This window comes from Trichoplusia ni, chromosome 3 (assembly GCF_003590095.1).
Source record: "Trichoplusia ni isolate ovarian cell line Hi5 chromosome 3, tn1, whole genome shotgun sequence".
Taxonomy (NCBI): Eukaryota; Metazoa; Arthropoda; class Insecta; order Lepidoptera; family Noctuidae; genus Trichoplusia; species Trichoplusia ni.
In genome coordinates, this window is record NC_039480.1 from 11540594 (window position 1) to 11597528 (window position 56935).

At 35.0% G+C, this 56935-nt stretch overlaps 2 protein-coding genes across 2 annotated transcripts; one reads left to right on the forward strand and one right to left on the reverse strand.

Moving 5' to 3' along the window:
- Positions 1–12755: 12755 nt before the first annotated feature.
- LOC113491917 (sodium-independent sulfate anion transporter-like) lies at positions 12756–25842 on the forward strand. The gene is made up of 12 exons (XM_026869133.1): positions 12756–12990; positions 13873–14068; positions 15181–15320; positions 16077–16157; positions 18706–18869; positions 19690–19847; positions 21587–21748; positions 23218–23330; positions 23714–23887; positions 24243–24393; positions 24852–25025; positions 25433–25842. Exons 1-12 carry the CDS (start codon positions 12790–12792, stop codon positions 25618–25620), a joined length of 1902 nt encoding a protein of 633 aa, XP_026724934.1. The 5' UTR covers positions 12756–12789; the 3' UTR covers positions 25621–25842.
- Positions 25843–27807: 1965 nt separating this feature from the next.
- On the reverse strand, positions 27808–35245 carry LOC113491918 (acidic repeat-containing protein-like). Its single transcript, XM_026869134.1, has 8 exons — positions 34925–35245; positions 34558–34778; positions 33354–33461; positions 32846–33265; positions 29555–29759; positions 28793–29264; positions 28540–28674; positions 27808–28342 (listed from the first exon to the last, which is right to left on the reverse strand). Exons 2-8 carry the CDS (start codon positions 34769–34771, stop codon positions 28205–28207), a joined length of 1692 nt encoding a protein of 563 aa, XP_026724935.1. The 5' UTR covers positions 34772–34778; positions 34925–35245; the 3' UTR covers positions 27808–28204.
- Between the last annotated feature and the right edge of the window lie 21690 nt (positions 35246–56935).

The following is a 56935-nucleotide window of genomic DNA, read 5'->3' on the forward strand; positions in this document are numbered from 1 at the left end:
TTTAAAATTATATATTCAACAACCCTCTTTTTTACATGCTTGATTAATTGCTATGTTAAATCAACTTGCAGGTTATTAGAGAGAGAAAAACAGTTATACAGTAAAATAACACTTATTCTTGCTTTAACTATTTCTCTCCTAGTTACTTTCATAAAATATTATATTTTTAAGTCTTCAGTTTTACTTTTGGAAAACTATTCAACTTTTTAATTCCATGTTTACTAGTTACATTACTGCATTAACCTAACAAATATTAATATTATTAAAGCCATTTAATTACTTTCTCAGTTTTCACACTTCTATCTGCATAATTGATCTTATAAAATACCTTTTTTACCTCCAAAGGCAACTTGTGGTGGAAGATCACAAATTTCTCAAAGCATTATGTTAGTTATGAATCATTCCAATGTATTTTTAAATTTATGAAACATAACTTTATCAATTATGTAGATTATTTGTTTTATCAGATAAAATATAGTTAATTGCAACTAAAACTACACATACAAAACTTGTTGGAATACTTAACTAAATACTTTATAAACTAATAGTTATACTGTATTATTTAGTAGAAGAATTTGATGATTATTTTTATAAAATTAGCCACAAATTACCAAATCAATAGAATCATTGCCAAGCCTGTTCTGAACTATGTTGGGTCAGCTACCAGTCTAGCAGATTTCAGCTAAGTACCAGTGTTTTACAAGGAGCGACTGCCTATCTGACCTCCTCAACCCTGGGCAACACGATACCCCGATACCAAATCAATGGAATGTTATTACTATATATTTTTGATTTACTATTTATATAATATCCTGAACCCGATCTCAGATATTCTATTCGGCATCATCTTTGTCATGTTCTGGTATTTCAACTATTCAATCATCGTGTCCGGGATCAACCAGCTCCGCTCCTCGACAGCACACGACGTGGAGCAATATTATGAGCGGCCATTAACTACAGCCGAGACCTCAAACTATTGTTAAATTATTATCTAGATGTTATGGTGGGTTAAGTTTGAATAAGGAACTTGTGCAAAGAGCGGTCGCCATTTTGTTTCATATTTCTTGATGTATTAAATGTTTTTAATATTGTCTTTGGCTTTTGACTAGACACTATTTTAATATATGCACTTTGATATCTCGTAATAAAATATTCATAACTGTCGTGCTTTCCTATATCTGCGGAATTCGAAGACATAGTTTTAATATCTAGCTAGACCATAATATACTATTAACTAAAGATGGCATGGCCGAAGTTACAATGTATACTAGTTGCCTTATATTATGATATAAAATTATATTTTACTATGAACTATTCAAGTTACAACAATAAGTATTGTGTGGCAAATCCCTTGATAAGGTAAAACTGGCCAATGGTTGATAACTTCCTTGAAAATATGACTCATTGCATTTATGGGTATTGAAAATTATCACTTGGTGTTGTACTTTCTGATACTTGCACTAGTGTTTAATATACATATTAATTTACTTCTGTTTAAGGACTCTTGTCTTTGCTATTTGTCGCGTTGAATTAGTCAGTTATTTGCTTTTATTGAATTAAAATGTTTATCAATATATAAATTAGTTATCTTAAAAACCTATAAAACTTTATTGCGTTAATAGCCCTAAAGTATCATAAATTGTTTATGAAATAAATATTTTAACACCGTCATGATGATAAAATGTATGCAGAAATCTGGCTTTAGTAAAATCTGAAAAATAACACAATTTTATTTAATTTCTACTTTAACAAACAATAATAGAATTATTTTATACAAAGCAGTTGTCTTGACACGGTCTAAGTCGGCGTCTCAGCGTGTCTAGTTGTTTACGCCAAGAAAATATCAAGTTCTTTTTATTTCGAGGAAACCTAAAGAAAGGGGTTTTATATTAGTTTCTGCCGAGCATCGGGTTTTGGTTGAACCCACAACGAGATCGAGCCACTCAAAAGTCACGTATCAAATGACAAACGCTGGAATGTTCTTAGGCTAGAGAAACCGACACCGGCACACGACAGAATGTGGGGTCACAATAAAATTCTTTTTCGCTTTGTTGCCGTTTCCAGACAATATTTCTCACAAAATTCAAATATATGAAAGGATTCTTTTACAACAAACGTTTGTAAAGAACAAAATTTTTCTTCTTCTTAAATTATATATAACTCGTGAAGATTCCATTCGAAATCATATCACGTAATTATTAGGTATGTTACCTTCAAAACTTAGATACACTACACGCGAAATAGCAACTTATTTGTTTTTGATAAAAGAGCAAAGCGTTTGCGGCATCCCCAATTAGGTTTAACTCGATATACTTACTCGTGTTAATAATAAAAAAGAAAATATTCGCAGCTTTCATAAAAGCTAATAACGAATTTCAGCACTGACGTTGTTCTTGATAAACGTAGGGAGAATACTAATATTAGTAGCAGAGAAAGTTTGGTCTTATATAATTATATTAGAACATAACTCTTGGTAAGTGTAACAAACAACACTCAGATAATCCGATTGGCCAAGAAAATAACATCAAGTTCATCCTTCACCATTACTTATTCAGAATACGTAATTATTGTTGTTTTGCGCAATAAAATAATAAAGTCTTGTAAGAATAACATCTACACAGCTTCCCTGAGTATGAAACTCTTCCGAAATCGTCCTAATTGATGTACACAATTTATCTATACTCATAGCTGCAATGTCATTACCGTAATTACTCATAAAAAATGGAAAGTTAAACACAATTTTGATAAGAAAACCTGAAACCACTCTCTTTGTACTGTATTTCAGTTTTATCTAAGCAGAAACAGTAATTTGCAGTTTTGTTAAAATGTTGTGAATGTGGTGACAGTTTTCCATCGACAGACATTGTACGAGTATTAAGTGATTCTCAATAACGTTATGACGATAAATGAAAATATGTCAACGGTAAAGAAAAACATACTCAAAAAGACGCCATCGCTACCGCTGTCTGAAATTGGTCAAATGATATTCGAACACGATTTTCTCAATACTTACAGTCTTTGGTGTTGAACGTTTTCAGATCTAGAATATATAGATTCTCTTTGTATTGAAGTGCTATTGGATTTGACTCTCAATTTTTGCAATGCAAATTACTTTTTTCAAGGTATTTCATGTTTTTGCGGATGCTTCTGAAATGCAGTACAAGATATTTATGTGTCGAATGTAGAGGACGAGCAAAGCCGTTAAGTTTGATAACACCCTTACTGTGAAGAAAGCCATAAACATTTTTTGTTCAAAATTACAGTAGCTACAAATGCTGAGAGTGCCAAATCGTGACACGACTGCGAGTAACATTTTTATCTGTCGTGATCGGGCTATTTGCTGGAATATCGCGTAATATGACGAGACAACGGTGTTCAACACCAGTTACTTCAAGTTTACGAGTTCCTCAATATTAAGTTAGGCGCTTAACCTACGTACTAAGATCTAAAACGACACTTTTATGCGTCATTTTAATTTTGCATTGTGCAAAGTACTTAATTGGAATAACTAGCCTGAAACATATCAGCCCTAAAAGATACATGAAGAATTAGAAACCTCTAAAGAATACGTCTAGCAAACACACAAATATATTTTTAAGGTAACGTAATTTCGAACAAGAATTCGAGCAGCTAATGGATTTTATTTCCTAAAAGATAGACTTTTATATCGAATTTCTTCAATACGTACCTTCGGCCTTCTAAAATTAATTTTGTTGTTCATTGAAGGCGTGCAAACCTGTCGTCTCTGACTCCCGATAACGTTGACTGATCGGACGTTGACGGGTGGAATAGATGAGAGAAGTACGTGCTACGTCCGAACTCGGCGTGATGAATCGGCGACTTGTAATCGTTGGACTAACACGGGTCCTGTAATTTGTTAAGGGAAAGTTCATTGGGTCCTGGCCCTGCAGATGTGCACTATCATCTATTGTGAACGAATACGCGACATGTTTATTTATAAGGACTTAGATTGCCTTTAGTTTTGCTCTCCATCTTTCCAAATTTTTTCACACGTTTTGATTGGATTTTTTAAAGATATTGAAGTTTTAGCCCGTAGTCATCCAATATTCTTATCTTTAAGTGGTGGTTATAACTTGGAACAAAGTTATTTTTTTAAGATTAAAGGTACATGAAACAACAAAAACAGCTCGCAGGGTCTGTATTAATGAGGCAAACGTGCCGTGCTTGCGATGATAACGAAACAAATCGATGTCTAGGAATCGGCGGACTCGCATTTTCCGAATCTGTTCAAGTGGAAAAATATCACTACTTTAACAATACTGTCTGATGGTTAACGAATACTTTTGCAATAACATCTTTCCATACAAAAATATGTTGCAAACAAACCACGAGTACATTGCCATTAATTCGAAATGAGAGCAATAACTTCAATAAAATGCGAACACCAAAAAGTATTAACAAAGCTCTACAAAAAAATTTAAAAACAATTAACGATTTTATTGATATAATTTTTGCAGTTCTATTCGAGCTTATGTAAGCTTTATAACACCGGAACTGGTGATATCAATACCATATGAATAAACAAACCGCATGTGACTTCATGTACACAGAATATCTTTATCTTTATTTTTGTGTACCTACTGAGTGGTTTCCTGTTGGCTGTTGACCTGTTATCTTTTGCGATGAATTTGTTCACATTTGGATTCCACGACGGTCATATTTTATCGTTTTAATTGCATTATCTGGCTATTAAGAAAAATTTCTTTGAGCTGATTTGAATGACCTATATTGCAATAATATGCGAGGAAAAATAAGTTTATTATTTTAATTTAAGGTCTGTATCATTGTATAGTATATGTATATGATAGATTTATAGACAGTAGATAACGATATAATTCCTATGAAATTAATAGTTTACAGGTTTTTTTAATGAGAAATCTACGACATTATCATTAAGCCTCAGTCCTAGTGCACATTAATAACACTATATTCAGTGTTGTTGCTATTTATTGATGCGAATTTATCAGATCAAAATCAGGAAATCCCGGTTGGGGTGTTAATTAGCACAGTGGTGTGATATCTCGCCCACGAGTCGGTTCCGTTTTGGCTTCATCATACACTATCTAACCAATTCTAACATCATGACGACGCTTCTATGATATATTTCAAGTTTATCAGCTGGTTAACTTTTTCCGGGCTTGAATATGTAGAATTATGTTGTTAGGTACTATTCATTTATGAACGTTGGTACCTAGCAAATATTATAGGAAGACTAGCTGACCCAGCAAACGTCGTTCTGCTTGATAAATTTCGTCCAAAAAATAAAAGAATAAATTTAAGTGTGGGCAACCCTTGTCACTTAGGGGTATGAAAATAGATGTTGTTCTATTCTCAGTCCTACCCAATATGTATACAAAATTTCATAAGAATCGGTCGAACCGTTTCGGAGGAGTACGGTAACTAACATCGTGACACGGGAATTTTATATATTAGATATAATATTCTATTATTTTGTTCATAATCGTGACTTGTTTCCTCGTTGTATGTTTTTGGGAACATTAAGCAATACTTTTAGTCCATCAGATAGATAATTAAAAAATATAAGACTCGTCATTTTGCCTTTATCTAAACAGTAAAAAGTACTGCAATAAACAGCTTTAAATTTAAGGAGATCGTTATCACATTTAATAAGACTATTGGGCAATAAATACATATTACAACATTAATGCAGATTATACAAACGAACTCGTCATGTGACTAGTTCTGCAATTAATTTAAATAAAACAATTAATAAATGATAACGGAATAAAACTGATACCAACTTTTTGCGAGATCAAAGGCCATGATACTTTTTAAAAACATTGAATAAATTAATAATGACAGTAATCTTTCCTTAATTTATGTTATTATGTGCGTATATCACACGTGTGTGAAATAACCTTAGGCGTTGGTTGAAGTTAATCTATTAAGCCTCATGGTAGAGTGGTGAGTGGCCCTGATTGCCCTGGGTTCAATTCGCGCAAATGGAAAATGTTTTTGTGAAGAACACGCTCAATTGTTTTGTTTCTAGGTGTAATTTATCTATAACTAGCTGTTGCCCGCGACTTCGTCCACGTGGGTAGTATAAAAATGATTTATACCTGCCCTGTTTTTTTTCACATTTTCCATTATATCTTCGCTCCTATTAGTCACAGCGTGATGGTTTATAGCCTAAAGCCTTCCTCGATGAATGGTCTATTCAAGACAAACAGAATTTTTCAATTTGAACCAGTAGTTCCAGAGATTAGCGCGTTCAAACAAACAAACTCTTCAGCTTTATATATTAGTAGAAGTAGATATAGAGTATAGATAAGGGAAATTAAAAAAAAATGTTTATTAAAACAAATGCATACCTAATTATAAAATGTATAATTATGTTAAAACACATGTTCTCATACCTACAATTTCTGTAAACGTTGCCTTTATATCGCATAGTGAAAGCAAAGTAAATTAGTATAAACAGTTGTGTCGAATGACATGTTATTTAAATACGTTTGCATTTTTAATTTGATAGTTATTACTGTCACGTGTCAAACGAAAAAATACTATAGGTAACTTATTTACGTTGCTCTGAGAAATTATGTAAGCAAACCGTAAAAATTACTTATGTACGAGATATTAAGATTAAATAACAATATCATAATATGAAAAGACTGACCGTTATAATATTATTATAATTAAAAAAGAAAATGGAAATTAGAAAAACCTTGCTGTCAAAAATCATCATTACAAGAACTTAGCTGATATATAGTATTTTATTAATTTATTTTCCGTTCCAAAAACGTAAAGGTTTCACTAAATTTCACTTCATATCCTAGTTCTTTGAAGTTCCTTAAAGATTGCATAAACCACAACAGCCCTAACTATAGCAACACTTGATTCCGATAGCATTGCCACCTCGCCATAAAAATAACAACATTGTTATTTCAAATTTATCTCACCATGTGTAATTCTATTAGATGCTGAAACATTCACATGCGTCAGTCATGCAGCTAGGAATGTAATATTCAAGTAGACGGCGTCTGCTATCATGTGTACTTGGTACCTACTTCCCATAGGAATGTTCATTGGATTATCGTTTCTGCGGAACCTGCCACCTCGCATTCGTCGCGTCGCGCCTCGTGTCGCGTGACGGATCGCACCGCACTTCTTTAGGGTTGAACCTAATTATTTCCTACTTATATTTATATGTATGGATGGTTGTGCCAGCAAAACCACTGAACGGATTTAAACGAAACTTGTGCACAGTTAGTTTATAATCAGGATAAACATATTTTTATCCCAGTTTTATGTTCCTCCGGCATCATTTTCGATTTACAGCGGGCGAGTCCGCGGGCACCAGCTAGTTTTATTACATTTAACCTGTACTGTCCCACCTATTACCTGAGTTCGACTCGAGCTTTTTGCAGAATGCTAAAAAAGTCGTCTCAACCCTTATGGCATGATCCTGAACTCTACCAGCCCACTGTGAATTTGGTATGCGAAAGACATGCCCAGTTTTTTAGCAAAATAATTTCAGTGGCTAATTGTTCACTAATCATTGATTGCTATCTCATCGAAATATATATATTGATAAAATAATACGTAATTGAGATTAAGTGTGAGTGTGTGTGGACTTGACCTTATTAGTACAAGATGATTATTCTGATAACATATATTGAAGTGATGTTATAATTTTCAAATGATGTTTACGCGTTAATAGGCTAAAGAAACAATAAAATGTCAAAAAATTGCCAAATATAAGTTAAATAGATCGGAGCAGCCCTATAAGTATACAGTCGCTCATGGGCCGACGGATTGATGGAGGAATTACGTGGCTAACATCCACCAAAATGATTGATAACCGTCTTGGGATAGGGCATTATTGTAAGATCCCTGATAAGCGTTTAGTTCGATACTTGATTCCCATACTTGTTCACTCCCCACACTTCTCTGAATATTCACATAGTGTGCAAACCACTCTATCTAATATATAAAATTATCGTGTCCGTACGAAATTGAAACCTCCGAAACGGCTCGACCGATTCTCATGAAATTTCATGTGCATATTGGGTAGGTCTGAATATCAGACGACTACGTTATGGACGACAAATATGGCATAACAACATTTGCTGGGGCAGCTAGTAGTCTATAAAGAAACATATTTTTGAAAGGCGTATTTACGTCGTTCTCTGCAATCTTCCTTCGACGCATAATCTTCAAAACGAGCTGCAATAATCACACGTAATTGACGACAAGCGTCGTTACGATAGACTCTTGTACACAATTATTACGAACATAACCATTTACAATGGCCATGGCATAAGGAAGCCATGCATCTATAACAAATATATTTAAATATATTTGTATTTCAGAATTAGAAATAATATTACTTCAAAAAGTGAGGACTTACGTTAAACAAGATATATATTTATTGTTATCTACAAATCTGGTAATTAGATTGTTTTCCTCAACTTTAACGCTTTATCTTAACCTATTACTTATTTTTTGTAATTATCGGTGTTTCAAATTATTATTATGTCTAAATCTAAACAGTCCCAAAACAAGATACACGAGTTGTGACTCAGTTTATCATAGCTAGCCTTAGAGCAGATGAACAAAATAAATTGTTACCAATAAAGTTAAGGTTAAATTAAAAATACCGACAAAAACTAGAAACTGCATCCAAATCGGTTTTCCCGTTTAGGAGCTACGTTGTCAATGACAGACACACGTACCGGTGAAACTTATAACACTCCTCTTAGAAAGGAGTTCGTGATCTTGAAATGAGTAAACCAAATTTGGCAGAACATGTCTAAGAATAAGGATGGTTGCATCCTCTTTCAAATAAAAAAGTCCACATTCAAATCGGCTCATCCGTTTTAGTCCTACTTTGCCACAGACAAACACACACACATAGCGGTCAAAGCTATAACAGCCCTCTTTTTGCGTCGGGGTTTTGAAAGTCCCGTGTCACATAATATTGGAAACAAACATAATATTTTAGTATCTCTTTTGTATTCTCGTTTGCGGGCAATTTTATTAATCATGACCGTTTGTCACGTTGCGCAAAAAACCGTCAGTTTTTGTGTCTCAGACCATTCCGTCCCTGTCAGACGCAACGCATTGAAACGTACAACGTAAAACAATAGCAATTTTTAATGATAAGCGATATGACTGAAAGCGGTTAATCATGGATTCGTCATATATGATAATAAAAAAAACTGTTCGTTATCAGTTCATGGTCAATATCCTTACTATCGTTTCAAACATTTCGGCAGCACGAGTTACGCCAGCAATTATTAGTGTATGAGTTTATTTACATCACGTGCTCGCTTCTGCGAGAATGAAATAACATTATCCAATCAGTCGTATTGTTGTGGAAGCCTCTTGTTACGTGTTATTGCAATCACTCAGCAGTCTCTAACTCGAATACTAAATTACTTATTCGCTTCAACAACCAATTACATCGTTTTATGGATTTATGCAGAAATAGGTAGGTAATACGCATATTGTTATATCTTAGTCCACAACGTCAGAGCAAAATTAGATATCGTTCATAAGGAAGTAGTTATTCAAGGTTGTTTGATATTAAACAATCGTTTTTATATAAAACAAATAACCGTTTGATTGAATTTAAATGCTTAAAATAAGTAGACGGAAATGTGTAACTACATAGTACATGTTCCGTTGGATGATGGCATATTCCCCGTCCCCATTAAACTGATTAGATGTTTATACGCAGAATTATGTCTTATTACGTACATCATGTATTATCTAAAATTGCGTATTACGTGAACAGTATATTACAGAGATAATGTTTCGATCACGGCCGACATAAACCCGGCATTGTCAAAGATGTGCAAAATATTAAAACACGTTGGATATTTTCCATGAACTATATTTGACAATCAACATAACAGAGACAAACATAGATTACATAGCTACAAGACATTAAAACCTATTTTGATACATACTAACACCCCCACTTATCAAAATAATCAAAACATTACAAGACATAGTACAACACCCACTCTATAAATAAACTAAAAATGCTTTACATGTCATTAGTACACCATTTAGAAAAACAGTAGAGTTATACTCATTCCCATACTACAAATACATCACTAGGGTTTTTTAACAAGCTCACAGGCATCATTATCTTCAAATGATTGCAACTTCTGAGCCAAAGCACGTCTCCACTGCTCCTTCTCAGGCCTTTTCAGAGCCTGTGAGATTGAAATCTCCTGAGAAACTGGAACAGTACTGGATACACACAAGTTGCTGAAACCATACCGATCAGGCTGCTTTCCTTGCGTCTTCTGTCTTTCATAAGGCTCTGGCTCCTGACTAAGATATACATGTAATGTGTGTTTCTTCACCATCAGTGTATACTGAAGAATCTGAAGAGCTATCACTATGATAATCAAATACTGGAACACAGGATGCCCCCACTGAATCTCTGTTCTCCTTCTCCACGCTGATCTCTGGTGTTTGCACATTACTCTCGTCATCTGGAACCAATATTGCCTCCTGGCTGTTTGCATTATCACCTGTCTCGCTTTCTATCAAAATAACATCTGCTGGTGATAACAGTATCTTTTGAAGGATTACACAATCTCTATCCTTTCACATTCATTCCATATCTTGGCTATTTATATGTGCAAGCCACTTCTGTGCCACAATCTTCCTGTAATTGCAGGAGCTGCCAACATGTAACTTGAAGATTGTAACCTCAACTTGTAAACCCCATCAGTTAAGTCAGCTATCGCAACCAAAGCATCTCTTCCGTCATAAATACATAACAATGCTTTTCTTCAATTATAACCTGGTTACCATTCCTGATAAGCTCGCTAACTGATTACAAGTTTGTAGTCAAAACAGGCACGCATAGCACATTTTTCACAGTTATATGACATTGCAAGTCTGACATGATCTCCACATCTCCTGAACAATCAACCCATTAAAACACGGTGATAGTTTCATGTTTGCAATCCCGTCCTTGTTAACAGTCATATGTGCACTGGCACCGCTATCTGTGTACCAACCCTTCTAACTAAACCTTCCGTTATAAAAAACATTGAAAACGCATTTATCCGCCATTTTCTTTCATAACGGGCACCACATTTATCATAGTTTTCCATGCCCTTTAGTTTTGGTACACTAGCTATATTCGAGTTCATGGTTTCGCCAGTCAACAAGCGCAAATTATCTATTTTAACAACAAAATAACTGATAAATGCCCAACTGAGCCCATAACCTATTAAAACACGTTGGATATTTTCCATGAACTATATTTGACAATCAACATAACAGAGACAAACATAGATTACATAGCTACAAGACATTAAAACCTATTTTGATACATACTAACACAAAACACACAAGGGTTAATGGAAGTACTCAGTCCAATCTGGCCGAATAATTGGTTGGGCCCACCTGCCGGGGAACAAAGAGCAGCAGCTTCGTCGTTCACTAGAGGTTTATTGGCAAGCGATGTAACATACCATCGCAAATTAACACTCCCGACCTCAATATTACCGAAGAACACGGCCAACGCCTTATGTCCGAACTACACACTAATAACTAATTTTCTCCCTGAACCCACCACTCAAGGGGTAAATTGACAGTAATAGATTTGTTCCCTCCCTTTCTTACTCCTTTGTAGTAAAATTGCTTCAACACTAAGATATACGGGTTATGTTATTCTGTTGTTCGTTGATTGTTTGGAAGGCCTCATCTACTAAGAGTTCGCCAAGTTTAATTATTTTCTTACTATCATGTACTGAGGGATTACTTATGAAAGTTGTTTCAAATATTTTGTGGGCGTTTTGGTAGTTCTAACTAAATATTACGTAGGAATGTTGGCGGTTTCTCGAAACATTGTTTATTATTTCGGCAATAATAGCCATCGATTCTTGTCGGCCCTTTATACATAAGATCTACATTGGCCTTTTGTTTTTCGGCGGCCATGTTTAGCGGCCAGCCTTTATTAGGGAATTGGAAGTGTGCGACACAAAGGGTCTTAAATTAAATCAACTACCCCAATATTCCCTGCAGGAGTGCTTTATAGGCTGGGGGAATGTAGAGCCTTGTAACCGCTGACTTACCGACTCCATATTGAAGTCTGGCTTGACAACATAAAACGTGGAATGAACGGGTCGGTAGACGAACTATTTTCGCTTTTCTATCAAAATAGAAATGGAACATTACGCTGAAGTAAATTAACTTGAATCCTTATTTTTCAAATGTGCTGTGTTCCGTTCCTCCGTTAATACAGCGTCGCAAGCAAACTATAGACAATGTAGCAAAGTTTGTCTCTCATTTTATTGTTCTATCATGTTTCGAGAAAGCTACCGGGTGCTCCTACATAAACTGTTTCTTTTACTTTGTATTGTTTATACAACAAATATTTACGAGTTCATGAAACTCACGAACTTTTTATGTACTGGTACACGACACTTTACTTTCGATAATATTATTAGAAATCCGTTTTTATGAATAATTATGAACCGAAAATAATTTTTCACTATCTGCTCCAAATCGGACGATGTTGAAACCTTTAAACTGAACTTTGCTTATTGGTCATTTAATTTTAGCTATCATTTGAAAAATAAATTGGCTAACCTTTCTTTATGTTTACGTTCAATTAAGATGAGGGTCAGTCATTGACCATTACTATTATAAAATCGTTAATTGTTATAACCTTGTCATATTAAACACCAATTACGAAGGCGTTTATCTCGTGAAATCGAAAATCTAACTAGAAGTTCAAATGTTTTTCTTTTTGTTCTTAGGTAGAGCATCATCATGTCATCGCCGTCTAAACATCGGTCTAAAAGACAGACTCGCTGTAAGCGCCTGCTACACAAACGGCTGCCCATAACAAAATGGCTCCCGGAATACAATTCAGAGAAGGCTCTGGCAGATTTGATTGCGGGCATCACAGTGGGGCTTACGGTGATACCACAGGCTCTAGCGTATGCGACACTGGCTGGGCTAAGTCCACAGGTAAGTCATATTTAGATACTGAGATACTAAAATTATTACTGTGTTCCACTTTTAGTAAAGCTAGAATGGTTTCCTTGCAAATTATTTTAAGTATTATTTCATTTCCATTCATGCATTGCATTATACTACTTATTGCATTTCAAGTTTCTTGCGATCGGAAATGTGACAACAGTCGACATTTAGTAGTACAACTTTTTCTTTGCATTACTCTGTACCAGAAATCGTAAATTCCTTTTTACGTCACATGGATAGCGTCGCAGGTAAAAGTCGATCTTACTTCGAAAGATGTCCCGATTTTTAGGGTGCAATGACCGGGTCATTTGGAGTAAAAAGGTCGTTTGCAAGGAAACCGCCAAAAAACCTGAGCACGTATTGCAAACATAAGGTTTACGTAATGTGAAATAATGTCATTTTGAGTTCAGAGCTTTCGAATCCGATCATTCATGTGTGATACGTTTTATGTTTGGACAATTTAGCAATACCATTAAATGATAAGAATATTGTTTCATACATATTAAAGTAGAATTTGCATTTAGGATATTCTCATGAAACTTGACAGCACCATTACAATAGATTGATCATAAGTGACGAAATTTAAATTACATTTATGTCTGATTCTTATAACAAAGGGGGTAGATGAAACAACAGTCGAGGTTGTGCACCTACTGCTTTGTTTCCACACATACGAATCAATCACTGATCTATACCAATCGAGCATAAGATTTTAATTAACGCTCAAAAACTTGCTATGTTTTTTCATTAGCATTTGACACACCTTATAAAACTATGTCCCTAGTGCATAAAATAACTTTGTTATATTTTTCCCTACACCTGTAGACCTACAGGTAGTAAAATAGGCGTTGACAGTCATAAACTTTTCAGGATGGTCTCTACTCGTCATTTATGGGGTGTTTCGTCTATATAGTATTCGGGTCCTGCAAGGACATAACCTTGGGCCCGACGGCGTTGCTGGCGCTTATGACATACCAACAAATACAGGGCAGGAACAATGATTATGCGGTGCTACTATGCTTCTTGTCTGGCGTAGTACAACTTATAATGGGAATATTACATTTAGGTAAGTCTTCTTTGCTATATTTTTTTTGCCTAAAACAATGTTATGTGTGAGTCATGAATATAAATTTTCTTTTCTAAATGGAAGTTCGATAGTAAAACGTGCGTGCAATAGAATTTGAACACAAACTGCATTATGTATATTATTTTTATCTATTTGCACAGACGTTTACTGAATGCGTCGAAGACACGATACATGGCATTATATTCAACTGTATACGTAATTATTATAATTATATCCTGTACTAACCAAGGCCGGCGTGCAATACATATTGAAAGTGAGAGCACCGTTATACCCATTCGTTCAATTCGATATTACTATAACAATACGGTACATTTCTAATTTATACAAATGGAATATGAATTTCGGTTAAATTTAAATCTTATATACAGTTAAAACCCGCCATTAAAATTAAATTGCTTTGCCCTTAAACCGCACACTATCACATCATAACGTATTATTTATCGTTTTCAATGTGTTTGTGCGAGTTGTTATCAAGCCGACTCAATGATTTTCCCTTTGTTATCTCCAAATTGAAGTTCGCTACCTCGGTTCGCAATTCCATACGTAATAGTAACATTTACAATGCGTCCTCAATTATCCTCACTAGCTAGTTCATAACTAGTGTATACTTTAGTTTGCGAGCTTATCTCACTATCATTATCCAATTTCCATTCAGCTGCGGGTATGGGATCTGTTTCATTATTCACCGGCGTTTGCTTAATTTGATCTCCTCTTTCGTAACAACGCAGGCACAACCTTCCTTTTAATTGTCACTCAGTTGTGTCGGTGGATTAACTTCATTTGTTGTTTTATTATTCAAGCTTTAATTAATCTTGTTAAATGAGGTTAACAGCACAATAATCAAGTTTATTATCTTCATAAATAATAATACTATTAAGTTAAAATTTTAATAAAAAAAACGTTCAAAATCAGTAACATTATATATTCCTTTTATCTATTAAACGTTTGACAAAAAATACAAACTTTTCTCTTAAATGCTAGTTTAAGCTAATGAACCAATAAAGATCCTCATATTTTTATTAATGTGCCTTGTGCAGATCCAAAAAAATAGTACGACCCTATGTTTTTCTAATTCATCCTTTTGTTTTCAGGTGTTCTGATAGACTTTATATCAGTACCGGTGACTGTTGGTTTTACCTCAGCCACGTCTGTCATCATCGCTGTGTCGCAGCTTAAAGGACTTTTAGGTCTCCAATTTAGATCTGGTGGTTTCATAGATACAGTTAAACAGGTAATTTTTCTTTTACACATATTAGCCTATGCTGGTAGTGAGATCGGTGATCAATAACTTGGACGAGGATTGTTTCATTTTGATTTTGAATGAAAAAGATAGGGTAAGACCGATGGAATAAAAATATAAGTAAAAAATCTTTTACACGAAGCAACTTAATTCATCAGCGACGTGCTTTTGCCTTGCGTCAAGAGCGACTCAGTCGTCTTAAAGATTCCAGTTCCTTCACATGAAACAATGCAACTACAAAATACATTGAGCTATGAAAGTGAAATCACAAAAAAACTACAAAAATCCAAACAATGATTTTAAAGAATGGTTGACTCTTAAATATTTTTGCTCTTTATTACAATACGGTTAGGTCATTTGATCAATCGATATTAAAGAGGTAGTAACACTTTGACATGATGTCGAAAAGCCTATTGTTCCATAATTAATATTGATCACTTTGATGGAACTGAACTTTAATTGATGGATGTTCATTAAACATCCTATCCCACGTTCCTGCTTATATGAAACTACTATACAGACTATTTTGGTTTTCAATGTAAATTAATATGTGATAGGTTAAGGGGTTTTAACGTCAAAATTGAATGATGCAGCAGTACTATTTAACATTTTGCTGATGCAGTGTGGGACTAAAGCAATGCGCAGTGTGTGCAAGTGTAAGATTGCTGTGTATTCAAAAATCGACTTTCTGGATGTATAATTATGATTTAGATTCCTGGATTTACCAAAATGTAATTTTTGTTTCAGGTGATAACCAATATTCCAAATGCAAGGATAGCTGACAGTACCTTAGGTATATCTTGTATTGTGTTACTTCTAGTTATGAGAGTAAGTATTTTTTTGTTTATTTATTTTTCCATCAACAAGCGTCTCATCCTGCTCGCACATGTGTAACACTCATTTACGAAACATACGCTTGACGGACGGTGATATACAAACTAGAAAAAACTACGAAGTATTCTTTCTAGTAGCTTAATACCTTTAATAAGTGCTACAAACAAAAGGTTAATGACAATAGACTAATGTATTATAGAAATAAAAGAAATTTCGATGACGTTTAATACTTTCAGTTTAATACAAGTGTATTCTTAACATTGTTAAACTTATACTTAATTTGGTTACCAAATGTTAAGTAATTAAAAATATTGGTACCACGTTTTTACGATACTTAATTAATTTTTGTTAGTAAATATATTTTCACCTCTACTGCATATAATACAGCTATTTATTTCGGAATCTTCCTTATTTTTACTAACAACACAGCATCAATACGCATTTGGATGCTAAACTGGCATAGTGTTTTAAGAAACTATTATTTCGTGCTTAAGGTTCAAATTCCATTGCCATCTATGTACCTTAAAAAAAACTAATAAAAACGAATTGAATTTCATGTCTACGCTCATTACATTAAGGTGTATGATGTCAAATAAGAAAATATTTCGCCCTGACAATCTGCTAGGATCTCTAGACTCTTTAATTTCGTTCTTTTATTAGCTTTAAAAGAAAAAAAGGAATTCGTTGAATTCTGTCTAGACTTTGCATTGTTGAATATTCTTCACATTTGTCCAAGCAAAGACAGGCAACAAAAAAGCGTCTGTTGATTACACTCCATACGCCATATTTAAATGTTATATCAACGTACAATAATTGGCTATGCATGCTTGTCATACAATTGTTTAAAAAATATGATATTGTATACCTTTGTAAACTGAAATAACCTTGGTGGGGAAAGGTTGTCTGTCCATGAAAGATAGAATGTATACTCAATACACGTGAGTTTACTTAGTATCGCGAGATATATTACAGCATAAGAGCTATATAGCAAGCTTTAAGGCTAACATGTGCATGTAGCTTATTTTCGTATTTTTTATTCCGTTTTTTTCTTTTTATTACTTACAAGCTGTTGCCCGCGACTTCGTCCCCGTGGGTAGAAGATATAAGTTATGATTTAGGTATACCTGCCCGGTTTTTTTCACACTTTCCATTATATCTTAGCTCCTATTAGTCGCAGCGTGATGGTTTATAGCATAAAGCCTTCCTCGATAAATGGTCTATTCAACGCAAAAATAATTTTTCAATTTGGACCAGTAGTTCCTGAGATTAGCGCGTTCAAACAAAACAAACTCTTCAGCTTTATATATTAGTATAGATTTTCCTTATTAGATACGTGCATTAAATAATAAACCTTAGCAGCTTTGCATTTGCCTTCTGAGTGGTTTAAAGCCTATATATACATATATATGTAGGTTTTTTATCTTATTTTTCTCGCGGAAGACTCCGCGCTATATATAATTCTTTGGTTTCCAATAACCCACCTGAAAGTCACATAAGACCAAATGTTATGTCTATGAACCCAAATTGATGTCTTACAAATTGCTTTCAAATTGTCAATTTTTACTCAAACAATTGTTTGTCAGGCTGTTGTTTCACGATCAATGTTTTGTGTTTGCATTCCTTTGTGAACTCTACAATAGCACTTAATTTGATGCCAGCGAACTTGGCTCTTGTTTGCCGGTCACAGAACGTGATGTCGATCCACAAATGTTTCTATAACACAATTCATAATAAGTACACGATGAGATAAACATATGAAAGAGCTGTTTGTCGTATTCCTTATAAAATGGAAATATACCAATAATTGTTTCAATAACACGTGATGGGTATGAAATAATCGACGAATTATTCCATTATTAAAATACGTTTTTAATTTAATAAAACTGGTAGGAGAAAAGTGTTTTGTTGATGCAAAATGAAAATTCGTTCCAAATTGTTTAAATATTTTTGACCTTTCGTATCTTTTAGCATTTAATTTCTCTATAATTGTTCAAGTGTTTAGCTGTATATTCAATATATTACTTTTATTATGTAAATTGACATACAACTCGTTATGCTAATTTCAAAAGAACTTTCTTCAACTTTTGCTTCGTCACGTTTCTTCTTTTGTTTTAGTTTCACGCGAATATTGAGGTTGTTGCATTGTCTTTTTAATGAAGGAAATAAACAATTTTGGGAGATTACGTTAATTTAATTTTTGGGATTGTTTTGAAATCCATTGTTTTTTTTTGTTGGTAGGAAGTTGGGTAATTTTGTTTGTTTTAAGAATGTTACTTCCTTTGACCTACCTCATCTGTTTTAACCAGAGTAGGTATGCATTTATTTAGTCATACTTAATCCCTTAGTTCGTCATTAAAGTTATGCATCAACACGATGGTAACCTTAGCGTGGCATTTCTATCGTACAGGTGGTCTAATGGGCTAATTCGTTTAAAATATTGATAGAAGAGATGTTACTATCTGAATATATTCGTCTCTTTCTATGACAAATGCTAACTCGTACCTACACGTATTATCATTCAAAAATTTACTTTTTATTTCAGAAAATCAAAGACATTAACCTGCCTCCGAGTGCGAAAGGTTTAAAGAAAACTCTTTGGTTGCTGTCGACGTCGAGAAACGCGATCGTTGTGATAGGCTGCTCCTTGGCAGCTTTCTTCTTCGAGAAATACTCCACACAGCCTTTCAAACTAACAGGGACTGTTAAGTAAGGAATATTTTATTAATTCTTTTGCGTTTTGTTGCCTTATTACATTGAATAATGTTAATGAATTTTATAATTTAATAGCTGCTTACCAAAAGTGTCATGTATTCAGTCTCTAACATTTTACTCTTGATATAAATGTATAATTCAGAGTTGATAAAAAAAAATCATAATAAATTTACTTAAAAATATGAATTATGTTGTATTACTCATAGTGTAATAATAGTAAGTAATAATAATTACCATTTTTAACCCATGGAACTGGTCCATATAACTTATCATATATGTATATTATAGCCTAATTGTTCTTACACACATTCTTGCAATAGTTTTGTATCTACTTTGGATTCTTCATGCCTGTTCTCCCATAGCGCGGAGGTGAATAATCCCTAGTAGATGCCCCATCACATTGTATATTAAAGTTCTCAAGAAGGCCTCTGCACGTTAGACCTGTGTCGCCGTTTACGCCTTTAAAAAGGATCGGGTCTCTTCTCATGAAGTTAGCGTGAATGAAAAGACATACCATTTTATAAGAGGCTTAGAAGTGATTTGTATGTGTATGTGTATGTGAGTGGTTTTTAAACTACACAACACATCTCTACACAACTTCTATGTAAAAAACATCTTTACAAATCACCTCTTTTACCAATTTCAAACATGTATTATCTTTTCCGGTTTAGTTAAACTGACCAACACTGCTTCAGAAAATCGATGAATTACACAATAATTAGTATACTTAGTGTGTCAGATATAAAATGCCAACACACGTACTTGAAAAACAAAACCGCTTACACTACCTAACAAATGTTTCATCATTTTCCAGAGACGGTCTTCCCTCCATAAGACTACCTCCGTTCTCCACGGTGTTGGAGGACGGGCGCGAGGTCGGCTTCATCGAGATGTGCTCAGACCTCGGCTCTTCTATATTCATAGTACCTGTTATCGCCGTACTCGGCAACGTAGCTATAGCTAAGGCTTTCGGTAAGTGTCAAACAGAAATCGACCTTATGTTGTATAGACAAGATTTGATTTGCCGCTGTCGCCGTTTTGTCTGAGGATTTATCGTTAGCTAATATCATTTTTGTCACCCATCCAAATGACAAACTTTTGTCAGTGTAGCTTAACCATAGTAAATGATCTTTAGTTTCCATTATTAAAGTTAGTTATTTTTTGGTAGATAGTTACAAACTATCTACCAAAAAATAACTCTCAAGTCTCTTTCTTTCTCAACTCTAACAAATCCAATGGAATTAATTTAAGATAATCAATAATTAATTAACAGTAAATAAAATCGCATTGGGCTCGGATACAGATGTCAAAATCTAGCAAGAAATATATATTTAAATTTACATAAAGGAAACAAGGGTGGCGTGCACTTAATGCTATAATTAATACGCACAAGTTTAAACCGCTAATTACAATTATTTTTAACAAATTATGCAATTAAACAAAAACAATTTATAGTACTAATTTTTATACCTAATAAATTTATAAATTATGCCCTTCGCACACGCAACTCAAGTCCTTATAACCCAACTAGATCCACTTCAAATTCTTAAGCTAAGTTAGCGAGCTACATGTTAAATAATAAATGGCTTTTATAAAACAACGATTATAACAACATGATCCCGGACAATTATTTATAATTGATGGTTATGCAATATTATAATCAAAATCAAAATCAAAATTCATTTATTCAAATTAGGCTACTAAGTAGCACTTTTTGAAGGTCAGGTTACATTGGACAGAACCCGGTTTCGCCCCCCCATCACCGCTTCCTAAGTGCTTTTGCTGTGAGAGAAGAAACGGTGCAAAAAAACTCCCCAGCAGCACGCTGTCATTCCAATTACAAAATTATTATTTGTATCTCTTTTCAAAAATTATTATTATTATTATACATAACAGTAACAAAAAAATGTGTATGTGCCGTGCCAAACAAACAAAAATTTGAGTTCGCCGTATCTAAGCCAATACGAAATTTGACTGTAAGTACAAAGGCCAAGGACAGCAGACCGACCAGCCACCGCAAGCAGCACCCGTTCACGAGTATGACGCAATCAATCCATGTATTTATGCAAAGCAAGGCCGATTGCGGCGATAGGTATTTAAATATTCGCCATAAAAATAATTGTGCTTTTAATAGTTATGATACTAACCTTGATGTTTGCTTTTATTATTTTGTTAGAAAAAGTAGGCCAAAGGTTCAATAACTTGTTTTTGTTTAACGAATATACAGATTTGACTAGATTGCATTAAGTTTAATTTCTAGGAACTGTTTGTAATTACATGATTTGTCAGGAAATTATCCATAACACACGAACACGTAATACGAATAGTGTGTGAATTGATATCTCTCGGTGTTACTTATATTATTAAAAATACTCTATGAGTGTAAATTCTCCATTTTTTATGCCATTATGCCTATGAATGGAAATGTTGACAGCACAGTTCTTATTTTTATGAACAATATTATTAATATTAATATTATTTTGTATATTATAAGAGCTCGCTTCATGTCGTCATATTCGGCGAAACATTTTATTCAAGGAGTATATCAGCTACTGACCAGTGCCGTTATGAGTCTCCTGTACCTAACTCTTAACTGTAACTAATTAATGGTTTTTTTACTTTTCGAATTAACGAATGCCAGATAGTTTCAATTCTAAAAAAATATGTCATTAAAGTCGTTTTTCAATCACTTATTTTATATTTGTTTTCAGCGAGTGGGGAGTCAGTAGATGCGACACAAGAGTTAATAACTCTGTCTTTGTCGAACATTTTTGGTGCGTTTGCGGGCGCCATGCCGATCACAGGGTCCTTCTCCCGGAGCGCTGTCAACCACGCGAGCGGGGTTGCCACGCAGTTCGGCAGTGTTTACACAGGTAAAAAATAATGACAATTGATATTTTGGGAGTTGAAGAGTTGGACGCCTATGTATAATAACGTTTATACTAATGTTACAAATTTTAGGTAACCAAAAATTTTTAGTTAACATTTGATACCTAACACATACTACCTAACCTACCTAACACTATAACCTTTGAACCGATTGTGACCTGACTCATGTCGCAATGACTACATACACGCGGATAAAGCTACGAGTAAAACTTTTTTTACATTACCTGTTTTAAATTAATAACTATTTTACTTACAATTAAGAAATTACAAACAAATAGTGATCACTTGCAATCCTGTTATAAACTCAGTGCAAGCTCTAAGTATAGCATACATTATTATTTGGATAAACAAATAAATAAAAACATTAAACAGTAAAAAAAATAACCGTACAGTGAAAATATTAAGGCGAATAATCGCATCAAGTATAACCTTTTGCTATAATTATTGTTAATCATCAGTTAATATAATTTCTTGTCTATTGTACATTGCGTAGTATATGTACACAAATCACCTGAATAGAACACCTGGTGCAATGCCGCTGTGTAAACAATAACAACTTGCCGATGGATTCTACGTATTCACGAAACGGATAGTTTGTTGACATACACAACATGCGTTGTTCTAATGTTATGGTCTCACCAGCATGACTGCGATAGTTATAGATTAAAAGGTAGTTGCTGGCCCTAAAAACTCAATATAATAATACTATAAACGACGAAATGAACATGACACTAACTTTGCAAAGTGACTTTCTATCCCTTCTTTACGTTTAAAAGACACAAAGACAGCATGACATTCAGTGTATTTCATGAAAACGGTCGCATAACGCAGGCATGAACAATGTCATTGCTGGAAATCTTTCTAAAATATCAAATACTTTCTTGTTTCTCCTGAAATTTTGTGTGCATATTGCAAAAAATTTACTAGTCAGCTAGTAATAATAATAGTATTATAGGGGGCCCTTCTAGTGAGCGGCGAGTCACCGCCTGCCTAATTGTTTGCATCTCCATGCGTAAAAGGGCAGGTGCCATAGTTCTCCGAATAATTTTAAGGAACTGGTCCACTTAACATGTCTCATTTATATAATAGCCTATTTAGTTTTACATACATATTGCAATAGTTTTGCATCTACTTTGGATTTTTCATCTCTGTTCTCCCATAGAGCGGAGGTGAATTATCCCTAGTAGATGCCCCATCACATTGTATATTAAAGTTCTCAAGAAGGCCTCTGTGCGTTGGACCTGTGTCCCCGTTCAAGCCGTTAAAAAGGACCGGGTCTCTTCTCATGAAGTTAGCCCGTGAATGAAAAGAGATACAAATAATAATTTCCGAAGAGTTCGATCTGACCTTCAACTTCAGATGTCTCAGGGTATTATTTATGCTACTCATGCACTTACCTAACCAGGTTAATTATCGTATCCATTATTATTGTATCATATTGGTATGTTTCCAGGTATTCTGGTGTTGTTGGCGCTCAGTCTTCTAACGCCGTATTTCTACTTTATACCAAAGGCGGCGCTAGCTGCCGTCGTGATTTGTGCTGTGATATTTATGATAGAATATGAGGTAAGATCTTGCTTTAGACTTAACTATTCTTAATGTCTGATAATTTCCACATTTTAAAGTATTTTATTTGCACAAAGTCTACATAAGCAAGAATTCATCATAAAATGAAAACAATCACCATTAATGTCCCCGGTGAAACGCATTTTGGAAAAGTTAATTATTAATTTCTGTCAGTTGGCTTTTATTGTGAATATTTTGTCTCTGAACACTTCTTTGTCATCATCCTAACGTGTCCCAACTATGTTAAAGTCGGTTTCCAGTCAAATCGGAGCTGCTACTTTTTTGCACTCCATATTTGAAACTAATAAAAATATTGAATTCTTTATTGCAAGACAAATATGTATATTTTCGGAAAATAAAAAACAAATACCCTATCTTTACAGGTAGTGAAACCGATGTGGCGTTCTCGTCGCGCGGACGTCGTGCCTGCATTAGCGACGTTCGCTCTTTGCTTATCGGCCGGAGTAGAACTAGGCATTCTTGCTGGAGTCGCTGTCAACGTCATGCTGTTACTGTACCCTAGTGCCAGGCCGCAGTTAGACGCCGAGATCGTCACGGTAATGTTGCCTTTAGGTGTAGAGGTTTAAGCTCTACTTTCCCGTGTAGGTTAGCTTTTCATTAACTTGAGAACGTCTTTATGTGTGTAATTTCTACCCAAAGTGGGGTACAAAGTATGCAAGTTGCAGTTCTGGCTGAGCTCTTATGCTTAATCAGATTATCCTTATATCAACTTATAACCTTAGTTCTTCGTAATAAGCTAATAAACAGACAAGAACTTAAGAGGTCATGGTTTCCATACAATCTCGTCATAACTTCGCACAGACATCTGCGTCAAAGATATTCACAAACTCTTCCAAAATCAATTACAAGCAACAACAGTCCACTAACATTTCCCTTACACCCTTATTCCAGAACTCGTCCGGCTTCAGCTACGTGCTGGTGACCGTAGGCAACAGCCTGTACTTCCCGGGCGTGGAGTACATCCGCCAGTACGTGGAGCGCGCCGCCAAGAAGCAGGGCGGCTGCAGCATGCCCGTCGTCATCGACTGCCGATACGTGCTAGGTATGAGACCTTTGCAAGTGATAGCTTATGTGAGAGTGGACTGATAAGTAATGCAAAGCGTTACGGTGCAAGTAACAGTAGTCAGGCACCTTCTCTCACTTTAACCTACAGTGCTAGCCGTTGGCGTATTGATACAAGGAAATGGCTTAGTAGTAGCATATGAGGTACTAGGGAGTTTTAATGACTTACACGTATAAGATCCCACGGCTGGACAAAGGTAATTCTTCCATATCTTTGACGTTTCTATTCTTCGTTACTTCTTTAACTGTGATATTATTAGCATTAGTTTTTTACCGAAACGACGTAGCCGTATGAGTTTGACGTGTCTGTGTCATCTTATCACTCAAACTGATTTTAATTGTGATTTTTGTTCGAAAGGTAAAAAAATCAAACTACTTTTAAGCTCATAAGCTCATGCTCATTACTCCCGACACTAAAACCTTCCCCGTCCGGTCCAGGCGCGGACTTCACGGCCGCGAAGGGCATGTGCGCGCTGTCGGGGTCGCTGTCGTCGCGCGGCGTGCCGCTGGTGCTGCTGTCGCCGCGCGCCAGCGTCGCCTCCGTGTTCAGCGGGGCCGGCTCTAATGTGGTCGTCGTACTCAATCATGCTGAACTAGACTCTACTTTACATAGTAAGTATATATATTAGTATATAGGTTTACATAGTACGTATATATATTTCATCTAATTGTTAATTTTTAGGTGGATTTAAAAAGAGGTGCCTCAATTCGTTAGTTTTTATTTCATGTTTGTTTCTGAGTTAACCTCGAAATAGATGAACCGAGTTTCTTGATTCTAGTTTTCATTTTACGTAAAATAGCTGGCATTTGGTCTCAAATATTGCATCGAATTTGCTTAGTAGTTTTTATTTGAAGTCGGTTGAATTTGGTTGAAATAATATAGTAATATATTTAGTTCCATTTCCGCTGTTTTTTTTTAAACTTATCTCACGCGACCGAATACTGACTATAGCCGAATATTGTAGTGAATTAAGATTCCAAATAGAAATTCAAATCATTATAAACAATTTCATTTTCAGGTCTAACAGGTCAAATACCCTTACCAATACTAAGTTCCAAAGAACTAACTCCGCCTCCGAACTACGCGTCGCTGAAACAGACAGACGATGACGTCACAGAGATCGTGATCGACGAACAAAACAACGTGCCTTTGTTAGTCAAGAATGGAACGTTGAAGTCTCACCACAACGAGGTCAATGACACGTGACGGTAGTGAGGGTACTTTAGGTATTGTATTGTAGGTAGACTTATGTTGTAGTGGTTTTGAATAAAGTACTTTTAAGGCTGTTTTGTGCATAACGTGTATTTTTATGTTGTAACAGTAAACTGTCGCAGATATACGAGATATGACAGTTTGAGACGAAACTGCCTACTTATTTTCTTAAGCATTTTTGTTGATATTTTAGGCGACTTATCACAACAGGCGGAGGTGGAAAAATAAATGAGCACATGTGTCAAATTAAATTAACATCAACAACAGATTTTAGTGCATCAAGTTTGTCGGTGTAGCATTTTTGTCTCGTATCTTTCTCGATCCCTTACCATCTTTACTTCTTTATATATTGTCTTTCTGCCTTTTCCTTTTCTTATTCTATGTAATTCCTCGTTTTACTCATTTTTTTCAAGCCTCCTTTATCAATAATAAAGTAATCGTGGCATATAAGCAATTTATTATATCACCGATTGTGTTAATTTGTTGTTATTAATGTCCATAATTCTTTAAAACCAATACAACATCAGTAAAATAATATTATGGATAGTGTACAAGCGAAAGAACGTTCCCTTTTTGTAGATAGTTCCTATGTTAAGTATTTTGTGACTTAGACGTACTTAAAAGATCCTTTGATAGTATCAAAACTAAAATTCATAGTTTTATACTAATCAAAGATTTTGTTGTTTTAGTTTAATAAGCCAATCTTGTCTTGAATATAAATTATTTTCAGTGTTTCATTTGTTTAAAATACATTTATTCTCTTGGTTGTGTTGTTATTGTCTTAATGTTATTGTAAAGTATCAAGTAGTTTCGTACACTATAGGTACAGTCAGTAACAAAAATCAATAATATAATATAATAATATAATATATCCTGGGAACAAAGGCAGCTTATAAAAATGCCAAAACTGTTTCAAGAAACTATTCCCCAATTGTTTTTTAAAACTTGGGTCGCGGGGGTTTAACAAACATTCAAATAACATGCGCAAAGGCACCCAGAAACAAACAAAGATGGCACAAACAAACGCTTGTCCTCCGCGGAGATCGAACCCACGATACGTAAGCTCACAGTAGGTTCAGCGTGTTGACCTCAACCTCTCGGCTATCAGTACTGATCCGGCTAATAATAACATAGGTGAATATTTCTAAGTTTAATTTAAAAAAGACTATTAAAATAAAAATTAAAAACTAATTAATTACTTTATATGTTCATGGAGTTTGTTGCCGAATGTATATTAATTGTAAAGAAATAAATAAACATCAGTTCTTATAAGTATACAACTAGTTAATAATTAATTAGATAACTCAAATATACCATTTATTCTGCTGTAATAGGTATATTTTTAAAAAGTCAATCGAAGCTAATTTCTAAATTTGTTTGTCTCCCAAGCCATGTCTTACCAACTACATAATACATAAACAATACATTTTACCTGGTACTAAGTATTTAATTATATCTTCCATCTATCTTCCAACATTTAGTTAAAAAAAAGACCTCGCAAAAAGATACTAGGAATTTTAAAATATGCATATGTGTGTCAAGACTAATAAAAAATGTTAACAAACAATACGAAAATGAACTGAATTCAATTCCTTATAAAAATGTTGTCATATTTATATTCCATTCAATCTTAAGATTTAAAAATGTACCTACAATAATTGTACATTATTATATTAACCCACTGTCTGATAAAGCGTAAGATTGTCAAAGATGGTTATATCCTAATCAAAAGATATTTAAACACTTTTAATATGGTTTCACTCTGTTGCAAAAACAATAAAAATGTTAATCTTGCTTTTTTCTTGTGTCTATCCAATTTCTTCATAAAGGCATAAATGTAAATAGTACCAAAGATAAGATTGCACTAAACAATCCCATTTTACTAAAACTGTTGTATATATCTATAATGTTTTCGGTTTTTGTTTTATTGTTATATAATATGGAATTAAATACAGAAATCAGAAATTCTAATGAAATTAACCGACCTTTAATTTAATTGGTGTGAGTGTCCTTTTATGGCTATTAATATCTTTTATATTGTTTTATTTCCTTAAGTGTTAAACTAATGCATATTTCTTGCCAGTAAAAATGATGAAGATGTCTTGCACTAATTTTAAATACATTTTTACGACCGAAACCTGATGTTTTATTCTTTTAAGGACCAAGTAATAAAAACAAAGCTTAATTTAAAATATATTTATTTAAATAAATAATGTACTTTGTGTACGATCTACCCTAAATCTTAGCACCATCATTATAACATAGTAAATGCATTCTCTGACTATCAACTAAAAATAATGAGTATCATAAATCAATAGTGTAAATATCTAAGAACCCATTGAAATAAATAATAATAATTAAATTGTAGCTAAATGCATCAATCAGTCAATTAAACCAACCGACAATCCAAAGGCGTATGTTGTATCTATTATCCGAACAGATTTCGAGTCACAATTTACATAAATAGTCCAAGAAATTCAAATGTATGTAACCTGTTACATAAGCGCATCTGTCGAGTCGGCTGTCTAAATGGAGTGCTTATAACTTCCCATCACCTGAACCCCATAGTTGACAAAATTTATTGTTTGACAACGTTTTGATGATGGAACATGGGCTTAGACGCCGTTAGGAGTTGCTCGGATACGACGTGGGCTATTCTAGCGCTGCGCTGCCAGACCAGCTCTCGAGTACGTTCATTGTTGCTGTCCACACGAACCTGAGGAAATATACATGATGAGCCTCAACCCAGAGCAAATAAATTTCGTCCGTAATTCGTACAACAAAAGGTTTATATTTGGATACGAGAAGGCTCTGCCACTTAGGGAATACGCTTGACGCCATGTAGTTGTCTTGCTCCCTCAACAACTGGGCCCGCATTACGTTTGCATGTTAGATTTACTTAATATATTTTACCTGTTTAGGTTGAAGAACCTTGATAGTGTGTAGTGTAGCCACTCCCTGGTTGTTTACTCTGAGAGTCAGCTTGCCCAACATTTCAGCAGTTGTTGCTGTAGCAGACCTGATATCTTTCTTGCCTCCGCGACCAACCTATACAAAAATAATATATATTTTTATGATTTATTAAAATTAAAATCATTGCAAGTCAATGAATTTCTATCCATCGTCAAATTTGCCTTAAAGAACTTATGTCAGAATATTGACGTACCTCTTTTTCGACTCTCAATATCAAGGGTCCTACGGCAAAGTTGGTCTTGACAGTTGTGTGATCAGCCATGATGCTGACCGCAACGTCACCATTCCTCTTCAAAGATGACAGACCATACAAGGTTCCTTTAGCACGAGGTTTGCTTTTCTCTGACGGCTTCGTCTTAGTTTTGTTACTGTTAGTCGCTGGTTTCTTGGTCGTTGTCTTAGCTGGTTTCGGTTTGGTCTTAGGTTTAGCAGTAGTCGCCTTTGTAGGTGGCTTAGCTTTCGCTGGGGGCTTGGCCTTCTCTTTGACTGCCCTAGATTCTGCTACAGGAGTCTGTTCAACAACTGCTTCGTTAGGTTTCACCTCATTAATTAGAGTGTTTTCTTCCTTAACAGTTTCTGGCACTTCAGACACTGCTACGGGTTTCTCTTTGTTTTTGTCGGCGTCAGTACCACGGGCTGTATTCTTCTTCTTGTTTGAGCTTTTTCTAAAAGTGAAATTGAATTACGTAAGGACACATTTCATTTATCACATAGCCTGTCAACTTGGCGGTAATTAAGTGGAGGTAAATGACTGTTGAGTAATATGTACCTAAATCATCAGCAGAAACTTTCTCGTGTGTAAATATTAAGTGGACCTTCCCAATAACATTAACGGATTTTTTAAGAAACCGGACACTTCTTAAATTGTTCGAATGTATGGAAATTACATTCCTTTTCAAGCTATGACTTTTAATGATGTCTTTAGTACATTTGAGTTAATGTGTATATGTCTTACCTCTTTGACTTGTTCTTGCTTCCCTTCTTCTTGGTAGTCTTTTTGCTAGCATCAATAGGCTGTAACTTGACGTTGACGGGGTCATAAGATTTCCTGAGGATGTCATTCATCTTCTCTAAGATGTTGTCAACGAAACGATTGTACTTGACGATGTAGATAGCTGGCACTGACGCTGGCTTTTTCTCCGGCTCTTCGCTGAGAGCACCTGTTAAGTATTTTTATTTTATAACTAAATAGGTACTCCTTGACTTTAAGGATAAGTCTAATTAAGTAATTTGTAAAAATTTTCACGAGTATAAGTTAAAAATCCCTCGAGATCCTGGATTCGAAATTAATTATTGATCATGGTATTCTAATAAAGCCCTTTCATAGGATACCTATAGGTATTTAGGAAGTTAGAAAAAAGTAGGTACTAGACCGCATTATTTTGAAATTTTTCATATGTTCAAGCGTTCCGATGCTGCAACGAAACACATCGACTTTATAACACCCCGTCGTTTATTGGAAACTTTTACTTTATTAGAATTAGATTTGGTAGATAATTGTTGTAAAAATTTAATAGTATTTCTTTATCAAAAATGATTTAAAAAACGATGCAATCTAACAATGAGTGATTGCATCTTTATGTCCTAGTTCTAATTATTGACATAAATTCAATCTCCAACAAATAAAAAAGTTGCAAGAAGAATGATAAGCGTTTACAGTAGCTGACGTGTCTATTGACCTAATTAATGTAAAAAAACTAAGTACTAGATACTTCTATCTGCTACTACGACTATCTGTTAGTTTTTCTAACATAAGTGAAACATTTTTTGTTCCGTTTCTCATTTGTAATACTCCAATTATTTTCCTGTCACAGTCCACTGCAGCTCGTATTGCAAATTAATCATTTTCGTAATGTAGGTATTTAATAAGTACGAAAAAACATACCTCGACATTGCATTATTACTGAATGACACGAAGATAATAAATTGTGGACTTATTAAAACTAAAAGTTGATTACACAGAATTTTGTGTTTAATATTTAGAAATTAAATGCATATTTTCTGAATAACCGATGGCTATTGTTCAATACCTAATAAATATTTTCATTCGGTTTGCTTTTTCTCAAAGTATTACATTGCTTTATTGCTCCTACCATGTTATTAAAGAAAGCTTTACAGTTTAAAACACTTTCAAACGAACCAAGTCGCCTACGTTCAATATAAACTCGTCTGTACCACGTAATGTCATGCAATATTGTATTCCATACTTTTCCTCACAGCAAACATATTTAAATAACCATTTATTTGCCAAACAAAGAGCACGCTGAACCGCAAGGGAAACTTCATAAATAAGTTTCTCTTTCTACTGTTACGTTCACATTGGTTTATTTAAATATACCTTAATAATTATTTGTGTGCATCAGCATGCAAGTGTACCGGTACATCGCACACTGGATAATTACTCAAGTGGATCCTACACCTGATTCTAGCCACGTTATGTTGACACGCAAGCTAACTGTATCGGTCTCTCGGAGCCCCACTTGAATTCTAATCGTCGTCCACAATTAATACGACCAGTCAACGGTGGATTTTCTATTTTCCACACGTAAAAGAAACTGCGTGCCGAGCCACGCACAGTCGAAGAAATCTAATTACATACAGGCATACATTGATACGACCGGGATCGCTCTAGACGTTCTCATTCCTCATGTAAAACATTCGTTGGTGCGGCACAGGTATTTAGTCTAGTGTCAGTTGTAATTTTGTAATTATCATTCATATAGTTCTGATACGAGCAATTGCGCAACCCTTAGTTATGTGTTGACGCTAACGATCATTCTCAATGACATTATGCATTACTAACGTGAGCTGTTAAATTGTAATTTCCTGGGAAGGAGTTTGATTTATTCAGTCATCGTACAGGTGACTATGTATAGCCGGCACCAAACGGGTTCTATTTAGGTCGAGTATGACTCCTCGAGACACTCCCAGCATTTCACGACGGCAAACATTTAAAAATTTCTCTTTTCGCATCTCATTAAGTCGTTTTCACTGTACCGGACGTTCGGCACGCAAATTTCGCGGTAAGGTTCGTCATAAAGTGAGAGTGAATTTTTAGTTATATTTACTTTCTATAAATCTGTCCAAAATATTACTTGGTTATTCGTCAAGGTCATTCCTGGGTGCGGCCGAAGCAAGGTCAAAGAAAGTGTCAAGGTTGTAGAAGAAATCGGGCGGGTTCATCGCTCGAGCTCCGGTTGGGAAAGTAAGCGCGCGTTGGACTCCGGCCTCCTAACACACATCTACCGAACTAGTTCCTGGCCCGCCGCCGCGCCGCCGCCCGCTGTGTCTTTCATTACTGGGATTTCTAGTTCTCTATCAAAGAGACTACCCTTATATCTTTTAATGAATCGATTCATCTCGAAAATATTAATACTTACAGATACTTTATATATAATATAGATAAGGATAATAAGGATTGGATATATTGGTATAGAGGAGTTTGTGCGTTATATTACATACATAATCGGTCAAAAGGCTAGTTATTTATAACTATATTTTAATTACTACATACAATACTGCTACGTAAATGTACTATGGAAATAATATGGGACATAAATAAATATGCATGTTATTAAGTCATAAGTCTACGAGCATATGTTACAGCTATGGAACGGGATAGAAGGTGTATAAATAGTTTAAGCTGACTAGTATACATTTTTATTATAACATCCAAAATTAAATTAATATTACTAGATAATGTCACTCGATTTATGGACACCGAGATGGAACAGGCAACTAGTTTTCTGACCGATGTACGACAAACAAACGTGGTATGTACAGCATTCAATGTATCGTGTACAAATTCATTATGACGCACAAATTGTCGTAGAGGTAAGATAAAGAATTTCACACAAAAATTGGAACAACAGATTTATTTCAAATAATTTGCCACGAGACCAGTGTGACATGATCTAGACATTAATTTAACTTTAACTTTCTCGGTACCATACTTACACTTTCACACGTCAAACACACTCACATAATAAATAAAATAAATAGAGTAAATAAATAGTCAATAAATAGCTAAGCTAAAGGAGGGGACCGCGGAGGTCTCTCAGGTGGATGAGAGGGCGTGGCTCGCCCGGGATCTCGCCGCCTACTCACTATCTGAACTTTTTGTGTTCAGCGGCGGCTGCCGCGGCGGATGTCGCTTTGGTTTTCTTTACTTTACCCAGGTGGTTGGCTTTTTTTCCGGCCTTTTTCGCATACGCCGCGACGCTCGCTTTCAGCTTTTTGGACTCACGTGAGTGCTTGGCGGCGATGTTCCTGCCGAGCGCGCTGCTGAGGTCGTCGTCATCGTCATCGTCGTCATCATCATCGGCCTCCTCGTCATCATCATCGTCATCATCGTCGTCGTCGCCGACGGGGTCCAGTTCACCGATGTCGTCGTCCTCGTCATCGTCGTCGCTCTCAGTTTCGGCAGCTACTTCTGAGCTTGCGGTAAGGGTCTCGACTTCAGCGCTGGCGGGCTCTTTCTGTGCCACGGCGGCAGCTTCCTCGCCTTCTGCGGCTTCAGCTTCGCCTTCGCCTTCTTCAGCGACTGCTGCAACTTCCTCCGCGGAAGCGGCAGCGGCAGCAGGGGCAGCGGGAGCGGCTGCTACTGTGTCAGCGGCGGCGACGACAGGCTGGGCTGCTGAGGGCTCGTCATCATCGTCATCGTCATCTGTAGGGATCACAAAAGAATGTGTAAAGATAAACAATGTACATCGATACCCTAAAGAAATATTTTTGTAATTATTTCAATTTCTTACCTCCTCCTAAGATGTCGCCGAAAAATCTGTCCAGGTAATCATCGTCGTCATCATCATCAGCCTCCTCATCGTCATCATCGTCGTCATCATCATCATCATCGTCGTCATCTGTGCCAAAAACACTCAAATTAGTATTTCAGTGGCAAAAAACTTGAATAAACTTCTTCTAGCGTATTGATACCGTTTGTCCGTCTACTCTGTATATTAACACTTGTCACGTATTCGCCTAGTTTCAATACGTATTATTAGCACTATTACTGGTACTTGAACACAAGTGAACTGTTAAACAAACAGTTAATGTAAGACGTACGCCGCCGCCTCTTGGTGCGTGACGTCCAGAGCGAGGCTTTCGTAGCTAGAAAGCAGGGGAGCGTCAATTTCTCTGATTGAGTCTGTTTGAATTAATTAGCGATTGAGAGCGACTGTCACGCTGGCCGACTCACATTCCGCGTTTGCCCGGCCGCGTCCTGATTCTTAGGAATGTTTATCGATAAAATGTTACTTTTACCTTAGCTATTTACCTCAATGGGTAAAATACTTTGTTAATAGTTAAAAATAAGTATTTGATCACAAATAAAATATTTTATTATCCAGGCTACGTTGCTCTTCAAAAGCACGGAACCATGTTGGCTATCTCAGATTCTGTCAACGTATTCAAAGAGGAATGAAGTAGTCACTTAACTATTTATAAAGGGGATGCATTAAGTCTTGAATTACAAATGTAAATTGCTTTAGAGTTTTAATGCTTGAATCATTTAACTAGCTATTTGCGGAACAATTATGCAGGTGTTTTGTAAAACGCAATAAATTTACGATCTATGATTTACCGTCTAAGCTCGAGTGCAGTTAACTTATGCAGCAATCTCCCTGTTACCAATTCATCGTACATCTTATGAGATACATTTTATCGTGAGATACCGTTACCATGCAATCTTCAAGTTAACCGTAATTTTATTTAAATTATAACAAACTGTTTGGATACGTTCTGTTTTATTTAAAATTGAAATTGATTTCTTACTAAGCACAATAAATGATTAGATTAAATTTTTAATGTTTCAACAATACTCCAGAATTAAATGAACTTGTGTGGGAGTAGCTTTTTTGTTTTAACGGAAAAAGTAAAAAATAATTTGATTGATTCTTATTATCGGTAGATCTTGACGTGTATCATTATTATTTTAGATGTATTTAATAATTTTGTTACCTGTTAACGCGTCATCGATGTCGACATCATCATCGTCGTCGTCATCGTCATCATCATCATCGTCGTCGTCTGCAGCTGCGGCGGGCGCTGCGGGCGCGGCGGCTGCTTGCCTGCCTGCTTCCACCTCCTTGTCATCCTGAGGCCGCGCGACAGGGCTCCCGCACGCCATCAACACTACGCAGCACAGGGCCGCTAACAAGAACAACGACTTCATCCTGTATCTGAAACAAACACAACCTTTAATTTACTTCACGTCGAGCATCGCGACCGCGACAGTGCCGACCCGACCACCAGCCCACTGTTGCTATCACGACAACACAACACTATCACGAACACAATCACGTCCACTATGTCCTTGACACTTCACCTTTTATTGAACTGTCACTGTTGAGTCCGTGTGGGCTCTTGCGGAAGAGGTTCCGCCCGCGTCCTTCTTTGCCGGTGTTTGTGACGCTATGGCCGAGCGTGGCGAGCGGAAACGATATAGCGGCGGCGTCTTCACCGCACACTCTTTTATAGAGTTACGTCACACACGCAGGGAAGGAAAGTAGTGATGGTAGTCGACGGGGGCACAGATCAAGTAACACGCAGACGCACCCTATTCCTATTTATATGTACTGGTCCGCTGAGCTGCCGCAGCCGTCCACTACGTATGAATAAGAATTATGATGAATGGGTATTTTACTCCAGTTACTATTATTTTAGCAACCTAACCGTATCATTCTGAAAGTATCGATATATGACCTATACCTTAAAAAACACTGAGTGCGGCAGAGGACTAATTTACAATCGAATTGATCAGTTTATTATCGAAAATTAAAATTAATTAATAAAATAAACAAGACATATTACTTTGGTGTACTTTTTTCATTGTTTAATCGTTGACCCAATTAATTTATTTTAAAATCGAAGTAATTGTCCATTTCACCTTTACAAACAATGTTATAAAAGGGTAAATGTCTGTGATTTACTTAATTATAATTTTTATAGAAACATGTTTTGCATAATAACTAAATTACAAGTTACAAAAGCTTTCACTTATTCATAAAGCGACCTAGAGAAAAATAAATTTGTACGAGCAGTTAAACAAGTATTCAAAATTTATCGTCGATTGTGGAATCCGGTTTTCCCTAATTTTATAATCTATGGCATTCCAAGAGGGGTTGGTTAGGTCCGATTGATTAATTTATTCAGCTTATTTACGGACTCGTGGTGTCTTGGTAGAGAAATGCTTGCCCAGCCAGTATTGTGTCAGAATCTTAAAACATTTTGAGCATTAGTATGACGGGCCGGCCTGTACTTTCACTTAAGGTTATGTGTGTAAACGCGCTTTAAGTGCTATTGATAAGGTGACGTAAAAATGAAAACGTGGGCGTTTAGTAGACATATAAGATTTGCGACATACATACAAGGGATTATTGAATCATTTTTGTTGAGATTTACGTAAAGAGAAAACGAAAGATCTTCTTAATATGGTCGAACTACGTAATGTTTGGGTTATTTATTTGAAAGGATACATAACATTTCTTTTCGGTGAATGTGCTATGCGAAATTTCCTTAATCATACATTTTTTGGATTTCGGTCAATATAGGGAAAGGAAATATGTAGTTCTGCTTACTATACATAGGTAAATAATGGTAAATTTGTTGTTTAGAACTTTTTTTGTACATAAACGTAGCCATTTTTTTAAATATGTTTCATTAAAATAACTTAAAACTCGTGCTTTCTCAAAGAAAGTAGTATTCTTTTTTTTAAATCATTTATTCATATATAACTTTACATTGCATTTACAAGTTTACTCGCCAAGCTATATCGCTTGTTGGCGAGACACGCTCATTACAACACAACACTATGCTTATTATTTACCACTTAAAACTTTTGTTAAAGACATATCTATACTATCTATGTTACTACATCTCACTAGTACTAGAGTCAGCTTCGATAAGCAAGAAGCCCTTCAGCTTAAGTTTTAACTTACATATATGTATTTACTTATTTTAGGTTCAGTTCTTAGTATTTCTATATTGTTAAATATAATTCATTCCTCGTAGAGCTTATTTTTCGTAACTATGTTGTGGGCATTATGGTCGTTAGTAAAATACAAAAATATCCATTTCAGACATTTCTCAAATTCGTACAAAATCAGAATTAACCAAACAAACTTTTGTTTTTTTTTTTATTAATCATGTTTCCGGGTAATAGAAATCCTTTCGAAATTCATAAAATCCACTGAGTCACTCATCTAAGATAAACATGTTAAATGGAAATGACAAGACACGACGTAGCATACTGGTTTATCTACATTACTAGAAAGTTCAGGAAGTATTAAGAAAAAGTGAAGAGATATATAAAAGCTTATATATGTATTTAGGCAGAATTCCAAATAAACAAGACTTTTTCTCGTTTTCCTTTTACCGTATAACTTACTTACCGTATTTCATACAGTGGAATGTTCGAGTAATCGAGTAAGTGATCGATCATTTTGCATGTTTTCTGGTGGTGCAAGTAATTATCGTACCTCATTAAATATAAACTCCTTAGAGTTCATACTGTACTTTTTTAAGAATAAAACTTTTCATAAAAAGAAAGACTTATGATCGTTTATGAAGCTATTAAAAAGTAATGTCTACAGTTTGTTAACAATGCGCGGTTTAAACAAAACACGACCGTGCTTGGTCATGCAGGTTGGTATCGCGACATCGTCTTGAAGGTAGAAAGGTCTAAACTCGTTTTTGGTCGTCCACAAATATTTGTATGCGCCTTGTGAATGGACTCGGAGGACTTTCTCTTGGACAACGAGTCTCTAACACTGGCGCGCGCAGGTCGCATGCAGGCTGTGGCGGCACAGGTGGAGCGATACGTATTTCTGAAAAAGTTACCTGGTTTTGATGTAGCAATCAATCCACAATGAACATAGTGTTCTGTATTTTTCGTTTTTGTTTTTTACAACAATAAAACGATTTTTGGTAAAATCGATATATGACTTAACTTGGCGCCAAGGAATGGCTTTCAATTATTATTATTATTTAATCATCCGACATTATTTTTGCCGACGACCGACATATTTCCATCAAAAAAACTTTCAAATTAATTCCCCTAATGAATAGAATACTTGACCACCGATAACTAAAAATGGATGTCACGAAAACTCTTCAATAAAACATGGGCTTTAACTATGACATTGATTTCATTTTTACGTACCAAAGTGTGGTGTATTATTTAGTGAAAAAATCATCATCTAAATCTTTGAAGTCCCAACATCATTGCACACCTATTTGCTTTAATCTACAAAGCAAAACCTAAAGCTATTAAATAAACAGCTTCAAAAAGTTGTCAGACATATCACAGCTTTCCAATTTGTATATAAGCCTGCAACACAGTACTGCACGCTGTCACAGCTCGCAGTCTCGTCCAAATAGCGACACTTGCTATAAGGTCAATGTATTCGCGTACATTGTGACACAGTTACCAATCATATTCGTGTTAGTCGACCCTCACTTCCTTTAGGACTCATACTGGGCTATCTGATGTTAAAGATCAATAAAAAATAATATTAGCTCGTAAAATGTTAGTTAGTTAATTTTATTTTAGATTTAGGAAAGATTAAATTTTAATGTTAACAAGTCAAGTGAAAGGTTTATATTAGCTGTTAAAATCTCAATTTTCAATCAGTATTTTAGTATTAATGATTATTAGTTACTGAAAACTAAAAATTAATTTCTAATCATAAAACTCATCACAGCCAGAAAAATACATCGCAATTAAACAACAATTAATTTGTAACAGTACAATACTTACATATTATCTTATAAACAATATTGAGGTCAAAACTAAACAATATTCGGTCAATCGTTACGTTGGATGAAATAACTAAGAAGCAAGTTCACGGTTGCTTGTTACACATCCGTTTCACGGTACATGTGTTACAAACATATAACATAGACGAGCACAGTTGGGAAATTATCTTAAATTATTTGTCATGAATTATCACGGCTTTGAGCATGTAGGTGGTAACAGTTGCGTAGAGAAAAAAAGTGGTTTTCTTTCACAAATTATTCAAAAAAAATATCCTATTTAAAAGTTAGTAAGTGCAATACTATGACGAATGTAGCTACAGCTATCTAGAAATAAAAGCCTTAATGAAACATCTTTTAAAGATAAATGAACCTTAAGATTTTGAGTGTAAGGTTATTAAACAAACCGTTTTCGACCGATTAGATGGAATCAGAGTGGACATCGTTAGACGATTTCACTTCACAATTTATGACGTGTAATTGGTTTTATTTTCTCCGATATTACGCTTAATAGTCGATGCTTAGTGAACGTTATATAATTTAAAAACTTTTTATCTTTATACTTTCTTTTAATGGGTTTTTAATCAGTCACCTGCTTTCTTATCGAACTAAATTAATTGGGAACTTGGTTAGAAATGATAGGATGCTATTCAATATGTATGGTAATTGCCAGGTACGTTAAAAGCCTCCATAAGTCATGCACATAATTTACAAGTGTAATTTGAGTTTATTGTAAAAGAGGTTTTACTTTTAAACATTGTCTTTCCTCTTTATTGAAAAAGCTTGTTAAAGCAAAAAAGCGATCTACTAAATGTGCTCTTGAAATACTTGATTTTGAATCTCTACATTCTTTGACTGCCAAACCTTTCTTGCGTCAATATAATCGCAAACCTTTTACTAAAAAAATCTAGTCAGACCAAACTCGAAGGTCTAACTCTACCTGCTCTACCAATACATCGCCCACCCGTTACGTTAACGGGATAATCATAGTGTGTCAAGTTTTGACGTTGATAGTTGATAGAAGCAAGTTAAAGTCGGCTTGAACTCTGTTGGCCTACAAACACGACCGGTTGGTGTCGAGTACTTTCTTTCGGGCGTTCTCACTTCCGCCAGCGGCTGCCCGCGCGCCTCCACGCAACCGGCACAGGACTTGCGCCTATATAACGCCCCACATCCAATCATTATCATTACACTAGACTCTACTTACCATTATGGGCCTTTGTACAACCATAAAGGATGTTAATTGATATTGAAGTACATGTTCTTCGAAGATTTGTAGAATTTAGATGTTTAAGAAGTTGATAGTAACTGTCTTAAATATAGAGACATATTTGTAATTATTTTTGACCTTATTTGTCATGTCGACTTCCTGGTATTAACATTAATTTTAAAGTTAATGCTATATTAATTAAAGTTAATACTATATTATTTGAGCTGTGAGACTAAGCGGACGTACTTATTGTTGTGATTATAATGAGACATTTTTAATTACAAATATTAATTAGTAATATTTCTTTTTTTGCAAACCTGCAAAAATTAAGTGTGTCGCGTGTATGCATCTTTATACACTGTACAAGATGAAGCACTTTTATTAAGTACTAAAGAGTGTTTTCTGTGTTAGTATGTCTAACCCAGGAATAAGCCCTTTTGGGCGTAGCCAATTATTACGGCGTAGTCCACCGCCGACGCCTTCGCCGTCTGAACAACACCAGACTCTTGGAGACCGAGAGCCGCCAGCGTCCACTGAGCCTGAGGTGGAATACGTTTCTACGCCGGAGATCCAGAAATGGTTGACCTCTATCGACTCCATTATGTCGGAAGTTTGTGGTATCGTAGCTGAAGGTAAAATGAATAACGACCAGAAACTCCGTGTCACCAACCTATGCCGTAAGGTCTCTCATGGGACATCTCAGATGGCGGTACTATACCAGTCCCTGAAGCAGAAGGCAATCCAGGCCCATGTTACTATACGACAACTGCAAGGAGAACAGGACATCGCGAACTCCCTCCAAGAACTAAGACAGGTTGTAGCAGCTGAACGCCAGTCAGGTTCTACTTCATATGCCAATATGGTAAAAAAAGGAGAGGACAAATTTGTACGCCCAGCCAATCTCAGCTCTCTTGCTATTTACCCAAATGACAAGACGCAGAGCAGTGATGATACCAAGACCCTTGTCCAGAAAATTATCTCGCCTGGAGAGCTGAAACTTCGAGTCCGTGGTTTGAAGAAAATTAAAAACGGAGGAGTTATTATCAGTGCGGACAGCAAAGGCGACATTGAGAAGCTGAAAACTTCAGAAAAACTGGTTTCTTCAGGCCTCAAAGTCGAAGAACCCTCAAAGCGCCGTCCTCGTATCGCAGTCGTTGGTGTCCCGGTAGCCCTTACTGAATCGGAGGTAATGGAGTGCATTTTTGAACAAAACCTCTCTGAAAAATTGCCGAATACTACGCGTGCGTCATTTCTAAGTGATGTAAGATTGAGCCACAAGTCGGGTAAGAAAGATCGTCCTACCTGTAACTACATCATTGAAGTTCCAGCTAGCATTAGAAAAATGCTGATTAATCAAGGCCGTATTTTTATTAATTGGACGTCGTGCCCAGTAAGAGACTTTACAATAGTGACCAGATGCTTTAACTGCCAACAGTTTGGTCATGCAGCCAAGTTTTGTCGCGAAACAAGCCCTACTTGCAACCACTGTGGGGAGATGGGACATTCTTTTAAAGAATGCAACAACAAATCCGCTCCTGCCCAATGTGCAACCTGCAAGCGATTCAAGCGTAAATGTGACCACCCTACTGGCGATGTGAACTGCCCAGCACGCAAATATGCAGAGGACAATTATATACACACGATAGATTATGAAGGCGCCTAAGAGCGCCGATTATTTTACTTGTAAGTAGCACTTAAACACTAGATTTTACTTCTCTTTTGTATTAACTTATTTACATCTTAACGCAATGATAAATAATCTCTTAAGCGAAATTGATCATTTTTCCGTATCTGAAGCAATAATCTGCAATGTCGAAAACTGCAAAAAGAATATTCCTACTGGTGAAAAACTACTAACTTTCCTAACTCAGAATATTCGTAGTATTTGCCGAAATTTTAGTGGGTTTGAAGTTCTTCTACAGAACCTTGATATAAGCTGTGACATCATAGTACTTACGGAATGTTGGTTATCAAAACAAATAGATAATTTGCCATTGCTAGATGGTTATACTATGTATAAAACCGCGATAAATGTCAATCAAAATGATGGCCTGGTTATATATATTAAAAATACCCTAAAAGTAGCAGTAGAAGAACCCTTATTCCAAGGCTGTAATAGCCTCTTGATTAAAATTAACCTAAACATAGTAGCATTGGCTATATATAGGCCACCATCTCAAAATGTTGATACTTTTTTAAACTCGCTTAGTATAATCTTAGAACAGCTTTCGTCTTATAATAATATCATACTTTTAGGCGACATAAACATAAACATTGTTTCTGGGAAAATTAACACTCATGCACATAACTACCTCAATATCTGTACATTCCATGGACTATGGCCAGCTCATGATTACCCTACACACCAAAGTGGTTCATGCTTAGATCACATATTTATAAAGTCTAAATTACCATCAAAAACTTATATTACGAATTCATCGCTTACTGACCACCAAGCAATATTACTAACATTACAAACCTCGTTACCTAGAAAAAACTGTATGCGTAGCATAACAAAATTAAACATGACGACACTTGAAAACGACATACGCGACTTAAATCTTGACCGCGTTTACAGTTCTAGTGATCCAAATATTAGTTTGCAGTATTTTGTTGGTTCATTACAAACTTTAATTAGTAATAATACCTCTAACAAAATGATACCTAGAAAATACAGCAATATTAAGCCGTGGATTACGCCTGGCCTTGTCCGTTGCATTAGACATAGGGATAAACTTCACCAAAAGCTAAAACTTGCACCTGATAACGAGATGCTTTCCATTACTTACAAACGCTACAGGAATTTCTGTAATAACCTATTGAAAAAAATAAAAACCCAATATGACAAAGTTCAAATACAAAAAGCCGGCAAAAACAGTAAGCTGATATGGAAAGTTGTTAAAAGTAACACTTTCAGATCTAAGAAATCAGACTCTGCTCTAGAACTTTTAGCAACAGATGTAACTCCAATACTAGCGGCAAATAAAGTGAACAATTATTTTGTCAATTTGGGTAAAGATTTAGCTGAAAATTATTCCCAAAATTCTTGTCCACAAACTACACATATGTCGCCTAATACCTTATATTCGTTTGTGTTATTAGATACGGACGTTAAAGAGGTTGTTAGTATTATAGATGGTTTAAAAGACTCTTGTGCCGTTGGATGGGATAACATCCCAAATAGCGTACTAAAAAGATTCAAGCACATAATTGCACCTCCACTAACTTACATATTTAACTTATGTTTATCGAACGGTATATTTCCTAATCTGCTTAAAAAGGCCTTAGTAACCCCAGTTTTTAAAGCCGGAGACAAAAACAATATTACCAATTATAGACCAATTGCAGTTCTATCAGGAATTTCTAAGATTTTGGAGAAAATAATTAACGTTAGGCTTATTAAATATCTTGAGAGCAATAATTTGCTTTCGGATCGCCAATTTGGCTTTAGATCAAAAAGATCAACTAACCAAGCGGTGCATCAGCTAACTAACTATGTATGTACAAGTCTAGATAAAGGTATGTACACAATGGGGATCTTCTTAGACCTTGCCAAGGCATTTGACACCATTGCTTGCTCTCTGTTATTGTATAAACTGGAAAAAATTGGTATAAGAGGAACACAGCTCAAATTATTCTCGGACTATCTTAATAACCGTGAGCAGTGCGTAAAAATTGGTCAATATAGAAGTGCGGGACTAAACAGCAGTAGTTACGGAATCCCCCAGGGTAGTATATTGGGACCTACTTTATTCCTAGTTTACATAAACGACCTGTGCAATTTGTCTCTGCAAAATGGTGTCATTATATCGTATGCTGATGATACAGCTCTTGTGTTCTCAGGCAAGTCTAAGGATGAGGTCTATCAAAATGCCCAAAATGGTTTTAATGTAGTGTCTAACTGGCTTAACAATAATATTCTAACATTAAATTCAAGTAAAACAAATTACATGTTATTTTCAATGAGAAATAGTAATAAGTCGACTACTAACCTAAATATTTATGCGCATAAGTGTAATACGAGCGCGTCCGCGGCGACTGCATGCGCTTGCCCTACATTAGTAAAAACTGACAATACTAAATATCTAGGTGTCACTATTGACAGTCACCTTAATTTCCGTAAACATATTGATTCATTATGCACCAGAGTACGTAAATTAATCTATATCTTTAAACACTTACGCAACATTGCAGACTTTAATCTAATTCGCCAGGTGTATATGGCTTTGTGCCAATCCATTCTTACCTACTGCATAGGCTCATGGGGTGGTGCATCTAAATCTATTATCTTGCCCCTAGAACGTGCTCAAAGAGCAATCCTAAAGGTCGCCACCTTTCGTCCTTTCAGGTTTCCTACTCACCAGTTATACAGGGAATGCAAAGTACTTACAGTACGCCAGTTATTTATTCTACATATAGTACGACTCCAGCATACTGAAATTGGTTTCAGCCCGGTACCTTCCGGCAAGAGAAGAAAGGATTTAGTTTGCACTAACCCACAAACGCAACATGCTTTTACTAACAGATTTTATTTATTTCAAGGACCCTATTTATATAACAAGTTTAACAGGCTACTTAAGTTATATAGTGTAAGCTTAAATAGGTGTAATAGAATGGTAACAGAATACTTACAGTCCCTCAATTACTCAGATACGGAAAAATTTCTAGAAATATTACAATAAACTGTTTAGCTTAGAAATTATAATAATAAGTACAGGTAATGTAATTAAATAATTCAGGACAGCTTGTCCTGCTTAGTCTTTTATAATACAATTAAGTGATAGAATTACATTAAAATATCCATCAATCATTTTTCTGCACTGATAACCCGAAACACAGGTTTAAAACAAACCTAGTTCGGGTGTCCCTATATTATCTTTAGACCATCCTTCTCGTATATTATTATGTTTTGGTGTAGATTAACTCAACTCCTATGATTATGACTATTAAGATATTTTTACTGGTTTTACATCCGAGTCATTTGTATTCGTACATGTATTTAAGTAATGTGAACTATGTTTTTAATAAATATATTTTTAATTTTTTTTAATTTAAACCTCTAAGAAACTCTTAATGCAATGGCAATTAAATATTATTTGAAATTAATGAAAATTACAATCGTTTATGTATGCTATTAACCTAAAAGAATATATGAAGGTATTATTTTATTCTTACATCTCAATGTGCAGTCTTACCTATTTAAAATATCTTAATCAAAATATTAATTAGGTTATTGTTAATTACTAGAATTTAATATGAATTTTCCGGTTTTTCAAATAGGTCTGCATTTACGATCCAGGTTAAAAACACTGTTAAAGAGAAATCTATTCAATGCTTCAGGGATTCCTTGTTTTGAAAATATTTTACTACCTGATTTTAACACTAAATGTTTTGCAATTACTTCAAAATTAATAATAGTCGATGTTACATTTATTTAGATTTAACGGATCAATATGAATCTTGAAATGAATAGTCATTTTCTAAATTTGAGAAATGTTTTGGTTTGACTTTCGAATATAAAAGTGAAATTGGTATCATATTGCCGAATATTAATTTGGCATTCCATTGATGTTCATGATTTCACGTTATATGTATATGTAGCTTGGTTACATAATTATGCAAAAATTGTATAGTTGACAGATCCTGAATGGTAACATTAAAAAATAAGCAGTAAGGTCGATTTTCTGACTCCTTATGATCTATAGATGACCTCAGTAGTAAATACGTTGGATGTATTTAGAATTTTTCCAGAATCTAAGTTTGATATTTCTCATCCCTTTCACATCTTTATAATTAGCGTCATAATAGAAATGTCACTAACATAATAATACATATCGATCGACTTTAATTTGCTACTTACACATAATTAAGGCTTTTTATCAAGGATACTTCATACTAAATGACAAAGTATCAGAGCCTGAAAGCTAACGTATCCTTTCATATAAAAGTCAATACAAAACTTCATGTTACCCAGTAATCAATTTGTCATATTATATGTATTCCTGGATTAAAAAAAAAAAGATTAATTAGTGCCGACACAAACTACCTAATCCCATATGTATATTTAGGTTGTCATACATAGCGGCAACGACAGACGATTTTTGTTAATATTGAACTTTCTTCCCAGGCATCTAAGTATTCAGTTACTGTGAAGGTAGGCTATTCTCTCAATTCACTGTATAAAAATCTAGACACATTCACAATATGCCCAATCATAAGGCTAACGAGAAAACAAAAATAAATCTTACAAACAGAAAAAAAAAGAACTTGTAATATACAAAAAGCCTCACAATAAACACGCTATTATCATTATAAGATACTTATCTCAACTAGACAGTGTTCTACCACAAAGTATTTTTGTTTTGTCCAATACATTAGACATCAACGCACGGCGCGTTGATGTCTTTTGTACCAGATGAATGTTTTACACCGAAATCGTCATAGTAATGTTTTTTGTAAACGTCTAATATGTACAAGTGCTTATTTCGTATTTTTTATAAATTGATTGCTTAAATGGTAATTCGATTTAAATACAACTGAGTGGGAACTTCTAGAATTGACTAACGCCATCTACCGGAAAACTTGAATATCTTGACTCAACTGAGTTTAGGAACCTCTTGCTTTCTCGACTTCTACCATCACGACGAAACTGCAACATGGTCTTCGATTATATCAGGCAAATTGTAATTCGAGTCTCATTTAACAGATGTCGCTATTTACAGATGTTAATGAATTATATTATTATATTTGCTTTATAATGTTCCTCACTCGGACCTTAAGGATTCAAAATGAATGTACATTTTTATTCCAAGCTTATCCTAATATTAAGCTTTAAACAAATTCTTTACTGTTTATTATGTATCCATCCATCTGCAGCGCTTTGAAGCCAAAACAAATAAACCGATTTTTTTTTTCTTCTATTAATATGATAGAAAGGAAGCCTTGTAAGTGTGTAAAAAAATCGAAAAATATTAAAACGTATTTACAATATGTATAAGCCTCAAAAATAAATAACTCTACCCTAATTCACTATTCCACGCGGGCAAAAGTACAATACAAATATGAATTTATTAAATAATACGCTAGTGAGATATGATGTCCATTACTGATATACTAGAATGATGGATGCGACAAAACGGTGCAAGAACAACCTAGTATATTAGGCACGTCAGGCGCCTCATGAAACAGTATAGCAATGCGCGCTCTCTCATCATTCGATGCTCAATGCTAAGGAAACTTTTGCACATTATTGCTTACAAAAAAAAACGTTTTACTTGAAATATATATTTAAATTTGATTGAGCATTCGTAAGTATAAATATATTCGGAGACTTTAGGTACAAATTACTGTTCTAAATTTATTGACTTTTAGGTATCATCTTTACAAACTTTGTTTTAAACTATGTAAAAATTACAATTAATACTCATAAGTATGGAAAATTTATAAATGTATGATTTCAACACAATTTATGTCGATAAAGAGGAATGCGAATCACGGGATCAAAAGAACGTGAACTTTACACGTGTAGTCTGCTCTCAAGCTTACACAGACCAATTAAAATTCATCGGAATACTAATAAAACCTTGTTTGTTCAATCACATGACTGTTTAAATTTATCAGGGGGTATACCACGAACTCTCAAAGTCATGCTCCTTCAATTGTAGGAAAAAGATATCGCTCTACATCCAATAGCGCGCCGTCTCTTTTCCTCATCTGAATGAGTTGAAAGTTAACAGTGGTAGGCCCTCAGGGTGGGAAGCCAGCGACGGCGTGCCATCGAACATAATATCAGCGATCGTCATGTGACCGCCTGTGAAACACAATGACAGCCTTGACATTTTCCGACGAGGACGATGCTACGACCGGTTGAGCTTACACGAAACGATGAAGTAATACCGCGGTCGTATTGTTTTTGTATGTCCATCTCCACATCCTGATTTTATTAAAGGAAACTTATCAGAAATTTAATTGAGAACATAAGTGTGATGAGATGTTTGTTTTTTGCTTTTGTAATTTGATGGTTTATGCGCTTTTTATAACTACCATAAAAGCTTGATTAAATAAAGCAAAAGATACTTCCATGATTTATAGACTTACAAGTTGAACAGAAAAACTAAATTTAATCTAATTCTGCCATCTTTGTTAGTGTAATAAACCCAAAATAATCCATAAAGTCAGACAGTGCGACCAGAACGTGCATAAACTTTGGTGCGTGATCGCTGGCACATCCGCGGTACTCCATCGGAATCGTCTTAAATTGCCCACGAACGGACGCTTCCAATAATTGCCGTCCTACTAATAGCCGAGTGCTGGTAATCAGACGATTTTAGTATACTTAATGACGATGAATGTACCTACAAACATTACCAAGTATTTAGGAACATGGAACTATAATGGTACCTGGTAGAGCCACTTTTATTTTTGTTACCTAGATGCGGATTCAAGAGACTCTTGAACGTGAATCAATCATATTTCCACGGAATTTCATGAAATCGGTAGGTATAATAGAGCACGGAAAATTCTGCCAAATAAGTTAATAATATTAAAATAGTTTTGTATGATGATCATGAATAGGTAATAATAAAACATTCTACGTTCTACTTGTGGAATGTCTTAGCTTAACATTTGCATCACAAAGTAGTTTACTGCATTAGAATTCAAGAGATAGAAACATCCGCCATGTGAGGGCTATTAAGTTATATTATTACATATGAACGTAAGACAAGAATTGGTACATGTACATAAACAACATGTGACATGTACATAAAGGTGCCCAAAGTATCGATCTGCGGCTGACAAAGTTTCAGCTTTTATAAAATAACGTAGGTCTGCCGTCCATGGGCTCTAAGACCAATAAGTCTTGCAGCAGAAATGACTCTAGTTACTTTTTGACAAGCATTATAAAAGGCATACTTGTAGACATTGAGGGATGGCAGAGAAGAGAACAGTCTGTTCAAACTGACGAAGGAGGTTTTCAAATCGTCTCTATTTTTTTTATGTTAGTTACCTCAGACCTCCGAGTGGAGTGAAAATATTTTGTTGATTCGTATTAACGTAAAATAGCTGTCATTTGGTCCAATAAAATTCATCAAGTTTGACGCCGTAGTTTTTAAAACTCGGCCGTATGTCTTTGTCTTTAAAACAAATTTATGATTAATCAAAAATTAGAATTAATAATTACAAATATCAGAATTACTTAGATCTTAAATCCAGACTATTCGACAGAATAGACCCTTTTGGCTACTGAGCCAGACTTAAGAATAAAAAACCTTTTCGACTAGTTTAACGACTCATCTTAGACGTGACCGACAACAGGTTATTGTACCTCGTCTTACGGATACATATCAAAGCGTCCCGACTGTTGCTACCTACGTAAGCCTGACGCGATTATCTCTAGTCATGTGATGCGTACGATATCCTGTTACTCAACTACGCCCACGCTTTGTTATAGCTATTATATTAATTTTCTATATGACTAGCTGTTGCCCGCGACTCTGCCCGCGTAGATTTCAGTTTACAGAGCGGTGGTTCCCGTTTCTGGGAATGCCAGGGAAAAATGCCTTGACACCCCCCTCCCATTAACCCCTCGTTAATATAAAAATACCCAACTACTGTTGTGCATATATTTCATTATTTTACATAAACAAAACATTTAAGCCAAATTTCAAAGATGTAGTCCATTTAATAAATAGTTGCATATAAACATTGACGCTCCCGTATTGCCCCACAATGCTTTCTTTCAGATAAAAACTATAGTTTGTCACAATCTGTGTACCTAATTTCATTACAATAGGTTTAGTCGTTTTGGTGTAAACGCGAGACAGACAGACAGAGATGCTTTCGCGTTTGTAGTATTAGTATGGATAACACTGCGGTCAATGATGTATAAATGTCGAAAATCAAGTTTGCTAGACAAATAACACGTGATGGATTATTTAATTGAAGTTATTTTTTTATTACTTTTTTAAGACTAGCTTTGTTAGATTACCCAATTTAGTAATTTGCTTATATCAGAGTTGAAGAATTTACTCTGTGATATAATGGTATGTAATACTAACAAAAATGCTAGTGAAAAAAATACTTGCAAAATAAAGAACACTTGGTTTTAAAATTCCTTTTTTTCAAATAATAAGTCACGTACCCACACAGATTTCTAAGCTGGTCGTTCCATTTTGTAAAATGATTATGTAAATCATTTTTTTTTTTTTTTATTTACGGGGTTTTTTCTATGTAAATCATACTCATCATTACTTATTGAATACAGGACACTTGCTTACCTGCCTGGCTTGCATAGTCGTCTTCGTCTAGTATATAGTTACTATTTGTAAGTTTCGAAGTTTGTTCAAACAAAAATGTGTTTCATATTTAAGATGTATATTAATAACAAACAATTATGTATTAGTATAGAAACAAAAACGCTTAATAAAAATGTCAACAATAAAATTCAATGAAGCATACACTTTTCACAAAATAATTACTGATAAATATTGCCAGTCTGAAAAAAAATAGATCAAAAATAGGTCACTCTAGACATGCGGCAAAATCCTTCATATTGAGAAAGCGGCATAGTTCATAATTCTGTAGACAAATGATCGTGGTAATCAAAAAAACATTTGCCCTAGGTAGGAATCGAACCCACGACCCCCGGTATAGCAGTCGGGGCCACTAACCACTAGACCAACAGGCTAGTCCAGTCTCTTGTGGACGTCCTACTTGCAACAGTCCTATTTAAGTATGTGTTGGTAGAACTGTAGTCAAGTGATATCCATGGATGTATGCAACTCTAATCGTCCTTTACCAAATTATGAAACATACGACATTCGTGATGGTACTAAGAAAACTAATGACGAAACCTTTACGCGTCCCATATATAAAGTTACCGCCAATTAGCATTTTAATATTTAATGCTGAATTTAATATATTGCATAATCTTTCTAACGTCTATTAATATTTCTGTTCTATTTTCGAAGTGTTTGTTTTGTTTTAACCACGGAGTTGGTATTCCTCCGATTGCATAACTATTTCATATTAAGATTTTTCAATATAACATTAAATTAAAATGTTTATTATTTATTTACGCGCGTAAAGATTTTAAAAGTTAAAATTAATAATAATTAATTAATGTTAATTAGGATTACCATACATTAAAATAAATTCAAGATTTTCTTACAAAACCTATTTGGTAATTCAACACGCATGAAGACATCCGTTCCGAAATTGTCATTTTCAACAATGTGGTGGGCTGCGCATGCAGGCATGTTAATTGCATTGTGTAATAGTTTTTATTTTGTCAATAAAAACACGTTGGAAATACAGAATGAGTAGCGCAAACATAATGGTAGCCCAGTTTACGTTGTTTTCGCAATGTATTGTGTGACCACGTGACGCGCGGCGCCTCCTGCTGTCGCTCCCCTAGCCCCGCTCTCCTCGCGCCCCGGAGTCACATGAGCGCTCGCTCGGTCCCGCTGATGTTGCATTTGCGGAAGAACACCGACTTTCTCCCGCCATGCGCCAGTTCGACGCGGTTCGCTTGCCCCGCAACAGTTGCATCGCTTGAAGGGCATTCATGTGTACCTAATTAACGCATTTTTAATATTGACCTATTTTGTACAAGTTTCATAAATGCATTTCTAAATGTTTATTCAATATTCGAGCTCTAAAATTCATTCACAAACAAATATTTAGTTTGTGTATTAATCATAATAAAACCAACAACATAATCACTTAATAATCCAATCCTTAGATACAAACACGTCACTTACCCAAAATACAGACAAAAACGTTGCGTGTTTCTCAATTAGGTGGCGGCAAATACCAAAACTAATAGGTCACGCCCGACCAACTGATCTCAGTCATGTGATCAAAAGTTCTGAGAATTAAGTTGAGCAATCTGAGAAAATAGCAGGCTTAGCGAATCGCTGTTTTATGTAGATTATACACTACCGACGTGACCGAATTGATATCCATTTTATTGATATTGGAATTAAAGGTTTTTTGTTTCTTCTTATGCGATTGAGGATGCTGTAAAAGACGTCACAGACAAAAAATGAGAATTAATTTCTCATGACGGAGAATACACTCAGGAAAAATCAAAATGCAATCCAACATCCTTGAGGATAATTTATTTCATATTTTTTTCTAATTCAACCTAAATTTGATCTAGATTGCTGCGACCAATACCAAGATGTAGAGAGATAAAATAAAATTAATTTAGTCGATAATACGAATTTTACTTTCGCTGATATGACACATGGAACGGGAAACCTCAATTTTCTTAAACTTTGATTAACTCTGCCTCCTCGACCGTTGAAATTCATATGGCAATAACGGTTGTTTATAATCAATCAATGTCTTAGCAGAATATACGAATAAATAAAATATTTCTTACGTTTACAACTCGTTGTCATCAACTTCTTCTGTCTTGTCCCAGCTTACCTCATAAATAGTCGTCGGTCGTCGCACTATCACCTCAAGAGGTCACTCCTTGATACATACCTACAAAATATTCATCAAAACTCGTTTACCGACAGATTTTATCTCATCTGTTGCCGGGTACAATTAATAATCGTATAAAAATTAAAAAGACTGACGAGGGTCACGAAAATCCTTTTTTGGTTTGACTTTTTTGAGTTCCCAGAAGGTACATCGTCAACTAAAGATTGGACAGTAGCAAGGAAGAGTTATGGAACCATACCGTTATATTTTGTCATAAACTTGGTTTTATGTCAGTGTTCAAATTTATTTGGAACTAGCTACAAATCGAAGATGATCCCACGTTTACATAAAATCGAGATAAAAACTATCCTACATGTAGAAGAATTCTCTTCAATATGATCTAGTATATGCCATTCTGACTTTTGTTTTTCAATTCAACTTAGATACTGCATTTTAAGAGCACCTTAATACCCAGTTCCGTGTCACTTGTAGATAACCTTGGAGCGATTGAATCTGGAATAATGTTATATACCAAGTTAGTAAAATATGACTCGAATGCTAAAACACATATGACACAATTTATTTGTTTATTCATATTCAGGATACATAAATATCACTCGCTCTACTTAACAAAGGATACATGGGTACGAAATGTTAATTTGAGAGTACAGTTTTGCTAGATTCAATTTACATAGACCTAGCAACTGCAGTGTCGGCCAAGCCTTGCTATTACATAAGTTAAAGAGACTTTATTGCCGGCACAACCGGTTCGTGAATTAGAGGTGTCATAATGCGAATCACATGTCTCGCATATACCTAAGCCTCACAATTCTCTACTAGAGATGTCAGCCCATTTTGATGCATAATTTTGCCATCCGTGCGGGCTTCCCCGGACTTCTCCTAGTTTAGAGGGTATCTTGAGACCATCCGGGAGGGCTTAATTTTTTTCGGGTTTAGAAAAATTAAGCCACTGTCAATGTGTTCCGTGCAGTAGACGACGCGCCTCGATTTTTTTAAAAAAATGCTAAAGTGTCTGGGCTCCAAATTCCGAGGTTTATCACGTGGGATCTGCGATCAAATTCCGCTATTTATAATAGCCGATGAATAAATGGAAACTGGATTTAATTTGACACCATTCGTATTCTCCTAAGCATTTTGCCAACAAAATAATTGGATAGTCATTGTATTGACAGTGTTCCAATTTCCATTCCTTCATCGGCCATTGTAAATAGCACAATCGGGGGTCTGGTTAAAAAAATCTGAGATTACAACCCTAACTACGCTTTATGTTTTACTACAGTAGAGAATTAAAAAAAGTCAATATATGCAGATGCTGTTTTATAGCTTATGCATGCAAATGTGGACATTGAGGTATGTTGTACGTTATTTAAGATCTTAAAACTTTCCCTATTATTTTGGAAGTGGTCTTATTTTGAAGTACCGTTTGCAATGTCATCAAGGCTTTATACGTCTGTGACTCTTGTCCCCGTGTAAATTGACGTAGTTCTAATTTAAGGTACATTCTGAAATAGCTAGTATTACTTAAGTATTATTTAAAAGAAAAGAATAATTAAGTAACTATTTGAATTGAATCATAATCATAAGCGGACTAGCCAATTGAAATTAATTGGCTGCTAAATGTATACATGTCATATTGATTAATCATAAAATTGGTATTTATGGATCAATTAAGGTTGCTTCATGAAGTTTTAATAAGCCTCTAAGGACTATCAGGATGGGAATAATCATTTTTCTCAAAGTACAAGTCATAAATATTATTATATCATTTTTAATTTGAGTTATCAATAAGGCTCTATTTAAAATAATAAAAAGAAATACACGAACTTTAAGTATAGTACAATTTTTCACATTTGAAGTATAGTACAATTTTATTGTGTTTTCTGCTACAGTCTCATGAGAACTAGTAAACTGTTATAAAAACGTTATTAACGTATCTCCTACCCAAATAAAAATTAAGTTCATAAAAGACGTATTATTATTTATTCGTTGACACATAGACAAATTTGTTTTTAATCTGCTTTATAAATAGCACACGGGTTCACGATACAGATGACATATTATGAACGTGAGTCAAAAAATAACCTGAGTCCGGTTCAACGAACTGAAAACATCAGAAAAAATATATTATAGCCTGTCACAAAACCACAACTTGTTGTTTAGGAAATATTTTTACGATTAAACTCCGATTTGATGATATCTTGAACTACTATTACGTAGCAAAGGAACCGGTAAGCATTCTTTAATGAGCAGCTAAGTTTTAACGGATCGTTTCACTCCTTGTTAAATTTGCGAATCATTGCAAATTAAATTGATTCGAAAAAAAAACATTTTTTTTATTTGTCACTGACTCTGACTCTGAATACTCCCTCGTTTCGATAAATGCAGTATTTTCTACATACATACTTTTATTTAATGAATATGCAGAGAAAACCTATAAACCTCTTAGGATACACTTTTATAGAACCCTAATACGTAAGTTACTATTCCATGAACTGTTTTGTTAGAAGACATTTCTATGTTTATGGCTGTTATATGGAATTGTGGACGATGTACGAGATAACCTTTTGAGAATGTTTCGGTTTTCCCGCGGCATAACAAAAGTTTGTGAATCCCAGCCGGAACTTGACTTTGTTGTTTATCCTTAAATGACAAAGTGATATACTGTACAAAACAATTATCTTCTTTTAAAATATCGTAGTACAGAAGCGTCACATCAGAATCAATTTGAAAAATCGAATAACAAGAAAACAACAAATAAAAAGCACAATGCAAATATAATTTTATCTAACACTGAACTTTATGAGGTTTTGATCTTACTAGAACTAATTAATACATTTCCTCTACTATTTTTGTTTACTTTTACAACTCCATTGACCTACACATGTATCTATAGTACGTAAAGTAAAAATTGAATAAGTCACTGAACACAATTGAAGATCTACAGACATATTATAACAATGAGTACAGCATCATTGTAGTAAACCGCAGTCTAACTCGTGTACAGATCGGAGGAACAGTGTCTGTATGGCAACAATGATGGTTGGCGCGCACGACACAGTCTCACGCGCATCCTTGGTGAAGCTAACGATTGTCCCTTCTCCAGCACATAGGTTACTGACCCTGACTGCACCTAACTAGACAATAACCTATGTTTACTTATATTATTTTTAATGAGATGCATTAAGTAGTTAAAGCTTCATGCTTGGATATTCCCAAGATATTAACTCTTTAAGAGATTCCCAGTGACGATATTGCAGCTTTGTTTTATTCTGCGCCTATGTTTATTATCAATGAGATTCAATGTTCGGACAATCTTGAGATATTTTGGAAAAACATCGTGCTGCTTGGGAGTTTGTTGTTCCGTTTCTTCAGGTTTCTTCAGGACGCGGTGAAGGATGGGTGAAACTGGGTATCCAATGTAATTTGAACGACAAAACGTGCTACTTTGTAGCTTAATTTGAATGAATGACTTTTAATTTTGATTTTTTGTCATTATTAACGGGGAGAGGTATGGTAATGCCTCTTACCTGCCGACACCACTGCTGATGCTTACCTATACGCAAGAAAGAGTACACAAATAAACTATTCATGTAATCGACAGGTGCTAATCCAACAAAACAATTGCGTAACGCTAGCGGTCATTTCAAGTTTCACTAAATGTTTCGCGAAGGAGTTATGAGTTTAGGATAGATAAAATTTAAATAACCCATATTTAGTTTGAACATCAAACCTCTAAACTCTTAATAACAGATTATTAATTAACCCTGTATGTTGATTTATGTATTGCACGTCGTAAGCTTTGAAAATAAAAAAAGTCATTGTCGGAGCGTTAGCTGTTGCGGTACAGTCACACACAACCTCGTAAACACTATGAGTTTGAAAAGAAATCCTAAATACAATAACTTAAATAATGTAAGAATAAATTTCGTAATTAATACAGAATAATTATTTATTAAAATACGGTGTATTCCAGTAGTTCAACTTCGCCACGTCAGCTCTTTGTTAAGATCTTCGGTTGTGACCGAAAATTAGCCGGGCTATCTATAAATATGGGTGAGTAAATTAAGTATTAAATAAATAACTACAATAAACTACGAAACAAAGTACGGTAAACATCAGAATTTGGTTGAAAGCTTTCTTGAACACCAATTATACATACGTTTAAACATTTTTCTGTTCGTCGTCTTCGTTGCTGACTATACACACGATGCGTACATAAGTGCTATTGAATAAAACTATTGACCAACACTCGCATCAAGATCAAGATCACTGTTACCAAGTATAAGTCAAATAAAATGAAACCGAAAGTTACGCAGTGGCATACATTAAGGAAATATTTCGTGACTGTTAACATGCGGACATTCGTTTTCTGATTCATGCTTTTGTTAGTATACATTGTGTTTGTTCTACCCATCTTGAAAACTGTACCAATTTATGAGATGAGCAGTCGTAGAAACTACTACGGGGACCGTTGGACTGAAAAATCAAAAAAAAGTTTAAACTCTGAGATCAGATTGAACATCAACCTTACGAAAAGGAGAATCTCTACTAAAATATACGAACTTGACCTAAACTAAGATTATAAAGCAGATTTTTTAAGTTTTTGTAATTATGAGAAATGTTAGTCAGTTGCGTAGAGCATGCGCGACTCTGGTTTAATTTTAAGCAGTAGAAGGGTCCCGGAATGTTCCTGGAAATCCAACATATAACCGGACCTCGACGTGACAAACATGTCTAAAAAACTTGCACATAATTCTCCTTTAGTATAGGACAAACTAAATTAAAATCCCTCAATTTACTCGGGAACTATGATTCCACAGACAGATACGTCAAACATATAAGTGTGAGATATGCGACATCAAAAAAATACTAATATAAATCATTTTCATTATGTCTCCAAAACATATGTTTCTGATA

What these genes read in the sequence shown, in the direction of transcription:
- LOC113491918 (XM_026869134.1), bottom strand. Translation starts at nt 34,771, where the DNA reads ATGAAGTCGTTGTTCTTGTTAGCGGCCCTGTGCTGCGTAGTGTTGATG. An exon ending in CATCGATGACGCGTTAACAG is followed by an intron (nt 33,462 to 34,557) that starts GTAACAAAATTA and finishes TTTTTGGCACAG; the next exon opens with ATGACGACGATGATGATGAT. An exon ending in CGGCGACATCTTAGGAGGAG is followed by an intron (nt 33,266 to 33,353) that starts GTAAGAAATTGA and finishes TGATCCCTACAG; the next exon opens with ATGACGATGACGATGATGAC.
- LOC113491917 (XM_026869133.1), top strand. Translation starts at nt 12,790, where the DNA reads ATGTCATCGCCGTCTAAACATCGGTCTAAAAGACAGACTCGCTGTAAG. An exon ending in TGGCTGGGCTAAGTCCACAG is followed by an intron (nt 12,991 to 13,872) that starts GTAAGTCATATT and finishes TAAACTTTTCAG; the next exon opens with GATGGTCTCTACTCGTCATT. An exon ending in AGCTATAGCTAAGGCTTTCG is followed by an intron (nt 19,848 to 21,586) that starts GTAAGTGTCAAA and finishes ATTTGTTTTCAG; the next exon opens with CGAGTGGGGAGTCAGTAGAT.